At 44.4% G+C, this 60,948-nt stretch overlaps 7 protein-coding genes and 1 pseudogene across 9 annotated transcripts; 4 read left to right on the top strand and 4 right to left on the bottom strand.

The window, feature by feature from the left end:
• The first annotated feature begins 286 nt into the window (after window positions 1-286).
• On the top strand, window positions 287-2,818 carry LOC133926118 (uncharacterized membrane protein At1g75140-like). Its single transcript, XM_062371890.1, has one exon. It carries the CDS (start codon window positions 424-426, stop codon window positions 2,320-2,322), a length of 1,899 nt encoding a protein of 632 aa, XP_062227874.1. The 5' UTR covers window positions 287-423; the 3' UTR covers window positions 2,323-2,818.
• A 1,297-nt stretch (window positions 2,819-4,115) lies between these two features.
• LOC133926117 (uncharacterized) lies at window positions 4,116-5,750 on the bottom strand. The gene is made up of 3 exons (XM_062371889.1): window positions 5,675-5,750; window positions 4,676-4,774; window positions 4,116-4,585 (listed from the first exon to the last, which is right to left on the bottom strand). The coding sequence occupies exons 2-3, from the start codon at window positions 4,767-4,769 to the stop codon at window positions 4,443-4,445; spliced, it is 237 nt and encodes a 78-aa protein (XP_062227873.1). The 5' UTR covers window positions 4,770-4,774; window positions 5,675-5,750; the 3' UTR covers window positions 4,116-4,442.
• A 798-nt stretch (window positions 5,751-6,548) lies between these two features.
• On the top strand, window positions 6,549-9,171 carry LOC133926115 (protein MODIFYING WALL LIGNIN-2-like). The gene is made up of 3 exons (XM_062371886.1): window positions 6,549-6,848; window positions 7,816-8,018; window positions 8,623-9,171. Exons 1-3 carry the CDS (start codon window positions 6,753-6,755, stop codon window positions 8,939-8,941), a joined length of 618 nt encoding a protein of 205 aa, XP_062227870.1. The 5' UTR covers window positions 6,549-6,752; the 3' UTR covers window positions 8,942-9,171.
• Window positions 9,133-11,050, bottom strand: LOC133926116 (gluconokinase-like). Its single transcript, XM_062371887.1, has 4 exons — window positions 10,920-11,050; window positions 10,290-10,332; window positions 9,798-9,877; window positions 9,133-9,679 (listed from the first exon to the last, which is right to left on the bottom strand). Exons 1-4 carry the CDS (start codon window positions 10,948-10,950, stop codon window positions 9,240-9,242), a joined length of 594 nt encoding a protein of 197 aa, XP_062227871.1. The 5' UTR covers window positions 10,951-11,050; the 3' UTR covers window positions 9,133-9,239.
• Window positions 11,051-14,698: 3,648 nt separating this feature from the next.
• On the bottom strand, window positions 14,699-17,684 carry LOC133927495 (uncharacterized; annotated as a pseudogene).
• An 8,010-nt stretch (window positions 17,685-25,694) lies between these two features.
• LOC133927493 (pentatricopeptide repeat-containing protein At2g22410, mitochondrial-like) lies at window positions 25,695-27,254 on the bottom strand. Its single transcript, XM_062373983.1, has one exon. It carries the CDS (start codon window positions 27,252-27,254, stop codon window positions 25,695-25,697), a length of 1,560 nt encoding a protein of 519 aa, XP_062229967.1.
• Window positions 27,255-34,875: 7,621 nt separating this feature from the next.
• On the top strand, window positions 34,876-39,774 carry LOC133926114 (ruBisCO large subunit-binding protein subunit beta, chloroplastic-like). Of its 3 annotated transcripts, none has more exons than XM_062371885.1 (15): window positions 34,876-35,026; window positions 35,631-35,839; window positions 35,931-36,056; window positions 36,454-36,591; window positions 36,673-36,768; window positions 36,930-37,172; window positions 37,278-37,512; window positions 37,590-37,759; window positions 38,005-38,082; window positions 38,192-38,263; window positions 38,421-38,525; window positions 38,638-38,730; window positions 38,808-38,900; window positions 39,257-39,383; window positions 39,477-39,774. In XM_062371885.1, the coding sequence occupies exons 2-15, from the start codon at window positions 35,636-35,638 to the stop codon at window positions 39,488-39,490; spliced, it is 1,794 nt and encodes a 597-aa protein (XP_062227869.1). In that variant the 5' UTR covers window positions 34,876-35,026; window positions 35,631-35,635; the 3' UTR covers window positions 39,491-39,774. The 3 variants fall into 3 exon arrangements, with proteins under 3 accessions (XP_062227869.1, XP_062227868.1, XP_062227866.1); XM_062371884.1 differs by having other exon boundaries at window positions 34,877-35,163; window positions 35,630-35,839; XM_062371882.1 differs by having other exon boundaries at window positions 34,878-35,064; window positions 35,630-35,839.
• A 4,841-nt stretch (window positions 39,775-44,615) lies between these two features.
• Window positions 44,616-46,145, top strand: LOC133926113 (uncharacterized). The gene is made up of 2 exons (XM_062371881.1): window positions 44,616-45,699; window positions 45,806-46,145. The coding sequence occupies exons 1-2, from the start codon at window positions 44,654-44,656 to the stop codon at window positions 45,828-45,830; spliced, it is 1,071 nt and encodes a 356-aa protein (XP_062227865.1). The 5' UTR covers window positions 44,616-44,653; the 3' UTR covers window positions 45,831-46,145.
• Window positions 46,146-60,948: the final 14,803 nt, after the last annotated feature.

The raw sequence follows: 60,948 nt of genomic DNA, 5'->3' as shown, positions 1-60,948 counted from the left end.
TTGAGTTCATGTAACAATAATGTGTAGAGTTATTTTCCTGTGACAACATAGCCTCACTCAACTAATAGTCAATAAACCTTTCTTCCTAGAAACCAGTTCTATATATCTTATCCAGAAAGATCCTCATAAAACTATTTATATAATCCATTTCATAATTCAATAGTTATACCAAAGAGAAGAGAAAAAAAAACATATATCATCCAAAAAAAAAAAAGTCTTTTATAGAATCGAATTATATAAAATTTACTTCCCTATCTGCACGCACCGCCCTTGCGTAGCACCTGACTGACAGGTGGGGTTCATCCCGTCGCCCATTCCTGCCACTTTCTCCCGGATCCCCCGCGGCCCGCTCCCCTAATCCAACCTCCCAAACAAACTAGTACTCAAAACCGTACCCCCTCCCGCTCACAGTCACTGACAGCCATGGCCCACCGCGCCGCCGCCCTCCTCGTGCTCCTCCTTCCACTCGCCGCCGCCGCGTCGGAGGTGGCGACCAAGCCGGCGGTGGAGGCAGCGCTGCTGGAGAGGCACGCGGCCCAGCTCGCGAGGCTCGAGGAGCTCACGGACTCGCTCGCCAGGTCCGTCCACGCGCTCCAGTCCGCGCTCTCCAGATCCGCGGAGCCGTATCCCCCGCCGCCGGGCGCTGCGACGGCGGTGGTCGGCGAACGGCCATCCCCGCAGGGGGTGGCGGTCACGAAGCGCCGGCCGGTCTGGTCGGAGCGCTTCCACTTCACGGCGGCCGTGCGGCTCGCGGACGGCGCATACGCCGCCGCGGCGGCCGCGCTGCCCTACGAGGACGCGGACGGGTTCACCAAGTACTTCGCCGTCGGGGACTCCCGCGGCCGCGTCTTCGTCTTCTCCGCCGCGGGGGACACGCTGCTCGAGCTGGAGGCCGCCTCCGGCGAGTCTCAGGTCACCGCGCTACTCGCGTACCTCTCGCCACGCCGCACCGACTGCCTCCTCTTCACCGGCCACGCCGACGGCTCAATCGCCGCGCACAGGCTCATCGAGTCGTCCCCCCACGGCGACGACTGGCTCACCCTCGCAGCCGCGTCCTCCCGTCTCCTCGTCCGCGGCCTCGACGCTGCTCCCGTGGTTCACCTCGAGTCCCACCACACTGGTCGCGCGCGCTACGTCCTCTCCTGCGACGCCGGCGGCCGTATCCGCGTCTTCACCGAGAACGGCACACTCTACGGCACCGCCATCGCCTCGTCAACGCCACTTGCCTTTGTAAAGCAGCGCCTCCTCTTCCTCACGGAGGCCGGTGCCGCCTCCCTCGACCTCCGCTCCATGTCCGTCCGCGAGACGCCTTGCGAGGGTCTTGCTGAAGCGCTCAATGGCACCCGCGTCAAGGCCTACTCCTTTGACCCCTCTGAGCGCTTCAAGGCCTATGGCTTCACGGACGCCGGCGACCTCGTGCATGTCCTGCTGCTTGGTGATGTTTCCAGCCTCAAATGCCGGGTCCGTGCTGTCAAGAAGTCTGAGATTGAGAGCCCCGTTGCGATACAGACGATCAAGGGTTACCTCTTGGTGGCGAACCAAGATAAGATCCTTGTGTACAACACGTCGTCACAGTATTATGGGAGGGTCGGTGTGCCCCGGCCGCTGTTTGCCACAACCATCAAGGACATCAAATCTGTGTTTGCGGATTCTGGTGGCGTGCTGCCCACTGCACCAGCTGGGAAGGCTGTTATTGCAGCAGACCGGGAGAAGCTTGTAATCTTGGGTCTAGGGGATGGCCACATTGCCATCTATCGGTCCAATTTCCCGGTTTACAAGCCAGAGAGCAATGCTGTGGTGTGGAGTGGTCCAGCGCTGCTTTTCCTCTTGTTCTTGATTGGCATTTGGCAAGTATACGTGAAAAAGAAGGATTCATTAGGATGGACACCAGAGGAGACGTTTAACACCTCTGTAACAACTCCAACAGGTAGCCTTTTGAATCATCCAGTTAGTGACCGAGCCTTTGCAGATAGCACAGCAAGAACTGGTGATCGCGGCTATGTGGATGGAACAGGAAGAGCCAGTGATAGAAGCTATGTGGATGCCACTACAAGAACTACAGACCGAGGCTATGCTGAGGCTACTAGGGCCGTGGATATGCGGGGTGGTGCGTTGAGGAGTGCTCCAAGAAGGTATGTGTCCCCTACTAGATATGCAGGGACAACTGGAATTCAATATCGACCTGCCTCAGCTGAGCCTGGTCTTAGGGGTACTCCAGAGCTGAAGTACCGAGGACCAGGTATGGAGCCCCCCGGTTTCCCAAAGAAGAGGGACACATTGTTCTCGAATAATCAGGCTGTAGTAGATGATCATGCTGATTGAGGGTTTGGCTAGGTTGGTGTAGGCAGCCCCCTAAATTTTGATCAGGTTTTGATGGTCCTTGGAGATGCCAGTGATCTACATTTGTGCTGTTGTATGTTGTAACACAAAAGAACGTTGTATTTTATGAGTACATTACGCCCATTTAAATAGGAAAATTTAGGTTTTTGCCATTGCACCAATTGCAGTTTCGATATTTGCCACCACTTTTGTAATATTTAGAATCATGCCACTTGTTTCAAAACTTGTTAGGCTCATGTCACTAGTTGGACTGAACCAGTGGCATGGACCAAACAAGTTTTTGGAACCAGTGGCACGAACTGAATAATTACAAAAGCGATGGCAAAAGCTGAAACGGTAATTGAAGCGATGGCAAGAACCTAAATTTTCCATTTAAATATGATGCTGCAAAAACATCTTTACTGATGTTTTTGTGGGTTGCATTTGTTCACTGTATATTTAATAAGATATGTGCAAGGATATCCAAGTCATTTTGTTATTCTTCTCTCTTTACTGATGTCTGAAAATTGCTGAAGTTTATGATGATTTCTAGCAGTTCTCGGATGTATAATTGGTCTAATACTAAAGGTGTTAGTAATTACTAACTAATAGTACTAAGGTGTCTTTAGTTGCATTTGAAGAATTCTCATAATTTACATTGGGGAAAACCATTAGATTCAGTGAATGAGCTAGCATTGTGGTTGTCCATAAGCCATATCTCAAGATTATGTTGTGTAACAGCAGAGAAAAGATCTTTCAAAACTTGTAATTATGAGACAGCGACACAATTTGCACACTGAAGTTCAATATATCACGTGATACATTTGAACCTGCATTTTCAATCACTATCTGTATCTGATCCCGATCACTATGTTGCATCGAGATAAGGAGGATCTGATCTGCTCATCACTATCTTTGAAGATATTTTGCTAGTTGTTGATGATGCAACATCATCTTAAGCTGTCGATACTGACATTGGGCTGGTTATAGCCTGTAGCTGACTAATTCTGTATTTTTCTTGGCATCATGTGTGGCTCCTTTGATCTGCTTCCCATCTGGATGACAACAAATTCGGGCACCTGAGATTTATCTTACCATCACTTAACCTGCTTCTACTCCAAATTTTGCATTATGACAAGAACCTGACTGTAAAGATTTTATTTTTCCGACGGTGGTTGTAAAGATTCGTGTTGGACCATGGAGTTCAGTCTGATGTATGTAAATGGATGTGAATCATTTCACAGTCTGAAATGCTTGCATACAGGTTGGCAAATGAGTTTGCATATTTTCTCCTTCCTGGAGGTGGTAATTTGTTGTGCTTTGATATGACCCGTGTTTAACATCAATGGTTTGAACAGGCTCAAATTTCAGTTGAACTGGCTCCCAAAGATGGCACTTTGTGTCCATCCTGTTCCAAAATCTGTGGCTTCAAGGTTTTCTACAGTTGTACAGTTGTCGCTAGAGTGAAAGGCTTAGCACATTTGTCGCAAGCAAATAGTCAAATCAACAGTATTGACGAATTTCATGAAGATCCTGTTCAATGTTGATCCAAGAATTTGCTCAAATCTTGTGCTGGAGTGGGCAGCACCAAGCCAACAGTATTGATGAATTGCATGATGTTTACATTCCTCAGCAGCATATCACAAAAAAAGAACTGCTCTCTAACACGGGCTGAGATAAATTGTTGCCACCAATGGCTCGCACAACAGAAGCAGATAGGAGACAACATAGAAGCGGATAGGAGAACGACACAGCATAAACTTGAAGTAGCAAATTAGAGAAACAACACCATGCAGTGACATAAGAAAACAACATAATTCTTTACTGCTTGCTGGAGAATTTCACCTACAGAATTCATCCAAAGGCAAGTAACCTGTATAGCAACAGAACACCATATGGTGATACGGAAAAGAATGCAATTCTTTACTGCCTGGTAGAAAATTTCACCAAGGAACAGAATTCCATTGAATGACAGGTAATAAGCTGCAAGCCCCAATGTTTGCTCACAGTTAAAGTGAAAATCGCCAAATGTCCTTACTGTAGTTCATTTTATTCCATTTAGGACCTAGAAAAGAAACTTTGGCTTCATGGTGGAAACAAATCACTGAACCAGCTTCTCTCGCCTACTCAGTTGACTTGACGATGAAGTTCTGGCGGCTGATAGGGTTCATGATGACCGGTGGTCCAGCGGTGCGAGGCCAAGCCTGGAACTTGGTGTCCGTTGCTTGCCACCACTCCTTTTCAGAAACAGTCTTAGGGATGCTACCTGTGTCCCAAGAATGAAGCAGCTTAGATCCAAATTTACACGGAATAAGGCACAGGCTTCCCACAGGAATCTATGTAGGATGACACTCACCTCCAAACGCCTTCTTGTCGGAAACAAATGTGTCACACAGATACGCAATGGCAAAGGATCCGACCAGTGAGCCGACAATGTAGCCAGTCGTCATTTTTGCTGCAAAACCATGAATTGAAGTACAAACTATGAGGTCTGGTAAACAACGAATTGTACAGAAACTATCTGCATTTGTAGGTAGAAGCATGGTATATGCAGGCCTGAAAATAGTTCGCCATAAACGAGGCCCAACCAAACTATAAGATCAGATGCTTTCTCATATACACTGAAGAGAGATAAAGAGAACAAAATCCAGCAAGCAGAGTTGGCCAACACCGAAGTTAAGGGAAGGCATGCTTTTTGCGCAAAACGCAAGTGTGCAGATATATTTTTTTTCTTCACAACAAACGACTGAACCATCAGCTACTTAGCAGGTCACATTAGCTACATCCAGCATTTGTCCTCGTGAAACAAGGGATACTATGAATCTAGTCAGACTTAAGGTGACAGAAATGTATGCACGGTACAATTGAAACCACGATGACAATATAACTTGACTATGATCGGTTTAGTCCGAATACAGTATGACACCTGATTTACACTTCAATACCACAATCCAAAGGCATGAAAGAAATGCACTACTCATGAGGTATTTGGTACGAGGAAACGGTGTTGGTCCTTCATGATACGGTGAACACGGAGGAAACAGAGATTGCCAAATCCATCCCCAAATCAAGACCGTAATAGATCACGACGTAATCGCCCCCGCCCCCCTCAAGACGCGAGCCAAGCGATCCAACGATTTAGTCTGGGACACTCTACGATCCCATCAGATGGCACCGGATCCAGCAAGCAGGACACCCCCGATCGTCAAGCCAAGCTACTCGAATTCGAACCGAAACCACGAGGACCGTATACAGATCTACCGAACTGGTACCTACCGCGTGCACGAGCCCTACGAATCTCGCAGGATTAGATGGACGATCCGTCGCAACAGAGCAAGGGAAAGCGGGTGAGCACCTGAGGATCGGTTTCGTTTCGTCCGCCGCCGCCCGGTGGGAGGGAGGAGAGGTGAGCCGCGTGCGTGGGAGGAAGACCCGAGTCCCGAGGAGAGGGATGAGATCGGAAAAGGGCTTCTCGGGGCAGTCTTGGGCCTTTTGGGCTGGGCCGCTTGTTTGGGCCTTTTGGTGACCAAATGGGCCTACTTTTCGTCGACCATCACTTACACATTGCAAAAAAAATCCTTTAAAAAGAAATTACACAGTGCAAAACCTCACAAAAAACAAGCTTTTAAAATATTTCAAAATTTGACTACTAATAAATTTAAAATATTTAGTCCAAAAACATAAAATCATGTGTAAATTTGGCTTAAAAAATACTTTCATAACTCATAAACCTATTGAATCTTATAAATATATTTTAATAAAAAATAGTGGTTAAAGTTACGCAGACTATATTATAATCAAAACGAAAGAGAGTACTTGGACAAGATTACTCACTGAAAAAGACTTGCACCAGATTAGTAGAAATGGTTGGGCTGTTTGGTTGCTCGGTCTATTTTGGGAGGAAGGAAAAAAAGTGGTTTAGAGTTAGGTCACCTTGCATTGGTTTTTTGCTTCGCTGGGTTCCTTTTCCGGATGGACGCGTTCCATTTCTTTCCTCGACCAAAAGCAAAAGGAAGCAGCAAAGAAAAGCTCGTGCACCGCGTCCACCGCAGGACTCCCGCTCCGGTACTATGCAGGTGGGCCCCGCCGACCGTTGCACCGTGGACCATGCCAGAGCAGGACACGACCCCACCCTCGAACAGGCAGACGTGGCGGCAGTCGCTGACACGTGGGCCCGCACTCAGTGGCGCGGCGTGGTCCAGCTCCCAATTCCCAAAGCGAAGCCCTGGTACGAACGCAACCCCCCCCCCCCCCCCAAAAGGTGGAAATTCCTCGCCGTCGGACCCAAGCGCGAGATTGTTCTCCGTTGCTTCGCTCGCGGTCGCAGCTGCAGTGCCGGCGTGAGCGAAGGAGATCACCAGAAGGAGAAGGGGGGTGAGGAGAAGTAGAAGGGAGGAGAGGTTGGTGAGAGGTAGGCGTGTGGGTGGGTGGAGATGGAGAGGAAGGTGGTGGCGGTGTGCGCGGTGGTCGGCTTCCTCGGCGTCCTCTCTGCGGCGCTCGGCTTCGCGGCGGAGGGCACGCGCGTCAAGGTTCGTTTTCGCCCCCTCCGCTCCTTCTCCCCGCGCCGGCCAGTTCTTGATCGATGCTCCGTGCCCTCTGCTGTCCAGTTCTTGGAATGGATGGGCTCCGCTTGCTTGCTCGCTCGCGTTAGATCTCGCTTTCCTTCCGGGGAGTTCTGGTGGAGGACTAGGCAAGATTGGGCATGTTCTTGTCCAAGAGTGGGTAGTAGTTAGCCGCGGTTCCTTTTGCTGTGTACAGATTCTGCTTGTGCGTGATGGAAAGGTTGATTTTTAGGGCTCTGGATCTTGCGTTTGTGCGGTGGGGGTGGTAATAGTAAGTGTGTTACGCTGGTGTCAAGACTCAACTGTTTTTAAGGCCCATGTTTAAAGCTGAAACTATGGGGGGTAGAGTGAATGACTGGCGTAGTCTGGTTGAAATTCGCCCCACAGAAGGTAACGAGTGAATCAGGATTTCTCATTTTCTGCCCTTTAGCATTGTTCATCTTTAGGTTTAGGCTCGTATGTCCAAATAACTTGATGCTTGCTTATTTGTGTAGCTGGATGTCTGGATATAGCAAGGATTAATTTGGGTTTTTATCTATTTATTTATGAAACAGCTAAACGCATATTTGTTTGAGGTTTAATTGCTGTCACCCTCAATACAAATCCTACTGCACATAGACATATTTGCTTATTTCCGTTGTTCTCTTGATGCGTGGGCACACACTATTCTACATTAAGTGCATTCAGTGTCATGTTTATTGTGTAGGATACATATATGCGTGTTAGCGATATCAATTCTATCTTTTTGTCTTCCAAGTTAACTTTACCAGAAGACTTTATACCACCAAATATGAGTATATTAGCTATTAAGAATTGATTGTTTCACTATGTGTGGTCTAATGACATTCTTCAAATGGCAGTCATAACATTGCGAAGCAAATTCTTTACTGTTTTGCATATGCCAAGTATAATATGTATTGCTTTGTTCATGCAGGTTTCGGACGTGCAAACAACTTCCCCAGGTGAATGCATATACCCAAGAAGCCCAGCCTTAGCGCTCGGGTTGATATCTGCCGTCGCTCTTATGGTCGCACAGTCTATTATAAATACAGTTGCTGGTTGCATCTGTTGTAAGAGACATCCAGTTCCCCCAGACACTAACTGGAGTGTAGCTCTGATCTCATTCATCATATCTTGGTAACATTCTGTCCTTGAAGTTTGTTATCTGTTTTATTCTCCTCTCATATCGTGTAGAATTCAACGTAGCCTTGTTGTATTTCAGCTTAATATTAAAGGATTCCCCATATTTTTAGGTTACATGAAACACCATATGTAGCCTTGACAAGATAGTGATAGATCGGATACTAGTCACTTCTTTCATGTTATTGCTCGAGGACTGTCTTGAGTTCTTGACTGGCATTTCTCACTTAGCTATTCTTGATTTTGCATTAAGAATACACCCATTATAACAAAAAAATGCAGCATTGATGCCCTTATATCTGCAGCCTTTACTAAAATACATGTGTTCCTTGGAAGTAGCACATATGAGTTGTCCACATGCTCGATTAATATAATACAATAGCTTTTGCATAGATCCCAAGTACAAGTTACAATGTGCTATCCTATTCTACATTTTGCCTGGAACATTTTGTTGTCTTGTTTAGTTTTGTAAGTTGTGATTTACATTTTGTTGTCTTGCAAAGAATTGATTCTTGATACTACAGTGTTGTCAATATGCAATTTTTTGTTGCTAGTTGTTAGCACTTGATAACAGCATCCTGATAATTGTTAGATTCTGCAGGTGCACTTTCATAATTGCGTTCCTTCTCCTGCTGACGGGAGCTGCACTGAATGATCAGAGAGGTGCGGAGAATATGTACTTCGGTAGCTTCTGCTATGTTGTGAAGCCAGGGGTCTTCTCCGGGGGAGCAGTGCTATCCCTTGCCAGCGTGGCGCTGGCGATAGTTTACTATGTTGCCCTCTCATCTTTGAAGAACCCTCCATCAACATTTCCCCAGCAGAACCAAGGCATCGCAATGGGCCAACCTGTGATCCCACAACAGAGCAGCGAGCCAGTGTTTGTCCATGAGGACACTTATAATCGGCAGCAGTTCCCGTGACTATGATCTTTGTTTCAAGTGCAACTCTGATGATGCTCCTATGTTTGGTTTGTATAGCTTGCAGGTTAGAACAATAGTAGTCGCCATTATTGTTAGCAAGATTCAAGTTTTTTTTTCCTCTCCTCTTTATTGAGTACTGTCGCGGCATGCCTGTTTCATCTATATGGATCTTTTATTTGAAATGAACTGGGTAATGTTGAAGAGAGCTTCATATCTAGCTTGTTTTTAAATGTTGAGGTTCTATACGATGGATGGATGTGGAGCAATGATCTCCCTTGTACACCGAATGGTATTGCATTCAGAAATAAGAAGAAACGGTCGATGCCAGCTCCTCCCTGAACTGAGCAATGGTGTCATGGATGATGTCGTCGGGGCGCACCGTCGCATCGACCTCGGTGATCCCCTCGGCCTCGTCCATCTCCAGCAGGTTGAGCTGGCTTTGCAGCAAGCTCGCCGGCATGAAGTGCTTCCCTTCGGTCGACCTCCTCTTCATCCTTTCAGAGATCACTTCAGCTGACGCCTTGAGGCACACAAACTTCACCCTGCTGGTGGCGTAGCCCCCTGGTTTGTAGCTCCGGTCTGCTGCCCGGAGGATCTCCCTGTACTTCAGCTGCAACGCCGAGCAGCTGACGGCCACATCCTCGCCACGGTCCAGCTGCTCCCGGATGGCGTCCTGGAGGGACTCCAGCCATGGGGTGCGGTCGGTGTCAGAAAGCGGGATGCCCTTGCTCATCTTTGCTATTCTCCGTGGAAAGGGAAGAGTAGAAAAGTTCAGAATGTGTGAAGTGGCCTTCAGTTCAGGTGAAATTCAGAGATGATAAAATCGCAAGAGATGCAAAGATTTCAGAATGTGTACCTTTGTTTGCCTGGGAATGGTAGTCATCTGCTTCGATGAAGCTGCAACCCAAGGCTTGAGCAAGCAGTGCCGCAACAGTCCTGCAGATCCGCAGGAACAAATATTGTGTTCAGTTCCTGGGACATTGTCCTATCATAGTTCAGTTCTTCTAGGGCACAAAAATGTTGAAGAAAACAAAACGCAGGGCTATTTCTAAATCTGAATTGTCATAAATGTATCCTTCTCAAAAAAAAAAAAAAAAAAAAAAAAGTGGTGGCTGCTTTCTCCTGTTTCTTGTGAATGCCAAGAAAGAGATGCGGGAGCATTGGCATCGACATCAGAATGCTGGCACAATGCATTTCATGCCATGATCTGCAGATAATGTTTTTATATCTATGAAGCATGAGGTATGAAAAGAGTTCATTCAAGCTATCAGGTAAGCCCCCAAAAGCAACAGAATCCGTGTACAACCCCCAAAATACAAGGCGAAGTAACTGGATCTGATGATCTTACGATTTGCCGCAGCCGCTGACTCCCATGATCACAATCGCCAATCCTGCAACCCCAATTGTACAAGAAGATCGGTTAGCAGCCAGCCACCCAATCCCAACCACTGCTTGTTAGCACTGAACTACTGGTCCTATCCTCTTCTTTGTTTATTCATTGGAGCAGGTATGATCAGTTCAGAGCATAGTCACGCAATTCCAGGTGGAAAGATTTTGACAAGACGGGATCAGATTGTTTCTATGTTCCCGGGACGAGGAATACGGCATGGTTCCATGTCCCGGTGACTATGGTTCAGAGTTCAGATCGCAACCTGAGCAATTCAGAACTGAATCTCTTGTTAGATTTTTACTTGGAGCACAGTAACAGGTGCAGAGGAGCCGGGTAGAGGGGTCATCTACCTCTCTCTTCCTCTTCCTTCTCTCTATTTTCTTCTTCCTCTCCCTCATCAATGGCAAAAAAAATTGTTGGGTAGCTCAGGGGGCTTTCATTGGCTGCGAACCAGTAGGATCCGCCCCTGAGCATCAAGGGAGATGAACTGAATCCATTGGCGGTTGGATCATAGATGCGGTGAATTCAATTTTTCAATTTCTCAAGAAATCGAGGAGACAGGAAGTACAGGAGATTGGTCTTACTAACCTGGATGTGCGAGGGGATCGGAGCCGGCCATGGCGCTCTCTCTCTTTAGAGCTCCCTCCCTCTCTCCCTCTCTTCAATGGAGACTGGAGAGGATAGCGAGTTGACAGACACCGACGACGGCAACAACTGCTGCGCTTGTTATCGGGTCCATTTCGTTGGGCTAACGGGCTCATTTCTAGACCCGGGATGCTCAAGTTGCAAAGTCAAAAGAACAGGGTTATTTCGTTTAAAAATATCGTTTTAAAAGAACAGGGTTATAAAGGCACCGTCTGCAAATCTGTTTGGAGATCTACGAATATGCGATTTTAATTTTGTTTTTTAAAAATATTCAAACAATGGGTAGTTTGGCTTATACAAGAATATGAACACCACTGCATTTGAGGAATCATCCTAACAGTATTCTAATTAACTATTAAGTCGATTATTTTCTTAATTACGACTTCAACGATTAATCAAAATACCGCTATGATAATCCTGATACGTATTTTATGTCTAAGATCGGAACACATGTCTTTTTCAACATGAAACATCATAATAAAGCTTAAGAAAAAGTAAATAATTAACATTATATTACAAATTATTAAACATGCACCAAGTTAATATGGCTTACAATAAAAAATAGCTAGAAAGAGACTAAAATCTGCTCAACTTCTAACTAACAAAAGAAACTACGTAGCAGAAATAAAAGCTAAAGATAACAGAAAATGGGTGAAGCTATATGCCCTTAGGCTTCATCCGGAACGTGCGATCTCCAAGATTAGGATGCACTACTCATTCCAAGCACTCACATCGATGGGCGTGAAGTAACAAAAAACTAACTCCTCCTCACCTGCAAAACCTGTAGAGCAGCTGAGTACGAAGGTACTCGTAAAATTTAATCCATAACAGGCACTTATAAATAACTTGACTTCAAGAATGATGTATTGGGACGTTAGCAGGAATACGACTATATAGTTAAGTAAATTCATATGCGAAAGTAAATTTAACATAAATATATGTGAGTATCTATATTTGATCAAAGTAACAAACTAACCTATAAATATCAATTGAACATAATATAAAAGGAACCATAATAGTAACATCCATAACGAACAATCTCAACACATCAACCATACCAAATCACATTCGTAACCCTACGATTGGTGCAAATGGATAAAAACATGTTCATGGTTGAGAGCACGGCATTTCGAAATGTTTTTATACCCTGCATGAGTACTCCTTTACCTACACACCTTGAGGATCATACGACTTGCATGACCACACAGTTCCATACAAAGTGTACTCATGTCAACCTTTTTCAATAAGCCCCGGCCATTTGATCATATACCGATAGCTGCGAGGGTTATCTAGAACTATTCTCGGAGCAAACTAGATACCCCAACCAACCTCATACCTGACACCATAGACCCACACGCCAAAAAACTATAACTACAAAGTTAATTAGCTTATCATTCCCATATACGATATGTAATTAGCACGGAAAGTGCTAAAAACAACTGCAATAACGATCGATGCTTAAACGATGCAAGTGGTCTACGGTGTCTGGGACCCTCTCTCGACCTACTCAGGGGAACTCCACATCCAGGCAGGATAAACACCCCTAACACCGCTCACATCTCGTCTCATCCTCACCACTCATCCAACCAACACCATCAACCCATCATTGTGATCATTGTGTAAGTAATTAAAGCCTATGCTGGCGAATGACAAAATATTTTACTGCTCGACTTCTACCGAGGACCTAAGCATTTACTAAGCATCACGAGTAATATTTTAAGTTAGACAACATCATATTGAACCTAGGCTACAAGGATACGGATCAACCATTATGCAAGATAGGAGAATTAGTGCATCAGCATAGGTTCTACCCATCATAAACCCAACATCTACTTGAACTCATGCATAACATACATAAAGCATATTTATCACATCATATCATACGAGATCCAAAGTATTAGGAGAAATATGCTTATATGTTTGCCTTGCTGCTCAGGTGTTTGCCTTATGCTACCCATGCAACACTCGTAAAACTCCGGCAGACTGACGTCACCTTCAACCACAGTCACGACACGCTTTGGTTCTTCGTTCACTAAAGAAGAACGGATGCAATAATAAGCATAAATGAAATTCACAATATATACTACAATATGCATAACAACAAGCTAAATGTGTAAGACATACATAGAAATAATGGAAATTTGAAATTTAAACAACGTTGGAAAAGTAATAGGAGGACGGAGACTCCGGGTTAAACTTGGAGTATCCGTGTTCCAAAACTTTCGGATTAGGAATCTCGGTTAGTAATTTTTGAAATAACCCGGAATCTCCTTGTGAGTCTGGATACTCTGGATTGGACCGGACACTCCGAGAAAGGCTCTGAGTGGGGCTTTCGGCTATTTACCCGGACCCTCCAGGTCGAGTTTGGATACTTCAGATTGGGCCGGACGCTCCGGGTTGATCCGGACTATCCGGGTTCTGGCCGAGTTCTAGACTCGAATTGCACCCTAAATCATCATAGTTCCCGAGGACAATTCAATGAGGTTTCTCTAGGTTTACTCGGAGTATCCGGGTCAATCTGGATTATCCGTGTTGTCCAGATAGACTGCTTCAAGAGGAAATCTCGGTCGATTTGATTTGTAAGCTTCTCCAAATCAAAGGAAAACATGTTTGAGAGAGTTTATAGAGTCTAAAACTTACTCACCAACCTAGCAATACGATTTCTAACTCAAAACTCACCCAAATCCTCATTTTAGCTTCAAAGCTTATGAACTCAAAAACTTTGCAACCGAAGCTTCAAACTCAGGATTCATCCAACCAAAAAGTGCATATATGCCATGGGAGCCTAGAAGACTCACCCAAGATGCTTTACCGAGCCTGGGGACCGCGGTTGAAGGAGAAAAAGCTCGAAAAGAGGAAGAACACTGGTACTTCTTGTGCTTCAACCAAGAACACCAATAGATATCAAAACCGACTCGAATCCTTCAGGAAAACGAAAATAAATTGGATGGATGGATAACCCATGAGTTTGTGATTGCGTGAGTACCATATGCACACCTCGATTCTTTCTCTTGAGGTGAGATTTTGGGGGAGAAGGGGAGAGCTTGAGAGGGGAGCTCCTCTCCTTGTCTTGGCCGGTTGAGGGAGTGAGGGAGCACGGGAGTAGAGTGAGGGAGTGGTTGGGCTGCTGCTCATAGAGAAGGGAGAGGTGGTGAGGCTGGTTAGGTGAGCTCATATGTTAGAGAAAATGGTTTGTTTTAATTACGAATTCCATTCTTTTCTCTTGTAAAATTCTTTCTCTCGTCCGATTGACTTTAAACAAATTATACTAGTGTTTTCAAAATAAATTATCTCAAAACTAATAATAACGCTAATGAAGTATAATTTGATTTAATCATGCGATTATAAAATTTTGGATGTGACACTGCAATTGGGCGGCGAAGATAAAAGAGCAAAATCAAACAAGCAAAATCGTTACAAGCAGAGAAATAGATTCAGTTCCCAACTGATTCAGTTCATAGTTACATCCCATCCTTCCACAAGTAATCATTCATGTCGCTGACTCACAGCTTAGCACACATGCTTTTCCACAAGTAATCTTGTATCAACAAACGGACATCTCATAGGCCATTAAACAGGTCCATAGCAAACCAGAAGATTGTACATAAGCCATTTTTCCCCAGAATGTTTTGCTAATACTAGTTATCTTGCACAAACAGATACCTGCGGCTAGAAAAAATGTCACCGAAAAAGAGAGCAAATATACAACGGAATACTGACAATAGAATGATCCAAAACATATAATCAAACATCAGGTTCGTCTGATCTAACAGTAGTTCTTTGTTTTTTCAAGTCAAACGAGAGGAGGGTATACAAAAAGCTGCTTGACTACGGTTACTTCCTAAACAATCCTGAACTCTGAAGTGCTTTGCAATATTCTGAGATGACTGGAGATTTCTTCACCATGTCCCAGATCTTCGCTGAGCTTCTCAACCAGTCACGCTCAGAGGGATTATTTGAGAACGACCTTGTTCCCACAATCTGTTCAATTACAAAACCACACCAATGTAAGGGTCTCAACTTATTTGGAGTAAACGAGCACATGGCCCAATTATGTGTGAAAGCATTTCCTCATAATGCAGCAGAATAAATGTTTTTTTCGAAAGAAAAATAAATGTTTTTTACCAAAACACAAAATGCAATAGATCTCTCTGTTCATCAAAATATAAATGAGTATCTATCTTCCCATAATGATTAACAAAAAGAGGAGCAGAGCAGTGAGTAATGCGCACCTAGCATGCACAAAACAGAGATCAGAAATGTAGTCTTCGTTGCCCGATTGGTCATCGTTTTTGTTTTCCTTGTCTTGGGAAGCTGATGAGGTCAACAAGGATGGATCAGGTATGTTGTGCTTCAGTAAATCAACCTGCAAAAATGTATGAAAACATTCATTTCAGCCTTCTGCATTACCGCCAAGTCTCAAAAGCAATGGGATATGGTAGAAAAATGTGACGGGAGAAACAGGTGCAATGGGATAGAATCATTAAAATACTCTTACTGTAGGCTCAGTTTTCTTGAAGTTAGATGAGAAATCAAATCCTCAACTAAGAACCTACAAACTTAATTTTCTCTATTCTTCCAGATGGACTAACAGAAGAATGATGGAAGGATTAGACAAGTTATAGCAGATAACTTACTGTAAGCATGAGCTCCCACATGAACAAATTGTTGATCCCTTCTGACATGACCAACAAAATATTACAAACGATGCCAAGAAAACACCAAGCTACAGCAATTCCTTGCATAAGAACAGAAAGTACTGGTCAATTATTAGGTTTTGCAAGGCTAATCGAGCAGTAACATATCAAGTGTAAAAATTGAAGTGTAGTCTTTACCTGGATTCCCATTAGCTCATGAGCCAGGTCTGCTGATAACGGATCACTGTTAAGAACAGGAATTGTGGATGAACCATCTGGCATCATCATATGGATTAGGACAGAGGGACTGTATACTGGCTGCAGGGCAAAAGGGATTTATTTGATGATTTGACAAGCAAGGTTTTAACTAACATGCTCTAGTATTTGGAACGACAGATTGCAGAAACAGAGTAAAATAACTTCTATCTCACCTGAGTGTCAAGGAGTATAACTCGCTCATTAGATATCCTGATGTCAATACCAGTAGTACAGTGTTTCTCCATCAATTTGATTTCCTCAGTTTGTGTAGCAAAAGGAGGAAGCATTCCTACACGCAATGCTCGACAAAATGAATATATATTGACCGGTCTAAGTGTTGGTACATAACAAATCGTGGATCAACAAAAGGAGTGCACTTTGCTTTACTTCTCAGCAACCCTATTAACATAAAATATGTTTTATAATGCTTATACTGCAGAAGATAGAAGATCGAGGACAGCTAGATATTACACTATGGAAACATTAGGAACAATGTTCATGTCATCAACTGCAAACTGCATCAATATTAATGCTTATAAGTGCATGCCATTTGACTTCTTACTTGAGCAGAATAGATAAGTATAATTTTTCCCTTATAACAACCAATGTAAATCTGAATGTTTGCTCACACATAAAAACAACATAACAAAAGTAAACTGTATTGTACCAGGTGAGCTTGCGTCGTATCCATAAAGCTCGTTCATGATGGTTGACTTGCCTACACCAGGCAGACCAATTATCCCAATCATCATGAAATCATTGTTCTTGGTCAAATACTGCAAAACATCGCCATGATATTTAAGCTTTGAGGAATAGATTTATAAATAAACTTTTCGCTAATTGTGTCACTATTCAAAAACCATTTCTTATTCTAACTGTAGCATCACCATGCTATTCAAAGAATCACAGAAACAACTACATATAAGTACAATCAATACAGAACAAACAACATAACATTACACAACAGGCTTTCCACTTTGAAGCCGCAACACATGTTAAGAGCAACTACAGAAGTACAGAACCATTAACTACTTGCAAAAATCAAAACAACGCACCGCACAGAGGAGCCTTACTTGATAATCAAAACCTACCGAGAACACCAACTAGTACACATTTAAAAGAACTAGTTATATTAAGGGTTAAGGTAACAGCTAGGTTGAGCAATGCGACATGACAACCAAAGCGTTAAGGGCAGCCACTTCTGAGTACTAAATCTAGCTAATCATCATAGTGCTTATTACTCAATGCACCCTAACATCGAAAAAGCAAGCCTCTTCTACGAATGGAAACCAGCAAAGGTCAAGCCCTCTGCACTGGTGGTGCCAAGTGCCAACTGGCACGAAGGAGGCGGGAGCGGCACGCACCGGGAGGATCTTGTCAGTGTGGACCTCCCACGCGTCGGAGACGAGGCTGAGCGAGCCAGGCTGCGGCGCCTGCGCCCCTGCCGGAGGACGAGGGGTGCGGCAGCGGCGGCTTGGCGAGGAGGAGGAGCCCCGGTGGCCGGCGCCGGCGAGCGGCGGCGGTCCGGCGGCCATCGCGTCCCGGCCGTGGGCGTGGGGAGTTGGACTGGTTTCCTTCACGTATGTTGGTGGTGGTGTGGTGTGGTGCCGTGACCCGAGACAGCTCACCGTCGCCTCGCCCCCACCACCTCAGCTCTCGCTCTCTCCAGAAACCTCTCCTCCGCACCAAGAGCAAGAGAGAGAGCAGCAGCAGCAGGAAGAGCTGAGGAACAACAAGCAAAAACCCGTCACTGGATCGGGAGCGGGAAAGGGACGCAAAGGTATAAAAAAAGATCAAAATCATCCCTTTCTCCCTTCCCTAATTCCTTGCCTGGGTGAAATTTTGCTACTTCCTCAGGTAATAAATACTTATCATTTTTAATTTTTTTACTTCATTCGGTTGTAAATACTTATCATTTTTTATCTTTTACTGTCTTTGATGTGCATCTTTGACTATTATTTTTTATTAAAATATAATTATAATATCTAATAAAAATATAATATTATGAAAGTATTTTTAAGATAAATCTATATATATAATTTTATATTTTTAAACTAGATATTTTAGAAATATTGACAGTTAAAATTTAAAAAATCAGATTAGATCTTGATCCAATCGATAAGTAAGTATTTATGATTAGATGGAGTATTATAATTGTCTTGTTTCCTGGTATTTTCTTAGTATTTTTTCTTCTTTCTTTTCGCCCCCAAAGATCTGAAGGCGAATCTTGCCCCCAAAAAAAAAGATTTGAAGGCGAATCGACAGTTAATCAAGGGGAGGAACGTACTAGACCTGTAGTTTGGATTGCTACTTGCGTGTTAAACTAATCACCTGCGACAAGAGGCAGATATTACGAGGATTCACTGGCCAAAATTGTTTGCATTATGCTATGTAATGTAATTTAACGTAGCCGGGTACCGAAGCTTTGAGCGTCAAAGCATGAGCAAACACTAAGATGGGGGAAAAACATGTGGCAGATCTGCTGCCTGAGCAAACCGTATTCATTGTTCACAGCATAAGTGTCTCGGTTCAGAAATATTGGTTGGAACCGTCACCTAGTTCAGTGTTCGTGCATAGAGGAACTGAAATGTGTCTGTCTCCCTTGGTCGATCTCCCCACTGTTAGAAATGCACAGAAAGATCCTTTTTTGTAGGTTAGTAACTCGCATTTGCCACAACTGCCCTGCAAGAAGCATAGCTGTTGGACTTGTTAAGGTCATGTAACTTCCCTGCTGGCTCAGGAATTGCTGGGTTTGAATTTAGTTTTTCCTTATAAATAGTTTTAGGTGTGGGGTCAAGAAGAATTTTATGAATGCAAAATTGGATAAACTACTCGTTTGCTGAAAATATGTGATATGACCTTGGAGCCAGACATTGATTGTGTTTAAATGGGGGCTTAGAGAACAGCCTGACAGATCAAATGAAACAACCTAATGACAATTGTTATTCTCAAGGGTAACTTGGATATCGACATGGGCGTAACTACAATCTATCCAACTTCACCTCACATCTCATGTACACTGGTACTTTTCAAGGATCACTTGGGTGACTGACTCACTGGGTCAGGCTTGCTGTTATTGCATTTTCAACTGAATGGCGCACTCAGTGCAACCTTCTGAATGTAGGGTGCAGCCCTGTGAAATTGATAATCTACTTAAATGTTTCCTTGTAAACCATGCCTCTTACGTGATACTTACCTTCTGTTCCTTTTCTTCCATTGCGCGTATGGTATGACGATTCTTCCTGTTTACACAACTAGTTTGTAGCAACACTCTCCTTCCCTTTGTCAGTAACTCTTCCCGTGCTAAATTGTGTAGTTTCAATGTCTGGCAAGTACATCATCGCTGGTTTGGTTGGCTCCTTCGCTATCGTGTATGCTTCCGACATCCTAGTGGCACAGAAGAAGGTGTTTGGAGGGATCTCAAGCTACCACTGCAAAACACCTCTCCTCTAGTTAATGTTTGTATGACATGGTGACCAGGTACAACACCGACAGGGACAGGGGCGGCGTTACGACAACAGGGTGCACAGGACATCGGTTAAATTTTCGTTTTCTAATGATTCATCATATGTAGCAGCTTATGTGATGTCTTTTAGTCTAACAAGTGGGACATTCGAACCCCTAGCTCAACAAGTGGGACACCTAGCTATTTTTGTTCGGGTCAGCCACTGAACACCGAGGACCGTGTCTGACAAGGAGTGGTGGTAAGCAACGGACAAGAAGTTCCAGGCCTGACCTCGGGTCGTCATGAACCCCATCAGCCGCCAGAACTTCATCGTCAAGGATCTGAAACCCTGATTGGGTAGGGGGTAAAGCAACGCTGCACAATGCAGATCGCAAGCATTGTTTCGTATTGGATTTAAAGTTCTGAAAATTGGATTTGAAGTTCTGATTCTGAGGTTTCGATTCTAGGCTCAGGTTGTGATGGACCAAACTGAACATGGTGATGGTTGTAGCTACGAGAAGCTGCCTATGCTGTACTCCCAGACCAGCACTTGGTCTCAATAAAACAGTACCATTACCTTTTTGTCTAGTGCAGTCTGGTATCTTCTGAAGCATATTTGCTTTAGACATTGTCATCCTGTGTGAATTGTGATTGTCTTTGTGCTGTATCCTCTACTTTGTGACTGTCCTCTCTGGTGTGGAGTGATATGTGCCACACACACACACACTGGAATATGTGCCTTGTCTACTGATGCAAAAGATTTGAGCCAGTTGTTTCAACCCCAGCGCTCCCAGTGTGAAGCTACAACTAGCCACCGCTTGCAAGCACCTTGCCGTTTTCGAGACCTTTCTTCAGTGAATTTCCGTAGCTATTTAGAAATGCACGCTGTTAGTACTTTGGTCAAGATGCGGTGATCTGATTTGGGATGACACGGCCACGGCTGTAATTTTTATCAGATAAAAACAGCAGAGATCTCCATCTAGGAAGATTTGGCGTTTGACCCAACTCAACGAGTAGTTTTCACATCAGGATTAATCTTCGTTTTTATGGGGAAATTTTAGCTGAGCGTTGCGCTGCCGAGGAACAAGGCTCAGTTACTGCCTCATGAGCGGTTCAGACAAAATGTTGTTCAGGGCTCCAGGCTTGGATCTGAAGCTAGCACCGACAGCATAACACAGGTTAGGCTATGGTCTACGTTGCCGTCGGTGCTGGGCCAGGCAGTGTTCGTCCGGGACAGGGGCGGATTTAACGGGACAGCAAGGGGGGCTCGAGCCCCCCCTACATGGCTGGCGGCCCGGTGCACTTCAGCAGTTCAACGCCCTCTCCCCCTGAGCACCCCGAAGGTTTCAAGACGGACAGCCCCCGCTGTCCGTTGAGCGCCTGAGCGGTTGAGCCTTAGCTGGTCTGCTCTCAGCTCTCGGCTGGTCTACCTCTCGTCTGGTCTGCCTGGAGAAGCCGAGCTGCCGAAGTGCCGACTGCCTGCCATGGCCGGATGGGCTGGCCCAACCGCCCAAGTGCTAGTATGCTACCCAAAGCGGCAAAGCGGCCAAAGCCCAACCCACGTTCAGACGTTCCCCAAAGGGCCAACTTCCAATCGCACATGCGCACAGCACAATCAGGCAATCGGCAAATCCCTAAATCCCCAAATCGTGGAGCAGAACAGTACCTCGGCGGCGTGCGCGACCGCGACGAGTCGGCGACTCGGCGAGTAGTGGAGCAAGGCGGGCCGGGCGCACGGTGAGCCAGTGAGCGACAGCCGACAGAGCAGCTGAGCAGGGGCGCAGCCGCGCAGGCGCGCAGCGCAGGGCAGGCGGCCAGCGGCCTGGCGCGGTGAGCAGCGCTACAGCGGCCAGCGGAGCAGGGCGGGGCGGCAGCCGGCAGGCGTGGGCGCGCGGTGAGCAGCGCTGCAGGCTTGCAGCGGAGCAGGGCGGGGTGGCAGCCGGCACGCGCGCGGTGAGCAGTGCTGCAGCGGAGCAGGGCGGGGCGGCCGGGCGGCAGCCGGTAGGCGTTGGCGCGCGGCGAGCAGGCGAATCAGGAGCCAAGCCAACGGAGAATCGAAGAAGCCGAGAACGAGAAGGGCTGGCGTGGGCTCAAATTGAGAACTGAGATTCTGAGAAGGTATAAAAATTAGAAATATATGTTTATGTGAATTGGATAGACAAGCAAATGAGAAATGTATGCTTCTTTGAATTGAGTAGCTAAGAAATTTCATCTTTTCTGAATTAATCTGCAAAGAACCAAATTACAAATGTATTCATGCACAGTTCACAATCTTTACACTCTGTAACTATAATGCATATTTTAGCATGTGATTTATGGTATATTTTTGATAAAATTGTAGATTTACAACATGTCCAAAAGAACATTGCTTACATATTATTCAAGTTCAAGCAATGCCAATACTAGTAATACTGATGAGGGCACAACTCAACCAAAGAAGTCTAAAGTGGAGTTTCGTTTCTCGGATATAATAGGTGATCCAGGGCATCGCAAACCAATTGATCACTATGCATTTGAAATTAGAGATCAAGTAAAGAGGGCATATGCTTTGAGTGGTCCAACTCAACCGGTTAATCATACATTTCCTCGTAGATGGCAAAGTGGTGAATGGAGATCCTTTCAAAAAATCTGGTTTGAGAAGCATGATTGGCTAGAGTATAGTGTCTCAAAGGATGCAGCCTTTTGCTTGTATTGTTATCTTTTCTTTGAGCCAGGAAAGCCTGAAAAATTTGGGAGTGATGTATTTGCAAAGTCTGGTTATGTCAATTGGAAGAAGGCTTTGCATACTTTTGAGAGACACGGTAATTGCAAAACTCATAACAATGCAAGGCTGAAGTGTGACGACTTTATGAACCAAGAACAAGTGTTACTCACAAATTTATTAATACCAGCAAGGAAGATGAAATTCGTTACAAGATTCGCTTGACTTCTTCTTTAGATGTTGCAAGATATCTCATTGAGCAAGGTGATGCTTTCCATGGACATGATGAGTCTAATACTTCTATCAATAAGGGTAAATTTAGAGAGATGATTGACTGGTACAAAATCAAGAAGAAGAAGGTTAAGGATGCATATGAGAAAGGTTCTACACGGTGTCAAATGATATCTCATCATATTCAGAAGGACCTTACAAAAGCTTGTGCACGACGAGTCACGGCAGTGATTATGGATGAGATTGGAGATAGGAACTTCTCTGTGCTTATTGATGAGTCTCGAGATGTATCAATAAAGGAGCAAATGGCTGTGATCTTGAGGTTAGTAGTCCGTACTTTACTTTGCATTTTTATTGCTTTTGTATAATTTCAGATTTTATGTACTACTAAGTATACTAACATAGAATAAATTGGGTTGTGTAGGTTTGTGAATGATCAAGGAAAGGTTATGGAGAGGTTTCTTGGACTTCAACATGTCAACAGATGTACAGCTGCTGCATTGAAAGAAGCTTTGGTTAGTATGCTTTCCTATCATAAGTTAACCGTTTCTAGGCTTCGAGGGCAGGGTTATGATGGAGCTTCAAATATGAGAGGTGAATTTAATAGTGTGCAAAAATTGATTCGGGATGAAAATTCTTATGCTTTCTATGTGCATTGTTTCGCCCATCAGTTGCAGTTAGTGGTTGTTACCGTTGCAACTTCTAGTTCAGTCATTGCAGATTTCTTTAACTATGTTCCTTTAATAGTGAACACTGTGGGTGTATCGTGTATGAGAAAGGATGTCTTACTTGCAAAGCATCATGATGTGTTGCTACAAAAGGTGGAGAATGGTGAGATTAGCACTGGAAGAGGACTGAATCAGGAAAGAAGCCTAGCTAGACCTGGAGATACTAGATGGGGTTCACATCTTAAAACATTGCTTCGTATTTTCCAAATGTGGGAAGCTATCTTGGAGGTGCTTGAGATTGTAAAGCAAGATTTCGTTAAGCCGACGTGTAATGGTGGAGCATTTGGTTTAATTGGTAAAATGCAAAACTTTGATTTTGTATTCATCATGCTTTTGATGATAGACTTGTTAAGCATTACAGATGACTTGTCGTGTGCTTTGCAAAGGAAGGATCAAGACATTGTTGAAGCAATGAGTTTAATTATGGATGTGAAAGATCATTTGCAGGATATGAGGGACAATGGATGGGAGTTGTTATTCAAAAGAGTGAAGTCCTTTTGTGACAAAAATAAGATTAAAGTGCCAAAAATGGACAAGGAAGTAAATGCTAGAGGGACGTATTCACGTAGAAGGCAAAAAGTAACAAATATGCATTTTTACCATATTGAGATTTTTATTACTGCCATTGATGCCATTTTGTCAGAGATGAATCATCGTTTTAATGAAGTTAGTTCGGAGTTATTAGTATGCATGACTTCTCTTAATTCAAGGAACTCCTTCTCTAGTTTTGATGTGGATAAGCTTGTGAGACTTGCTGAGATTTATGCTGAAGATTTTACAGTAGCTGATTGTTTGTTGTTAAGGAATCAACTTCAAAGCTTCATTCTCAACATTAGGAGAAGTAAAGAATTTCTTGGATGTAGAGATCTTCCAAACGTTGTTGAAAAAATGATTGAGACCGGAAAGAACAGATCTTTTCCATTGGTTTATCGGCTCATTGAGCTAATATTGATACTTCCAGTGGCAACGGCATCAGTTGAGAGAGTCTTTTCAGCTATGACTCTTATAAAGACAGATTTACGCAACAAAATGGGGGATGAATGGCTTAATGACTTGATGATATGCTACACCGAGAAGGAGATATTTAGAAGCATTAGCAATGAAAAAATCATACAAGAGTTTGAAGACATGAAAGAACGCCATATGTTAGTGCCAAAAGATAATTTAGTGGTATGCTTCATTCTCTATTTCTCTTCTAATTTGAAAGAACACCATATTTGAAAGTTATTGTTTGTAACTAATTTATCTTTTGTTTTACAGATTGCTTCTCATGAAGATTAATAGGCTATCGTCGTGTATGCACGTGCTATCCATTGATTTGGTATGAACATATTGCCGATTCATCTTTTATTCCTTCTTCTTTAATGTATTTTGCACTTCATCTTTTATCTTTGCGTATGAAATTGCCTTGAAAAATGAAACTTGCTAATTTTATATATGAGACATATTTAAACTTATATTAGCTAGTATGTTCAGCCCCTCCTATAATTTTGGTCTACGTCCGCCCCTGCCGGGAGGAGGACATAGAGGACGTCGAGAGGCCAAGTGAAGGAAATGTGTAATCGGTCTAGTCGGTCTTAGCTCAGAGGCTTGTAGAGTAGTAGCAATAAAAACAAAATGGAGCTCCATGCACGATTTGGGGCTAGATCATGTTTAGTAGACATCTAGTTCCAAGATTTATGTAGGATTTAAAATTTATAGAATAAAAATAAAATATTTTAAATATATATTTTAATTTAAAATAAAAATAAGATATCTTATTTAAAAACCCTAACTATCCATAGCTGAGAATTTTTAAAGCTATAGACGACTACTATAAAAATTCTTAGAGTTAGAACTCTATCTCCAATGACTTTGCGGCAAGGAATGAAAGGAAACCATCACATATATTCATAAATTATTAGTCAAACATGTCATCTTGGATTCATATTTTGTTGTAATAACGATGCTTTATTTGCTTTGAGAATTTAGGAGCAAGGATGATATTTTGGTCCTCCTTGTACTCATATGTGTTGTATTTATTAATATGTATATAGAAGCGTTTGGTTTTCTAATTATTAGATTGGACATAATTTTCTACAAAATTATGAATGCTATATAATCAATTTGTTAGCTACAAGCCTTTGAGTACCTTTTCATAATGTGAATTTTTGTTGAGGTACTGAAATTTTGGTCTATATTATCAAATATAGTTTGATTTAAAGTCTTTCTTGTACACATGGAATTTCATTTGATTTTGCTTTTCAGAACGTATTGTGTGATGCATTTGATAATTGTTGCATAAAGATACTAAAGGTCCAGTTATATTGTAGGGAAAGAGAGGTACAACATCTTATAGGTATCAAAGAGAGGTAGAGCATTTCAAATATGTTTTAGACGGTCAACTATATTACTCATGAAATTTTTTGACTCTCGTTACAGAGCACCGGTATTTAACTATGTGAGTACAATGTACATCGCTTTAGCATTTTGACGTTGTTTTCAGTCCAACAATACCTCAATTTTCTTTTGTCAAGGTTGTGTCACGCTTGTTATGGTGTCATGTCACTTTTCTTTAACAAAATTTTGACGCCCGTTGCAACGCACGGGCAGAAAACTAGTTAATATAAATTCCTCTTAAGGGCTATAGATTTACAAAAACGAATGAAATATGAAATAAGAAGCACTATGTGCATGCCGGATGGTCGCTAGAGAATTCAGTGGGACTTCATTTCGAGCTCATCTGATGGAGTTGGCCGGAACTGCTCGGAACTCGTGCACGACGCCGTCGACTTCGATGGTGCTGCAGCCGGGATCCTTGCTGATCTTGCTCTTCCTCATCTGCCTCCTGACCCGCACCGCCCTGCCGTGCCGGCCCCTGGACGCGTACATGTTTGACATGAGCACGTGGTCCCCGGCCTCGCCGTTGTGGTCAAGCTCCGCCATGCGCCGCATCACCCGCTCGGCTCGCTCGACGTCGCCGTGCGCACGGCAGGCAGCGAGGAGGGAGCCCCGGACGACCGCGTCGGGCGGCACTGGCATCGCCACGACGAGCTCCTCCGCCTCGTCCAGCCTCCCCGCTCGGCCGAGCATGTCGACGGTGCAGCCGTAGTGTTCGATGCCGGGCGTCACGCCGTAGGACTCCGGCATGGCGCTGAGGTGCCGGAGGCCCTCCTCGACGAGCCCAGCGTGGCAGCACGCGGAGAGGACGCCGAGGAGCGTCACCCCGTTCGGCCTCACGCCGGCTCGTTGCATGTCGGCGAACAGCGCCAGCCCCTCCTCGACGCGGCCGTGCATTGCGAGCCCCAGGATCATGGACGCGTAGGTGTACACGTCTCGCCGCTCCATGCCGTCGAACACGTCCATGGCTTGGTCGATTGCGCCGCACTTGGCGTACATGTCGAGCAGGGCGTTGCCGATGGCGCCGTCGGCCTTGCACCCCAGCTGCCTGCCCATGTAGGCGTGCACCCACCGGCCGGTGTCGAGCGCGCCGAGCTGAGCGCACGCGCCAAGGAGAGCCACGAACGTCGCGTCGTCCGGGCGCACCTCCGCGCGCTGCATCTCCCGGAACAAAGCTAGCGCCTTGCCGTGCTCACCGGCGCCGGCGAACGCCGAGATCATCGTGTTCCAAGAAACGACGGTCTTCTTCTCCGGCATCCTCCTGAAGCACCGGTGCGCCGCCGCCACGTCGCCGCACTTGGCGTACATGTACACCAGCGCGTTCCACGCGACGACATCAAGGGCGACCTTCCGGGCCGCGACGCGCCGGTGCGCCTCCCTGCCCTGCGCGAGGTCCCCCACCGACGCGCAGGCCGCGAACCCGGCGGCGGCGGCCACCGCGTCGAAAGCTACGCCGCAGTCGTCCGCCATGGCAAAGAACATCTCCACGGCCTCGTCGGAGAACCCCAGCCTCGCGTGCCCGGTCACCATGGCCGTCCAGGAAACCACGTCCCGACCGCCTGGGAACCCGTCGAACAGGACCTGCGCGGCCGCGCGGTCGCCGCAGGAGAGGTAGAGCACGATGAGGCCGTTGAGGACGGTGCGCTCGCAGTCCAGACCGAGTTTGGCGGCGTGGGCGTGCACGGCCATCGCCTCGTCCAGTGCCGGGGCGGCCGCGGACAGCGCCTTGACGAGGGCACGGAGGCCACGCGCATCGGTCGGGATGCCTTGCCAGAGCGACGACGACACAGCGTCGGTCTTGGTGTTGCCATGCCCCTGCCGGTGATGGTGAAATTGAGGTGCGGGTCTGCTGCGGTGTGGGAGATGCCGCTGCTGCTGTGGTAATGGATAAGGCGCCATGGCCGGGTGAGGGAGCGAGCTCCACTGCACTCTGGTGGGAAGCGTTGCATCGTTGTCTATGTTTCGATTTTTTGGATAAGAACTGACAAGTGGGGCCATGGCTCCATTCTTTGTACTGGGTCTCCTTTGATGAATCGCGACCGCGGGATACGGATCGAACGGCTCCCCGATACCGCAGGGCAGGGGTGGCAGTAGGAGCCTCAGCCTTCCTGCTCACTACTATCTTCAGCTTCAGAAGAGATTAGGAAGCTGACTGCTATACAATACAATATCCAAAATTTTTTAAAATCATACTATTTTAATAGAAAATTGCAAAAATAATATCCGTTTTTGAAAAATTACCAAAATAGCACATGTCGACAGCCAGCAACTCCGCTGCCGACAGGTGGTGGGCCACCGCATTTAAGCAGGTTGGCAGTGCAACAGGGTACCTGTCAGCATTTGACCTGTCGATAGGTCCTATCAGCATACCAGATGCCGACAAATACCCTTATAACGGGTTGCACCGCGCCGCCTGGCCATTGCTTCGTATTTTGCACGCCGTCTCCGCACCGTTGCTCATCTGCGGCCGTCGTGCCACTCATCTGTGACGCCATCACCGCCACACCGGCCATCCGTCGGCCGTGACAGAATAGAGGAGAGGAGCAGGAGGGGATGAGGAGAGGAGAAGGAGGAAGGAAGGAGGAGGAGAGAAGGAAGGAGAAGGTATTTTTTTTATTTTTCTGTTTGTAGAATAGTTTAAAAAAATTTATAGTAGTTTAGAAATTTTAGAAATAATTTTAGAATAGTTTAGAAATTTTAGTATAGTTTTAAACAATTTAGAATAGTTTAGATTTTTTAGAAATAATTTCTAAATAGTTTAGAAATTTTAGAAGTAATTTTAGAATAGTTTTAGAAATTATAGCATGATTTACGAATTGTACAATAGTTTAGAATTTTAGAATAGTTTTACGAATTATAGCGTGATTAACGAATTGTACAATAGTTTTAGAAATTTTAGAATAGATTATAATTTTTAGAAATAATTTTGAATAGTTTAGAATTTCTATAAATAATTTTAGAATAGGTTAAAAATTTTAGAAGTAATTTTAGAATAGTTTTAGAAATTATAGCGTGATTTAAGAATAGTTTTAAGAATTTTAGGAAAATTAGCATGATTTAGGGGAAAATAGCATGATGTACCAAATATTTTAGACATTTGAGGAATTATTTTTCGGAATTGTAGGAATAATTTTACGAATAATTTAGCGTGATTATGATTAATTTGTGTGTGATTTACGAATTGTAGCATGATTTAGGAATAATTTTAGCAATAATAGTAGCAATGAATCTTGGAACTTTAGCGTGATGTAGGAATAATGCTAGCGTAATTTAGTAACAAGTTTAGCTGATTTAGGAATAATTTTATGAATCTCAACGAATTAACGGACAATAATATGATTTTGAATGAGGGATGTCGGGAGACGTGATTTTTAGTGTGTATTATGGGGAAGGATGTGTTTAACAATGTGATAGTAGGGTAGATTTAAGCAATTTCTAGGATGAACCTTGGTGAAATGCGACGCAGTCAGGTGACAGGGATGTTGCATGGTGTGTTGCAAATTAGTGTGTCAGAGCAGCATTTGTCGTTCAGGGTTATGTTGCCTAAGTTGTTTGAGACTAGGTGGAAGTGGCATTTACGGGACGTAAAATATAAAGCAGTGGAGGCAATTTGATGAGGTTGGGATTAGAATGGGGTTTCTAGCATGCCATGCCTGTAGAAGGGACAATGATAGATTATGGAGAAGGTGAGTCAAGTGCCTCCGTGGCAATGGATCAAGTCATGGCAACAACGGAATAATAAGATGTGCCTACTAAGCCGGTGATTGAGGCTGAGGCGCAAGATTCGGATGATGAACAATATCCCTCCCCATTGTCTGTCGATCAGGGCGAGGATGATGAGGAGGTTGTGGAGCAGATGGAGTTAGACAACGAAGAATTACTCACATTTGTTGAAGATGGTTCCAAGAACAAAATGAGACATGGAGAAGGATGTGCCAGATCAATGGGGTAACCTTTCTATGGAGAGTCTAATAGTGAACGATGACCATGATTCATCCTGGGCGTATGATGTGCTTGAGGTTAGGATAGACCAAATGTTCCAGGATAGGGCCACTTGCAGGATGCAATTAAGATGTGGGCTTCCTCTAAGAAATGGGAGTTCAAGGTGGTGATATCTAATAGAACCACATACAACGTTAAGTGCATAAATGCAGGGTGCTCGTGGCAAGTGCATGGTTACAAGCCTAGTGCTGACAACATTTGGGTCGCTTCGAAGATGGAGAAGCACACATGTCTTTTGCAGCAGACACTTGCCGCGCACAAGAACATGATAGCATCTTATGTGGCTAAGGTGATGTATCCTGAGATCGTGAGGAAGAGTGCTACGTCCCCATTCGCTATTATGCATGCAATAGAAAATAAATTTGGATGTAAAATCTCATATGACAAGGCATGGAAAGCGAAACATAAGACATTGAAGAAGAGGTTTAGGAGGTATGAGGATTCATACCATAACCTTTCTCCCCCTTCTTGAGGTCTTGCAAGCAAGGAATCCGGGTACCTGGATTGCAATTGATGACTTCATCCACACATTGGGAGCAAGGGTCATTTTACGGGCTTTCTGGTCTTTTGATTGTATGATTAAGGCTTTTAAAACTGTAGGCTAGTGTTGTGTGTCAATGGAACTTTCTTGAAAGGCAAGTACAGAGGATAGATCCTCACTACGATCGAGGTGGATGGAGAGAATCAAGTAGTACCTATGGCATTTGCCTTTGTTGGATCGGAGAACACACGGAGTTGGCTTTGGTTCTTGAGGGAGATTGAGAGAGCTATTTTATGTGATAGGACTAATGTTTGTGTCCACCATGACTGGCATGCAGGCTTGCTTTCAACCATTAATACGTTGCAAACTAGCATGACTGAGCCATTCTTTTGGCCATACTTGCATAGTCGCTGGTGCATGAGGCACTTGGGGGCAAATTGTTACAAGTAGTTCAAAAGTAAGCGCTTGATGAACCTATTCAAGAAGCTATGCAAACAGAATCAGAGAGGAAGTTTGATGTCCCGTGGGAGGAGTTTGAATGAACCAACAGCCCCATGAAAGAAATCCTGAAGAAGCCTATTCTGTCGAGGGAGGATGAGCCACAGGGGCTTGATCCCATTCCTTATGAGTAGAGCAATGTGAAGAGGTGGAGGAAGGGTGGAAGGAGGGTGAAGTGTTTCTCAGATTGGATCGAACATGAGCCCAGGGAGAAATGTGCCCTCATATTTGACACTGATGGCTCGCGTTATGGTATAATGACTACAAATCTTGCAGAAGTGTACAATTGGGTGATGAAGGAAACCCTGTCACCCATTCTGTTATGTTAGTAGCAATTGTGGAGGGCATAACCCGCGGGACACAGAAGTATCTCCAGCAAAGGTACGCCATTGCATCTCTACACTTGGCAAAATCGTAGACGGTGTTCACGAAAAAGATCACCAAATACATGTCTGACAAGAGCATGAAGGGTCAGATGCACCGGGTATGGTTCGTGGGTAACAACAAATTCGTATTTGAGGTGTTTTTGCATGACAAGAGTGGGCTTGGAGTTGGTCGATCTGAATGAAATGTGTGTTACGGCTGACAAATAGATGGTGCGAGTGCACATGCAGCAAACCTTCCCTCTTACATTTGCCATGCTCACATGTGTTTGCAGCTTGCGCAAAAGAAAAGATTGAGCACGCCCACTTCGTTTCTCTTTGCTACATGAAGGAGGCTGTTGAAGCAACATGGGGAGGTGAACTGTGTGGATGGTAGGGAGTCGCTAACTTCACTAAGCCTCCAGATCATACGACGCTCTGGAATCCTAACCCGGCCAGCAAGGTGGATGGCAAGGGACAGTGTACGACTCATCAAATCAGGAATGCCATGGAAGAATCAGAGGCCAGTGGTCGACAAAAGGAATGCCTATTGTGTGACGGAGAGCATTCGAGGAAGGATTGCGAGCTTTACACAACACAAGATGGTGAAGACCATGTGCGTCATGTTCCGATGCACAAGTCTGCGAAGAACGGGAAAACGGGCCCAAGTGCTTGATTTGTACGTTTCCAATATGGATTATGTTGTCATTCTTATGTTATGACTATGTATGTTTCTATGTGGGCCAGCAGGAGTAGGCCCACCGACCACGTGGTGTCTATCATGATGTAATCAACATTTAGTGCCGGTTAAGTGGTGGACGTCCTGACATGCTAGTATAAGTGGTGGCCGCCTGACACGCTAGTACAAGTGGTGGCTGCCTGACACGTCGGTCCAAGTGGTGGCTGCCTAACACGTTGGACAAGACCTGTGTCATAGTCGGCGACTGACCAGGCACTGTGGCCACTCGCTGCCACAATGACTACCACGACTAGGTGATGTCATCATAGTGGTCGATATTTTGGCCTCCAGTCTGGACGATGTATTACTATACTGACCCTGTGTCCCAATTGTATAAGTGATAACTTGTATCTCTACCACTAGCCAGGGGCATGTCTATAACCCTACCCTCTGGAAGACAATATAAATATTGGCCATAGGCACATGGTTCCCAGGACAGAATTCCTGATAACCACCAGAGACATATTCTTCCTCTCCACTACTTCTCTAAGCTTGAGTTGCTCCAGTGAGTTTTTGGCTCTCATCACACTTTGTTCGTGGAAGGCGTTTTTTTTCACCAACAGTTGGCGCTGTCCGTGGAGACTGTAGAAGCACTATTAGAGGTAGGATGTCACCAAAGAAGAAGACCCAGGTGGCTGGCTCCACAGCCATGCATGCGTGAAAGTTCGTGTGACAGCTTCGGCTGAACGCATGCTATGCCGATGTCGGCACCCCAACCGGGGGCAACGACGAGTTCACACTCGGACGGAACGAGGGTGCCATGGCCATCACTGGCACAACCATGATCCCAACTGCGGCTGACACTGTGGACCCTACCAGTTCGGAGGCCCTGCAGCAGCAGCATGGCGACAACATCGCAGCACCTCAAGGGGCCACAGCCGAGGCCGTAGCTGTACAAGCCGCCACTACTAGCCAGTAGACGCATGTGGTGGCCCTTTGGGCCCAACTAGAGGAGCTGCAGGCAGCCCTTTAGGCCGCGCATCAGGCCGCAGTCATAGATGAGGACACATGCCTTATCCTCTCTGCTCTGCCTTCCTCCCAACTCCAATCCACGAGGTGAATGGCTTCTCCTCTCCCGTTGTACCCCGAATATGTTGTTTCCCTATGCTCTCCTTACTTCGTTGGTGAAAGCCGTGGTTTCAAGGATTAGATGGACTTGTTACGCCATGTTTCATGGCAATTTGCCGATCGGTTCGGGCGAGGGGCTCCAATTCCGTCACCTTGCCGAATAATTTGATGGTTTTGGTATGTACTTTGGTTGTTGTCTGATAGAGTTAATTCAGCCAAATGTTGTGGGCTATTGGTGCTCATGAATCTCGCAGGGTTTTGGATTGGAGCTCTAGTCATTGTACTATAATTAGTACATTAGTGTAGAAAAATGGTGTGTTATTGTTGTGCAAGTGGCATACCCGTGCTCAGTGACGGATCCAGGAACAATTTTGAGCTAGGGCGGAGACACGTAATCTAAGTAAACAAAGAATATACTAATGCAGTTGAAATGCATACATATGGAGAAATCCCTAAATAAATTTTGTATCTGATATATTTATGACACGTTACATTTTAGCAGTACATGGTGAAATCATTTAGACTTATAGCCTTATTCTGATTTCTAGTTACTTAGTGCTCGTGAGGGAAGGAGGCCACCTTATCTATACTTGTCCTTTGGTGGAAGATTGCCATGTGGTACATTTCACACACTTCTTACAAAATATCCAAATTCTAGAATTTTGTTCATTTTTATCTAAAACCTAGATATTTCGAATTTTGTTTATTTTTATCTAAAACCTAGATATTTTCTACCATGTAAAATATCTATGTTGTACACATCTCTTTACTTTGCCATGAAGCATGACAACTCTAGTCTCTTGTCGTATCCAAACTATTTTAAAAAATATCATGTATGCATTGCTACTTCAACGATCCTTAGTTGAATATAAACTATTAGATTGCAGTTGTAATGAAAAATTATTGCAGAAGTCGTATGGCTGGTATAGTGCGTGTTGTATGCTACCTCTGCCAGGTTGTATACTTAAGTAATGAGCCTGACGATGTAGAGCAGAGTATGTTGTTGTAATGAAAAGTCGCACGAATATATGATCGCTCTTTTTTGTAATGAGGGAACTATGCAATTTTTTGTTGGACTTTTGCAATGAGAATATGAAATCTTTTGCATTGCAAGTGCGTGTGCCCTCATGGTACGAACGTTAGTCCATTAGCCGAAGTGCGGACATTGAGTTCAAAATTGTAGCTGAGTCCAAAATTGGTTGTATTTATTGATAAAAAACCCGAAAGAAATCTTCCAACAACTCTGAAAGCGAAAATAAATAGAAAGCAACAAAATCGCTGCAATGAGAGCTATCACATCTGTGATGAAGGACATAGATGTAGACGGATTTACCTTCCACTGCGTACCCTCATGACATCTAGAAATTATGTAGAGAACCCTCGTGCACTTAGCCCAACGCGCACTGACATCACGTGTCGCAGCCATTTCGTCCCTTATTCAGCTCGGCAACCCCAAATCAGTTATCTCTACCTCGATCTAGGGTTTGGGCAGCCTTGTCTCCTACCCTCTCCTTGCTCACTGTGACGCTTACCGCCTCGGCCAGTGATAGATCCAAGAACAATTTTGAGTTAGGGCGGAGATACGGACGGATTTGCCTTTCGCCGCATACCCTCATGACGTCTAGAAAATTATATGGAGAACCCTCGTGCGCTCAGCCTGACGCGCACCAGCCTTAAAGGCCACGACCGTTTCGTCCCTTATTCAACTCGGCAACTCCACATCTATTACCTCTACCTCGATCTAGGGTTTAGGCAGCCTGGCTCCTACCCTCACCTTGCTCACCACGACATTTACCGCCTCAACCAGTGACGGATCCAAGAACAATTTTGAGTCAGGGCGGAGACACTGAGTCTAAGTAAAGAAGAATACCTCAATAATGAAAAGAACATATTAATTTGTAAGTATAGAAGAATTAGTGGTGGCAACAATGAAATCTTGACTAAGGTACAATAAATATTGTTGCTAATGACCATACCATATTACAAATTAGAATATACATGAAACTTAAACCAATTCAGAAATATTTTCAACAAGGTATAATGTGGCATTGTGCCTGTTTTTGAATTAAATGTTTAAGCATGATTCCATGGATAGATTGAATATTTAATACCACAACCAGGAGTGTAATATTTCAATGACAACACATAATGCGCCACAACTTAATCTTTCATTAATAACTGTTGGGAAATTTAGGGGTTCTCATAAATTTCGAATTTGAGTTTACAGTCTAATTTGAAATGTGGAATTTTTATGGAAAATGAAAAGAAAAAAAAAGGAGAGGAAACGGGGCAGCGGTTGGCTTAATGGGCTACTCCAGGCAATGCCGAGCAGCCCATTTAGCTCACCGAGAAGAGGCGGCGGCCGTGCCTCTCCTTGTTAAAAACGGAGCTCCTCCTCTTTCTACCTAATCTGCAACCTCATCCACCTTCCCCTTCTCCACTCTTCTCCTTGTCCAGTTCGATTCCGTCGCGGTTCACCTCGTCTCCAACTCCGACAGGCGCCAGCTCGTTCCGCCGCCGGGACACCTCTTTGATTTGTTTGCCAGTGGATTCCGAGAGGTTGGGTGCTTGCTGTCTGTCGGTGGTATGCTTGTGCTTACTGTTGCGGTCGCTGTTGTTGGGTTCGTCATATTCTTATTCAGCTAGCCAAAGCTGGAGGTACATGCTTTGTGCAATTCGTAGTGGAAATGTCAGGAATGTAATGTACGTTGGCTACCGTTAGGTTGCTTCAAGTTTGCCAATATCGTCGGGATGGGTGAATAACATCTATATTTGAAGATTCGTGGTCGTGTGTGTCATTTCTGTTTGCGACTGAGTAATCTACCGGACGATTTGGTTTTGATTACACTTTTATATTGATACCTCGGTACATTGGCAAATATAAATTTTTTATTATTCAGTCAAGAGATGCAAAATCAATCATTTTAGAAACTCTATTAGTTCATCCTCCTTTGTGTTCACACAAAAAATATATTAAAAGCTTAATTGAGTTAGTGCCTTAGTGGCATGTGGTCACCTCTTATCCAAATTAAGATATGCTTATGGTAGTCTCTGCTTGCAAAATGTTTGGATTGTGTATATATTTCAATTGTTTTGTCACGCTAATGTGATATCTGTTACTTAGGCAATCATGGCTTCAACATTTGGTGCCACTTCTACGGTTGGTCTCATGGCAACTCCAACTGGCAAGACATCTTCATTATCTTTGGTGTCATCTATCTCCACTACCAACCGGCCACAAAATGCGCGCCTTCAGAGGAGGTCCAACTTCAGAGTAAAAGCAGCAAAGGAGCTGTACTTCAACAAGGATGGTTCAGCTACCAAGAAGCTCCAGGTGAGCTTCACAGTTCTTGGACATTCTATTTTATCTTGGTGACATGCTGGTGAGCCTTGACAGACTCTAATTAGTTGTTTCTATATTTCAGACTGGAGTCAATAAGCTCGCAGACCTAGTTGGAGTTACACTGGGACCGAAGGGAAGGAATGTTGTTTTGGAGAGCAAGTATGGCTCTCCTAAGATTGTCAATGATGGTGTTACAGTTGCAAAAGAGGTATATTGCTATGTTATCATGTCAATGAACCTTCAGTGATCAGCAATTGCACTTCCTTAGAATTTGCATGGTACCTTAGGTATACTTGCAATGAAAAGTTTGCTTCATTCTTCAAAGTAAAACATCATGCTGGCAAATTACATGCCTAAGTATCATCGTTCAACATGTTTTTTCTAATATATGAGAATCTGTCAGGATGAACAATGTTAGCTGTTATATGCTGTTGTATGTACTATACTTATGGTGCACCTTTTGTTTTTATTATAAAAGGTGCTGTAGGTATGATGTAATATTCTTACTGAATGAGTCTGTTCTGGAAGCTTCTGGACTGTTGTGGAAGTCGTGTTTAGTTTTAAAATCCAGGCATAGTTTTTAAGTAATGGTTGTTGTACCGCAGGTTGAGCTGGAGGATCCTGTTGAAAACATTGGTGCTAAGTTGGTTAGGCAAGCTGCAGCTAAAACCAATGATCTAGCTGGAGATGGGACAACTACTTCTGTGGTCCTTGCTCAGGGGCTGATTGCTGAGGGTGTTAAGGTATGACACTAGTTGAAACTTATTGGTACCTGTAGATCAATCACGGTTTTGTAAGCTAAATACTCATTTGCTCTTGTCCAGGTTGTGGCAGCTGGTGCTAATCCTGTACAGATTACCCGGGGTATCGAGAAAACAGCGAAAGCACTGGTTGAAGAACTACGGAAGATGTCAAAGGAGGTAAAACTGATCGTTTGATTATTATGCTTGCAAAATTTTCTAGCTCTAGCATTCTGGCCCTTAGTCTTACAAACATTTAACATGCACTTCAGTGGAGTCAGATTATTGGTGCATGCATTGTGTATTATCAGTTCCATTTACGAGAGCATTACTTGCTTCAGGTTGAAGATAGCGAACTTGCAGATGTTGCTGCGGTAAGTGCTGGCAACAACTATGAAATTGGTAACATGATAGCAGAGGCTATGAGCAAGGTTGGCCGGAAGGGTGTGGTTACCCTCGAAGAGGGAAGGAGTTCCGAAAACAATCTCTATGTTGTGGAGGGAATGCAATTTGATCGTGGTTACATCTCTCCTTACTTTGTAACTGACAGTGAGAAAATGTCTGTCGAGTACGAGAACTGCAAGGTAGCATTGAATCTGAGATGTCGATTTAATTTTCGCTGCTCATTGTCTTACTGTTTCAGATTATTGATTGATTGATTCTACTATATTTTCATCTTCATCCTTCAGCTACTTTTGGTGGACAAAAAAATCACCAATGCAAGGGATCTTATCAACGTTTTGGAGGAAGCCATCAGAGGTGCATACCCAATCCTGATAATTGCTGAGGATATTGAGCAGGAGGCTCTTGCTACCCTTGTTGTCAACAAGCTCAGAGGATCATTGAAGATTGCTGCTATCAAAGCCCCTGGTTTTGGAGAGCGCAAGACCCAATACCTGGATGATATTGCCATACTTACTGGGGGTGAGGCAAAATTCCATCCCAGGACATCTTTATGACAACCAATGCTTCTTATTTATGAGAATTCTTCGTTTGTGCAGGAACTGTAATCAGAGATGAAGTTGGATTGTCACTTGACAAGGCGGACAAATCAGTTCTTGGGACGGCTGCTAAGGTTGTCCTTACCAAAGAGACGACAACAATAGTTGGTGATGGCAGCACCCAGGAAGAAGTTACTAAGAGGGTTGCACAAATAAAAAATCTCATCGAGGTCTGAATTTTTCTTGTTCTCTATTGCTCATTTGACTAAATATACTGCTTTGTTTCTTTGTTGTGGTTGCATATAGGTGGAACATCTCTGAAAGTGTAGCTTGGTTGGTTAGATTCTTTAACCTGCATGTAGATTGGAATTTGTTCTCATGAGCGCTATCTTTCTACTTGCATAATTTGTTTGGGGGAAAAGGAAGCATCAGGGCCTTCAAAGTCTGAAATTTGTTTCATCTCTCTCTTTTTCAGGCAGCAGAACAAGAATATGAAAAGGAAAAGCTCAACGAGAGGATAGCAAAGCTCGCTGGGGGTGTTGCTGTCATTCAGGTACAACAGAATACACCAATGACATATTATCTGTTTATCTTTCTTTTATTTGATCAAATGTTGGAAGGACGGTACACAACTGTAACCCATGGCTTCTGTTACTTGACAGGTGGGAGCACAAACAGAAACTGAACTAAAAGAGAAGAAGTTGAGAGTTGAGGATGCCCTAAATGCAACTAAGGTAAGTCTGTTGCTGTAATTAACCATTTGGAGCTATCAGATTCATATTTGCTTCATAGAATAAGTCCATTTATTTGTTGCTTCCTGGAGCATTCTCCATGTTCTGTTGAATGTTCTTCTAGTTACAAATCTCTAAAATTGCTTCGTCCTCTTCACAGGCTGCTGTTGAGGAAGGTATTGTTGTTGGTGGAGGGTGTACCCTTTTGAGGCTGGCAGCTAAAGTAGATGCCATCAAGGACACGTTGGAGAACGATGAGCAGAAGGTAAAAACTAGATCAATATTCTTTTTGTTCCCTTGAAAAAGAGGGTACAGAACACAGGTTTTGAACTATCGGGCATTCCAAATTTGACATGCTATACCATCAACTTTTCTAGGTTGGAGCTGAAATAGTGAGGAGGGCCTTGAGCTACCCACTTAAATTGATTGCTAAAAACGCTGGTGTTAACGGCAGCGTTGTTACTGAGAAGGTATAGCTCGTTTCCTCATTTGATACTGTATTTCATAGCGTGGATCTGAAAAACATGGACAAATGTTGTTGCACCAGGTTCTTTCTAATGACAACCTCAAGCATGGTTACAATGCTGCTACTGGCCAGTATGAAGACTTGATGGCTGCCGGTATCATTGACCCCACTAAGGTTTGTGGCCCTGTAGCTTTCCTATCCTGTTGCATGAATACCAGTTAGTTGATCCTGCAACTTCATGCATTAATACTTGTACCTTGCCATCGGTCCTCGTCTTGTTTCCTATGCAACCACTTTGTTTGGTTATTTCATTGGTTTCTGAAATGAATAAGCCAACCTAGTTTATCCTCAATAGCTCAATTCTGTATTATAAGCAGAAAGAGATCTAAGAACTTTGGTAAATGCCAAAGGTAAAGCAGCAATGGCCAGAAGAGATGAACATAGTAGTCCTTGCACGTGGTTGACACTATGATTGTTTCAAAACTTCTTTCTGAAACCGACCCTTGTCACTGATGATGATCTGCATGCAGGTGGTGAGATGCTGCTTGGAGCACGCGGCGTCCGTGGCCAAGACCTTCCTCACGTCGGACGTCGTCGTCGTCGAGATCAAGGAGCCTGAGCCCGCCGCACCTCTCACTAACCCGATGGACAACTCTGGTAAATGATTCTGCCACAAGTATCAGCGTTTGGATTTCACGGCGACCTAGATATACGTTCTAGTGCTAACGACTTGCTACTTTGCATTACCAGGCTATGGATACTGATGAGGTGATGGTCAAGCCATTTTATCTTTTTTGGCGTAGGCGAGTCTTGGGAACCAGGAGAGGTCGAGATAGTTTTGTTCTGAGATGATGTGTGCGATTTGTTGTACCACCAAAGGTGGAATAAGCAGAAAGCGCTGAAAGATTTTGCAGAGATCTAGAACGTATAACTAGAGTTTTGTTGTACCAAAGGTGGAAGAGCAGAGAAACTGTAGTCCAAATTTGTGGTGCAATTGGAACGCCTGTCGAATTAAGCAGAAAGATTTTGCAAGCGATAACATTTTTTTTCAAGCCACTGTACTGTAATCTTCTGTTCTTCGTTGCACCTGTTCTTAGTGCAGAGTTGCAGCCGTTGATTGGCCTTCGACGCTCCCCGTTAAACGGGAACCAGAAACCAGAAGCTTTTGGATGCCTGTAAGGATCTCATAGGAGGAGACTGGGGGGCCCACTTGTCATTGAAAATCTATGAAGAACTCGTCGTTCTTGTCCGGTATCTGAACCGCTTCATCTAAGCCCACTTCCATTTCTACTCTAGTGCTTCATTCCCCCGCGTCTAAAACCCTAGTGGTTTTAAGTCCGTGGATAATTTTGGGGCGTCGTTCAAGTTTCGTGGATGCTGTTTAAATTTCCCTGGCCCAGTACGAGTACATAGCATCCGTGTCTTAAAAATAAATTTTATAGAATTAGATCCTATAAAATATTTTTTTCTTATGATAATATATATATTTTCCCTCTCTTATCTCTCAGTCCAGCTAATAGATTAGAGAATATGTGGCTGGATCAGAGTCTTATAAAGATCTTTTATAGAAAGGTCGTATAGAATTTGTTTCCGATGTTTGGGTTTATGCTAGTGCGAATCTGTACTGGTGTAGCTGATATTATCTGCAACAGATCCGAAAATAGCTTCATCATTTGGTCTGCCCATTACTGCAGTCTTACTGCAAAAGTGGTGCTAGGTAATGCATTTCAACACGGATGGGTTGGCTATCAAGAAGCTGCAAGTGAGTTATCCACTTGATCTTTCTGATAATGAGATACTAGACACATCAGAGCAAGTCTAGCATTTTGGTTTACTATGCTGATTTGCTTGCTTTTATGTTAGACTGATGTGAATAAGCTTGCTGATCTTGTTGGAGTTACTTTTGGAGGAAATAGTGCAATGCTGTACCTGAGAGCAAGTTGAGTCACCTAAGATTATCAATGACGGTGTTAGAGCATCTCCAAAGACTTTCTAAAATTCATCCCCTATATCATCATATAGGAAGCCTTTCCAATAATATTTTTCTCATAAATCTTCTTCATCTCCAATAGACTCCATGTACCCAATTCCTATATTCCAACAGACTCCTCCCTCTTCCCTCTCATGTGTCGCCGACGTGTGGACCCCGCCTTTGATCTCCCTCCTTCCTCCCTCCCCCTTTCTCTCTCCCTTTCGAGGCCGAGCTCCTCCAAAACTCGTACTCCATCCTCTTGTCCGTGTGCAGCATCGACTTAGTGGAGTTGGAAGTCACGACACGGTGGAGTGCGTCATTGAACTGCTTGGAGACGAGCGTCGAGGGGACCGTGATGTTGGTGAGGAACGCCATGTCGGGGTGTCCTCCTTGGGCATGTCCATCGTCAACAGCGCGAAGTAGTAGCCCCCACGGTCGACGAGGAGGACCACAGGGCGCCCCGACGGGGCCTTGAACCTCGTGGTGCCGAATAGCTTGCAACCTGTGGCCAGCTCCACGTTGGGGTATAGCACGACGTCGGTCAGCGTGCAACCATGTAGCGAGTTCGGAGACAACACCTTGACACTATTCTTCTCGACGATGAACCGTGCTAACGCTAGGCTTGCCATGGACATGACGTGGGCTTAAGGTGACGAGTGGGAGGAGGTAGGTGGGCCCAGGTGGGATAGGGATACAGATAGAGAGTCTGGCTGATTCTCAATATTTAGCTAGGATTGAGGGTGATATTGGGGGCACCTAAATATTGGAAACCATATAGGAAATCTATTGGAGAGAGTTTTTGAGATAGAATCTCTAAGTTTAACTATTGAAAGTGGGATTGGGAGTCTATTGGAGATGCTCTTACATTGGCAAAAGAGGTGATATGGGCGCAGTAGAGTATGAGATCAAGTTAGGAGATAGGTTACTTTTTTAATTAGGAAATAAGTTTAGTAATTTAGGATTTGATTTGTTTAGAGATAGAATCATCTAGGAGATAGAGTTGTATTAGGTTTAATAGTTAGTTGAATTATGATGAGATTCTTTTGTTGGTCGGCTATATATAGTTGGCAATATCTATGTATTAGGGCAAGCAATAATTAAACAAAGTAATAATCAGAGCCTGCTAAGCGGGGTGATCTAGTTATCACAGTTACCCGTCTATAATATTTGGTATCACGAGTCTTGTTGATGCGCCTGTCTTCCACACCATCTCCACGCCGTCGCCACGCTACCGCACCATGCCGCGACCGCCATTAGCCTGCTGCACCACGCCATCACCGCTATCCTGCTGCACCATGCTGCCGATGTTCCATTTCCCCCGTTGCAGCAGCCGCTGCTTTACCCCACGTCGTCCACCACTGTTGTGCGCCGTCATTGCTCACACAGCCGACCTGCACCCCTCATCATGGATAACGAGGCCTACACCATAGAGCTTCTTGGCAAGATGATGAAGAAAGTTCTAGCAAAGGTTGAAGCAATCGGGGCTCGTTAACTTAAATGGGTGAAAAATTTCAGCACCAATGCAGTGGACATGCTGCCACCACCTGCCCTAGCGATCACATTAGTATAAGTCGCTTCACCGCTACTAGTGCTAGCTGAAGAACTACCATTTGCTCTCATGGCTACACATCCAGAGCCTACTATAGTGCTACCAATTCCTGTCGTCACATGCATGGAGGTAGAGGCAAAGCAGGAGGCAACACTGCTTCCATATGTGACGTCACTGGTCATCAAACAACCACCTGCTACTCCGCTGTCAATTGCATTGCCGCTGACAAATGTCTCAGTCTCAATCCAGTTGTCCTTAGCTGCTACAATGATGCCTATGCTGAGAAACAATGATGATATCGTCTCCATCCTTCACAATGCGGGCATGTTCAAGAACTACAAGGAACCTTCAAGAACATCAAACTTTCATCAGCATGGGGCTTCCATGGGGTTGCAGCCATGACCAACACCATAGCTCGAGGATGAGTTGTTTCATGGCAAGGAGGAAAATGATATAGGCGGAACAGAGTATGAGATAAAGTTAGGAGATAGGTTACCTTTTTAATTAGGAGATAAGTTTGATAATTTAGGATTTTATTTTATTTATAGATAGAATCAGCTAGGAGATAGAATTGTATACGGTTTAATAGTTAGCTGGATTAGGATTGGAACTTTTTAGTTGATCGGCTATATATAGTTGGCAATAGCTGTGTGTTAGGAAAAGCAAGAAATAAACAAATTAAAGATCATAACCTGCTAGGTGAGGTGATCTAGTTATCCCAGTTACCAGTCTACAGTAAGAGGTAATTTATATCTTGCTGAAATCATGTTATGCTTAGTAGGTTGTTCTTCTCAAATAAAAGAAAGCTGAACACTATTCTCATGCTGATTACCTGCAATTTCTGCCGAGATTGCTATGGTATACTTCATACTAGCTGCTACATCATTAGTAGGTTGTTCAATAGCAGAGATGACTATCCTAGGTGAGACAATGTATATGGTCTTCATGTTTTCATGTCTTATTGATTGTTCACTTAAGACTGAAATTTCAATGGTTACTTTTATTTTCTTCTCTGTTTCCTTCTCAAATTTTCTGCTTCTACTGCTATACCCTAATATATTTTAGATTGAGTAAACAATACAGCTGTATTATCTGTTGAAATATGTGAAAGCTTTAATGTGGTTTGTACTTGGGCCTTTCTGGGCTGCCTTCTTTGAGCCCTGGTCGGGATTCTAGCCCAGGCTCACTGTGGGTGATATAAAAGGCAGACTTAGGGTTGGCCAAGAGAGAGGAAGAGGCTGCTGCGATGTTTGCAAGGCTGTGGTGCCGGCGGCGGCGGCAGCCTTCCCCGGCCGAGGTCTCTGGTGGCTCAGCTGGTTTTCAGGAGTGCCGGGTTCTCGGTTTGTTGGGCAGCCGCAACTATTTCGCTGAGGAGTTGTGCTCCGGCCCTTCATACAGAAGATAAGGCAGCTATATCTTCCCTTCCCCTCTCTGTGTGCAAACACGAGTCTAATCCTTTCTCTTTCTCCGGTGAACTCTCCCTCTGGTTTTGTCTCTGAAGATCTGAACCTGAGCTTCTCGGGTGATATCTCTGGGTGGCATCTGGGAAAGGAAAAGGTTGGTGGCTGGAGCTGCAGCGCAGAGGCTCGGCCGTACTGCAGTGGGTGTACGGTGAAGGGCTTTGTATCTCCGATCTCCTTTCACTGCCGGTGACGGTGGTCGATAGGTTTTCTGGGTCAGTGGCTTCCAAGCCATGCCTAGCCACATTTCATTTTGATTTTAATCAATATTTTGCTGTGAGTATTCCTCCACTTCTCTGATAGCATGCTCTGTGATGATGAATGCTTTTAGATTGGGCTATTAGTTGAGTACAATAGCTGGAAAACCTGTGATCTGGATACTGATCTGGTGTTGTTGTTATTTCAAACCTCTGGACATGATTCTGTTGGTTGCCTGATATGAATATATATGAACACATGTGAAAGGACACGGTTGTATACTGAATTCATGCTGGTGCGCATATATTTGTTACAGTTCAGTCATTTATTCTGTCGGTGCAGTGAACATTCCTGTTCTGTTTAAACCTGACCTGTCTTTCCCTGTGTATTTGTCATACTTCTGTGTGACTAAATAGTTCTATTTGGCTAGTGAATCATGTCCATCAATTCAGATCAGTCATTGTCCAGAATCTGTTTAATTTTACTTGTCCAAGTTTTTTGGCTAGTTGAGATCTCATTAATAGCCCAATCGATGATAATTCTAGAAGAACAATTTGGGAGCAAGATTACAAAGTCTTGGGGCCAATTGTTGCATAAATCTGAGAGTAATACTATCTATTTCTTTTCAATTCAGCAATTAATTGTAGAGTTTCACTCTCATATTCCTTATTTTGGTATACTGTTTTTGCTTCAGAGTGAATTGCTTACTGCAATTAATTTTACCTTGTTCAGTAGCATTTCATTGTGTATGATTTGCTATCTATTTCAGTATCTTATTTATATGTATGGGATAAGCCTTATGCTCATCCTTTGGTTCTATTATTTACTTCAATCCAGAAAACCTATTAGTGCTTCAGTAATGGCTAGCTCCTCCTCCTCTGCTCTTCCTCCGTCGTCCTCAGATGCGATTAAGCCTGAGTGCTTTGATGGAACCGGCTTTAAGTGCTGGCAGGCCCGGACGAGGCTGTGGTTGATGGAGCTCGGTTTATTCTGGGTCCTCACCGAAGAGCCGCCCGCCCCTCAGGGGGAAGCCGTGCTAGACGAGGTCGAAAGAACGCGTCTTGACGCGTTAAGGGCTCGTTGGGAGAAGGCAAATGCATCTGCCCTGGCACGTCTCTTGGCCGTTCTGTCAAACAGGCTATTCAACGTCTACGTGAGCTTCGGGGAAGCGCGAAAGGTGTGGACGGAGCTGAATGACAAGTATGCAGAGAGCGACAACGGCAATGAGTCCTTTATGGTGGCAAGCTATCTGAATTTTTGCATGGGAGATGGCCGATCAGTCATGGAACAAATCCACGAGCTTCAACTGATCGTGCGGGACTTAGGCCAGTATGGCTGTGTCCTCCCGGAGAACTTTCAGATTAATGCTATTTTGGCCAAGCTGCCAACTTCTTGGCGTGACTTTGTCACTGCACGTCGGCATTTAAAGCAGCGATTGACTCTTAATGAGCTCATTGCTGCGATAAATATCGAGGAGAAGTCCAAGGCAGGCTATGGTGGGGGGAAGGTGCCCGCTCAAGCAAACCTTGTCGAGCACAAGAACCATTCTGGCAAGAATGCGAAGAAAGAGAAGACCAAGCTTGGCTTTTCGGGACCGAAGGCTAATGCAATGAAGAAGAAGAAAAAACCCGAGATTGTCTGTTACATTTGCGGCGAGTCGGATCACAAAGCCAACAGATGCTGCAATCGTAAGGGCAAAGGGCCAACACCTGAGCAGCAGAAGGCAACCAAAGCCCAAGTGCATGTGGCGGTTGCAACGGTCAATGATACCGGCAAAGGCGACTCCACTAGTGGGTATATAACTGAGGCCTATATGGCAAATTCACCAGTAAGTTGGTGGATTGATACAGGTGCTACCAGGCATATTTGTGCTGATCAGATGTGTTTTACTTCTCTTCAGGGCGCAGATGGTGGATCCGTACTGATGGGGAACGGGGTCTCGGCAACAGTGCGCGGAGTAGGACAAGTGAGCCTGAAGTTGACTTCTGGCAAAACTCTTGCCCTAAAGGACATACTGTTTGTGCCTGCCATGACCCACAATTTACTCAGCGGATCGATGCTGTGCCGGCAAGGAATAAAATTAGTCTTCGAGTCAAATAAAGTTGTAATGACCAGGTGTGGGTTGTTTGTAGGGAAATGCTATGATTGCGGAGGCATGTTCCGCATTTCTATTCTTGATAGCTCTGCAAACATTTTCTATTCTTCATATTCTAATAAGAACATTGATATTTGGCATTCTCGCTTATGTCATGTTAATAATGAAGCAATCGTGCGTTTGAGCAAAATGGATCTTATTCCTTCATATAAATATGAGAAGAGCCTCAAGTGCGAGGTGTGTGTGCAAGCGAAGCAGCCCCGCAAACCGTTTCATACGGTCGAGGGGAGAAGCACCTCGCCACTTGAGTTGATTCATTCAGATCTTTGTGAGATGAATGGAATTTTAACCAAGGGTGGCAAGAGATATTTCTTTACTCTTATAGATGATGCTAGTAGGTTCTGCTACATCTATTTGCTCAGAACAAAGGATGAAGCATTAGAATACTTCAAGGTCTATAAGGCTGAGGTGGAAAACCAGCAGGGGAAGACAATAAAGAGACTAAGGTCTGATAGAGGTGGGGAATATATTCCCAGGGATTTCTCCAAATTCTGTGAAGAAAGTGGCATAATTTTCATGAATTTACGCCACCATACTCACCACAGGCCAACGGAGTAGCTGAAAGAAAGAACCGAACAATTTGTGATTTGGTTAACACCTTATTACAAAGTTCTGGTATGGCTAACTCATGGTGGGGTGAGGCTGTTCTCACAGTAAACTATGTCCTGAACAGGGTCGCTCCTCGGAATCGCGAGGTAACCCCTTATGAAGGATGGAAGGGGAGAAAACAGAACCTATCCTATCTTCGGACCTGGGGCTGTTTAGCGAAAGTTCATATTCCCCTGCCGAAGAAAAGGAAATTAGGACCAAAGACGGTCGACTGTGTCTTCTTAGGATATGCACACCAGAGTACAGCCTATAGATTCCTGGTGGTCCGTTCTGAGGTCTCAGACATTGCCGTTAACACGATAATGGAGTCTCAGGATGCTACCTTTTTTGAGCACATCTTTCCTATGCGAGCGAAGGAGTCTGTTTCTCATGATCTCTTAGTTGATAACCATGTTCCTCAGAGTGTTGATGACACGGTTCCTGATTTGGAACTTAGGAGGAGCAAGAGGCAAAGAACTGAAAGATCACTGGGAGATGACTTTGTCACCTATGTCGTGGATGATGAACCACGAAACCTTCCAGAGGCATACGCTTCACCAGAAGCAGAGTACTGGAAGGAAGCAGTCCGTAGTGAGATGGATTCGATCATCTCTAACGGAACCTGGGAGTTAGCAGACCTCCCAGTTGGTTGCAAGCCGGTCGGCTGCAAATGGATCTTCAAGAGAAAGCGGAGACCCGATGGTACTATAGAAAAGTACAAGGCCCGACTAGTGGCTAAGGGTTTTACGCAAAAGGAAGGAGAGGACTACTTCGATACTTATTATCCTGTAGCTAGATTACCTACTATCCGTGTGCTCTTAGCACTGGCAGCTTCGCATAATCTCCTTGTGCATCAGATGGATGTCAAGACCGCTTTCCTTAATGGAGAGCTGGATGAGGAGATTTATATGCAGCAGCCAGATGGATTCGTGGTAACAGGACATGAGCGTAAAGTATGCAGGCTAATCAAATCCCTGTATGGTCTCAAACAGGCCCCTAAGCAATGGCATGAAAAGTTTGATACTACACTGACTTCGGTCGGCTTCTGTGTTAATGAAGCCTATAAGTGCGTGTATTATCGCTATGGTGGGGGTCGAGGTGTCATTCTGTGTTTATACGTGGATGACATATTGCTATTTGGGACAGATATGGAAATGATTAACCAGACTAAGTCTTTTCTATCTCAGAACTTCAATATGAAAGACCTGGGAGAAGCTGATGTAATTCTAAACATCAAGCTCCTAAAGGGCGAGAATGGGATAACTCTCAGTCAATCTCATTATGTGGACAAAGTGCTTACACGTTTCGGTATGACAGACTGTAAGCCTGTAGCCACGCCCTATGATCCAAATGCAAAGCTGAAGAAAAATGTAGGCCGGGGAAAAGACCAGTTAAAATATTCACAGGTAATAGGTTCCCTCATGTACTTGGCCAGTGCTACAAGGCCAGACATCTCTTATGCAGTATGCAGGTTGAGTCGTTATACGTCCAACCCAGGAGATGATCATTGGATAGCACTAGAAAGGATTCTCAAGTTTCTAAAGGGAACAAAGAACCTTGCGATCCACTATTCTGGCCATCCCGCAGTCATAGAAGGATTCAGTGATTCTAACTGGATCAGTGACTCGGATGATATGAAGGCTACGAGCGGATATGTGTTCACTCTAGCAGGCGGAGCAGTATCCTGGAGGTCTTCCAAACAGACCATCCTTACTCGTTCCACGATGGAGGCTGAGCTAGTGGCACTAGACTCAGCAGCCGTAGAGGCAGAATGGATTAGAGAACTCCTTTCTGACCTGCCGATATTGGACAAGCCAATTCCGGCAGTTCTTACCTATTGCGACAACCAAACCGTTCTAGTGAAGGTCAAAAGTAGGAAAGATAATATGAAGTCTTCGAAGCATATAAAACGGCGACTCAAGTCGCTAAGGCATGCACTAGAGACGGGTATAATCGCTGTGGATTATATTCAGTCTGAAAGGAATCTTGCTGATCCTTTCACAAAAGGAATGGCTAGAACAGTCATTCAAGCGGCGTCAAGAGGAATGGGATTAGTACCCTCGTAAAAGATTCACATCGACAGTAACCTATCCTAGTTGATCGGAGATCCCGTGAACTAGGCTCTAGGAAAACAAGTTATGTGGATTCAAGAGCAAATCGATCCCATTTGCTGCAATGCTCTTTGTAGGAAAGGTTGAGCTATTAGCTCTTAATGAATTCAAGGTCGAATGGCATTAGATGTTGTCCTACAAAACATCTAGGAGAATTCACCTAAGTGAGTGTGATGGTGTGGTCGCAATCACAGAGGAGCCGGGTACTCCTCTAGGTGACACTCATGGATTAAAAGGTACTAGGACATGACCATAACGTCCGAACCGAGAGCCAAAAGCTTAGCAGCCTAGTACAGAGTGTTGTATAGGTGGAAACTCTTGCACCAAGATAGAGGATCAAGGGGTAGTCCTCCTCTGTCTGTTTGAGCTGAAATCTATATAACTAGGTACTGTGTTCAAACCCAAAAGGTACACAGTACTTAATTCCTGTATATAAAATCGTGCTCTACCAACCTTAAATCTTTGGTGGGGACTGTTGAAATATGTGAAAGCTTTAATGTGGTTTGTACTTGGGCCTTTCTGGGCTGCCTTCTTTGAGCCCTGGTCGGGATTCTAGCCCAGGCCCACTGTGGGTGATATAAAAGGCAGACTTAGGGTTGGCCAAGAGAGAGGAAGAGGCTGCTGCGATGTTTGCAAGGCTGTGGTGCCGGCGGCGGCGGCAGCCTTCCCCGGCCGAGGTCTCTGGTGGCTCATCTGGTTTTCAGGAGTGCCGGATTCTCGGTTTGTTGGGCAGCCGCAACTATTTCGCCGAGGAGTTGTGCTCCGGCCCTTCATACAGAAGATAAGGCAGCTATATCTTCCCTTCCCCTCTCTGTGTGCAAACACGAGTCTAATCCTTTCTCTTTCTCCGGTGAACTCTCCCTCTGGTTTTGTCTCTGAAGATCTGAACCTGAGCTTCTCGGGTGATATCTCTGGGTGGCATCTGGGAAAGGAAAAGGTTGGTGGCTGGAGCTGCAGCGCAGAGGCTCGGCCGTACTGCAGTGGGTGTACGGTGAAGGGCTTTGTATCTCCGATCTCCTTTCACTGCCGGTGACGGTGGTCGATAGGTTTTCTGGGTCAGTGGCTTCCAAGCCGTGCCTAGCCTCACTTCATTTTGATTTTAATCAATATTTTGCTGTGAGTATTCCTCCACTTCTCTGATAGCATGCTCTGTGATGATGAATGCTTTTAGATTGGGCTATTAGTTGAGTACAATAGCTGGAAAACCTGTGATCTGGATACTGATATGGTGTTGTTGTTATTTCAAACCTCTGGACATGATTCTGTTGATTGCCTGATATGAATATATATGAACACATGTGAAAGGACACGGTTGTATACTGAATTCATGCTGGTGCGCATATATTTGTTACAGTTCAGTCATTTATTCTGTCGGTGCAGTGAACATTCCTGTTCTGTTTAAACCTGACCTGTCTTTCCCTGTGTATTTGTTATACTTCTGTGTGACTAAATGGTTCTATTTGGCTAGTGAATCATGTCCATCAATTCAGATCAGTCATTGTCCAGAATCTGTTTAATTTTACTTGTCCAAGTTTTTTGGCTAGTTGAGATCTCATTAATAGCCCAATCTGTGATAATTCTAGAAGAACAATTTGGGAGCAAGATTACAAAGTCTTGGGGCCAATTGTTGCATAAATCTGAGAGCAATACTATCTATTTCTTTTCAATTCAGCAATTAATTGTAGAGTTTCACTCTCATATTCCTTATTTTGGTATACTGTTTTTGCTTCAGAGTGAATTGTTTACTGCAATTAATTTTACCTTGTTCAGTAGCATTTCATTGTGTATGATTTGCTATCTATTTCAGTATCTTATTTATATGTATGGGATAAGCCTTATGCTCATCCTTTGGTTCTATTATTTACTTCATTATCATGGTCTCGTACTACTTAAATGATGATTTGAGTTAAACCTCTTTGAGTTCACAGAAACATATGATCTTATTTTAGAAGCTAATTGTGAACCCAATTGGAGGTTTAAATGAATATTTTACATTGGAAAAGGCTGAGCTTGAGGATCTAGTAGAAATTATTGGAGCCAAATTGGTCAGGCAAGCAGATGTGTCCTCTCCCAAGGGATGATTTCTCAGGGTTTCAAGATACAAAAAACATTGTACAATTTGATATCAGCTCTCAGTTCATAAAAGAGAAAGAAATTTACCTTTTTGCTGGTGGTTCAGTGGTTGCTGCTGGAGCCAATGAGCTGCAGAGCAGATAACTTAGTGGTATTGAGAAAACAGTGAACGATCTACTGAGTGAACTAAAAAAATATGTCAAAGGAGGTATATCCATTCTGCTAATTTAATGAATGTTTCGCACGCCTATCATTTGGCTCCTGGTTTCGGAGAACGCAAGAGTCAATACCTAGACGATATCACCATTCTGACTGAAAATGATATGATCTTCAAGTTATGTATAATGTGAAGAGTGCAGTGGCGATAATTTGCTTACCATTAAGCTCATTACTTGTAGAGCCACTGTCATCAGAGAAGAAATCAGGTTATCTCTAGAGAGAGTAGGAACAGCTCGCAAGGATTTTACTTACAAAAGATACAAAAATAATAGTTGGTGATGGTAGCACACATGAATAAGTGTATAGAAATGCTGCACAAACCAGAAACCAGATCGAGGTATGACTTCGTATTTATCTTGTAACAAGGATGTTGTGGTATTCCAGATGAGCTACAATGCGAACTTAATTCTTATTTTTTGCATTGCTGATAGAAAGAGTGCTGTCATCCAATTCCTGTGGTTGTTTTCCTGTGCTTGAGTGTCTATATTTCAAATTCTGATCCTCTTGTTTGTGCTTGTCAATAGGATCAGAATGTCTTGATTAATAGTTTATGTTAATGTTATTTTTCAAGCTGCTGAGCTGGTATGAGAAAGATAGGTTGAATGAGAGATTAGTTAAGCTCTGTAGGTTGAATGACAACTTGACCATCCGTCGGCAAAAAATCGATTTTGTACAACATACGTGACCGTATTTGCTTAAATAGACAACTATTTTTCGTATTTATAATTTTAGCACATGTATTCGGCATACGGTGTGCCGAAAACGATTTTTCGGTACACGGTGTACCGAAAAAGGCATTTTCGGCACACCGTGTGCCGAATACGCTGTATTCGGCACACGGTGTGCCGAAAATGACTGTATTCGGCACACCGTGTGCCGAATACAACCAAAAAGCGTATTCGGCACACGGTGTGCCGAATACAGTTGGTATTCGGCACACCGTGTGCCGAAATACCCTTTTGTCACGTCAAGTCACGTCGTTCTTTTTACTTTTCTCTTTTCTTTTCTTTTTGCTTTTGTCCTTTTGTGCCCACGATTTTTGGCCGGCTGCAGCCAACTGCATGGCGCATGTGCTCACCCATGCTCACCCATGTGTTGTTGTCTCCTCGGTGAGGCTTTAAATGGAGAGAGCAAGGAGGCATTAGCGAGCAGAGAAGAGCAAGGAGGCATCAGCGAGCAGAGAAGAGCAAGGAGGAGAGCAAGGAGGAGAGCAGGGAGAGGAGAGCAGAGAGGAGAGAAGAGCAGAGCAACAAATTAGTGTGAGCAGTCGAGCCCGAAGAGCTGCGGTGCAGCATGACAGCTTCCTTAGTAGTAAGTACTTATATTTATTTGAATCATAGATTATGTATGTACTTATATTTAGATTAGAAAATATAGTTATAGCATGTAGATATTAAGTTGCTAAAATAGAGTAGGTGTAAGATTTGCATATTCTATGATCTTGTAATAATAGATGGTACTATAGTGTAATAGTAATCGTAATATTTAGATTAGAAAATGTAATTAGAGCAAGTGGACAGTTCGAATAAAATGGATAAACGATATTAAGTTGGTAAAGTAGAGTAGGTATACTATTTATATATTCTATTATCTCGCAACAGAAGCAACTATAGTGTAACATTAACTGTAATACTTAGAATAAAAAATGTAATTAGAGCAAATATAGTATTTATTCTGCTCGAATACATTGGATAAGTAATATTAAGTTGGAAAAACAGAGTAGGTACAATATTTGCATATTTTATGATCGCACAACAAAAGCAACTATAGTGTAATATTAATCGTAATATTTAGATTACAAAATGTAATTAGAGCAAGTAGATCGTTCAAATCATTTAGATAAACGATATTAAGTTGGTAAAATAGAGTAGGTATACTATTTGTATATTCTAACAGAAGCAACTATAGTGTAACATTAACTGTAATACTTAGAATAAAAAAAGGAATTACAGCAAGTATAATATTTATTCCGTGCTAATGCATGGAGGATGAAGCCGGTGGTAGTGGCGATGAAGAAGGTGCTGACAATGATGACCCGGTGCCAGCGATCCAGTACTTTCATGGTGCTGGGCTGCTAAATTGTACCATCAGTGAGTATAACACCCTATCTAATTGGGGATATCATAATAGCGACATCCAGGTGGGGCAACGGTTTCGGAACAGGGAAGAGGTCATCCACTTTATCAGCAACTATGCTGTAATCACAAGAAGGGACCACAAGTGTGCCCGATCTAACCATACAGAGTATGAGGTTAGGTGTACGAAGCATCCGACTTGTCCTTACTTCGTACGAGCCCATAAGCCAAAGCACGAGAACTATTTTGTGCTGAGTAGACACATCCCACATACATGCAGCGAAGAGGCTATTAGGAATGTGAGCCACGCGGTTGATGCGAGGTTCATAGCCCAACTACTCATCACCCTTGTTGGCACAAACATATGTTTGTCGCCAAAATCCATTATGGAGGAGGTGCAGACTAAGACGGGTATGATGATCAATTACCACACCGCGTGGCGAGCAAAGCAGAAGGCATTGAAGATGTTGTTTGGAAGTTTCGAAGATTCGTACCACTACGCACCGAGGCTGATGCAGAAGATTGCTATGACCAACCCCGGAACCCAGTGGGCCATGGCGGATGAGCCGATCAGGCTGGATGATGGGTCATACAGCAACACTGATCGATACCTCATTAGGTTTTTCTGGTCCTTTGGCCAATGCATCGAAGCTTTCAGGCATTGCAAACCGGTGGTATGTGTGGATGCCACATTTCTTAGTGGCAAGTACCATGGTAACCTAATGACAGCGATGGCGGCGGATGCAAACAATCAGATAATTCCTCTCGCTTATGCATTGGTTGAGAGTGAGAACAATGATAGTTGGTTGTGGTTCCTTACCTTGGTGAGGACACGTGTGGTCGGTAATAGGGAACGAGTCTGCATCATATCAGACCACAATAAGGGCCTCTTGCATGCATTGGATGTGCTGCATGCCAGCACAAACCCCTCCATTGTGTGGCCTGATGTGGAGAGAAGATGGTGCATGCGACACTTAGGTGCGAATCTTTACTCAAGGTATCACAACAAGGGTCTTGTGAAGAGGTTCAAAGGGTTATGTCTTCAGAACCAGCAGGCGAAGTTCAACGAGATATGGCGAGAGTTAAATGAGACCACTCGTAAGATGATGGCACAGCAAGAAGCACAGGAGGACCATCTACGGACGCAAATGGTGGGGGGCCAAACCATCATTAGTCGTTCGCGTGGTACGTTTAGCCAGTGGATAGCGGGAAAGCCGGCGGAGCGTTGGGCCCTATTCCATGATACTCACGGTTCCAGGTGAGAACATAGCGTTTTAAAGATCGTAATTTCCTTTTGGTTACGCAAAAAATTGTATCTAAAATTGTTGTATCTTATAATAGGTATACGATTATGACAACGAACATAGCTGAGGCATTCAACAATGTCCTAAAGGGTGTACGCGGCCTCCCATTGTGTGCCATAATTGAGCTCACATTCTATAGGACGGCTGACTACTTTCGAGACCGTGGTATAGCTGCAATGGAGTGCAGCACGCGGTTCGCACCTAAGGTGGAGGAAATCCTATCCAGAAGGAGGAGTAAGGCACACTTTCATCGGACTAGGATCTACGACCGGACCAATAATGAATTTGAGGTCATGTGTCGTCGTCGGTACACTTCTGGATACAGTGCAGGTGACACTGTGCAACAATGTCAAATTGGTCCTCACGAGGTGAAGTGCACATGCAATAAGCCAAAGCTACATCATATCCCGTGCTCCCATATCTTGGCCGCTTGCAGGGACATGGGCGGGAACGATTGATCACAATACGTATCACCCTATTTCACGATCGATGCACTGAGGAGCACATGGCTTCCAAAGATGCGGTCATTTAACATCGGATCCAGCTACAAAGCAACCGAGGGGCCTAAGTGGGTACCTTATCCCAGGGCCAGACGCACGGATCCTGGAAGGCCTAGAGCCACGAGGCTTCAGGGTGACATGGATGCAGCAGATGCTGTTGATGGACTACGTAGGTGCAAAATATGCAAGCAATCCGGCCATGACAGGAGGACTTGTCCGACCCGACGGTAAACTATTAGGCTACGATCGAATTGGATTGTATTAGCTTTGGTGCTAGTGAGTATGTTGGAAACATGGATTGTATTGTAATTTGTTATGAACGTATTAGGTGTTGTACCCATTTTGTAATAGCTATTATCTTACTTTATTTTATAATTGAACCATGAGGCTTGAAATCATTGGCATGGCTCACATTCACCTTCCCGAGCTTCTTCAACTACGGTATGACGAGAACCACAGGGGAAGGATGATTTTCGCAGGGCAACAGGTACATCGATATTACGTGAATTTCATTTGCTCTAATACCTTGGTACTTACTCTAAAAATGTATTGCATACATTTGCAGTTGCTCCCATTGCGTTCCAGGAGTGTGCGAAAGCTTAAGGAGTTAGACCCTCGATTCCACGAGCCCCTCGCACAGGCCGGACTCCTACCGTTTGCACTTATGATGGCAGGAGCTCCCATGGAGGGTGGTGGCAGGACTCCACTGCCGCCGATCGAGGTCTCACTGCTCACAGGCCTGGTCGACCGCTGGCGTCCTGAGACGCACACATTCCACCTTCCTTGCGGAGAGATGACCGTTACTTTACGGGACGTTGCCATGCTGACTGGGCTCCCGATAAGGGGCACCCCGTTAGTACTTCCACGACCAGGAAAGGAGCAGTGGAAGAGTTATATTCACGGCAGGTAATTATTTGTTACATAAAGCATTTTATACGTTGGAGTGTTGTTCATGGTTCATTGATTCTCTGTATCTTGTAGGTTTAACATGCATTATGACATGAAGGATGTAGGGCTCTCCATGTCATGGATTCATGGCCTACCACAGTTCAGCCCTTGCCCACCGGATGCGGACGAGGCAACAATTATGCAGCATTATGAGGTGTACTTGTATATCTTGCTTGGAGGCATAATGTTTTGCAACACGGCAGGTGATTATGTACTTCCGCATATTTTATGGTTAGCGCGTGAGCTCACATCACGTCCGTACGAGCCGACACATTACAGTTGGGGATCTGCTGTGTTGGCTGCTACATACAAAGGATTGTGTGCCGCAACCCAACGGTCAACAAAGGATTTTCATTAGTTTGTCATCCGTATTACTGACATAACCCTCAACAACAACAGACCGAAGCGGGGATCGAAATGCATAGGCATGCGGAGCATGACCGTTGGGAAGCGAGTGGGTCAGCCACACGAAGGGATAGGCACCCTCTCCGAGACTACATGAGGACGAGAGGGTCTCGCCTTTGGTCCGCGATACGTGGACTAGGTGGTTGCGCCCCGCGTTGTAGGGCATACGACGTACCCGCCATGGACCCGTCCCGTGCCTCCCACAGCAGGCGCTCATCCAGTGCTCATGAGGCACATTCACGGGAGGTCCCTTCGTCTGCGGCACATCATGGGACACGTTCTTCTGCTGGAGCCGAGGAGGTGATACCTGAAGCTCCCGCTCCTGAGGAGTGCATACTGGGTTCCCAGCCCCCTCCGTTCACACAACCTACTCAAGCTACGCAGACAACTCCACCAGGATTATCAACTCACAACGAGGATGTCATTGACTGCACACACCAGACGCCCACCTGGAGTGGTACTCAAGATTTTGACTGGGCTGGTGCATTGCAATCGAGCAGCTTCACGGAGCTACTGAGCGGCCAATACCCCCAATATCCCGATGCACCAGGGGGTTCACACTGGTACCAGGAAGCTGGGACTTCATCATTTCGGACTCCCACCGAGCACGTACTACCGGCGGTCACACTCCCGCATGACGATCCTACAACGTGGTATATGCAGGGCCGAGTTAGCGGTTCTGGATACACATTCGGCGGAGTTGGAACACATCATGAAGATGAAGATGAGGACCAAGGGCACACATGGCAGGGGCCAGCTCAGGCGGCTGGGATGAGGGCCACACACACGCCAGACGCTTACACTCCTGAGGATTTCTTGCGGCGTAGGCATCGTTAAAGAGCCATTTGTACTATGCCATACACTATATTATGTACTCATTTGTACTATGCCATACACTTCAGTGTTCAAATAATTATATTTAGTTTACATAATCTTTTTTAACTAATTATGACACATAACTTATTTATCAGTAACTTATTAAGTATTTGTATATATCATTTTCGACATTTCATACATGTTTATTGTTTGTTAAATAACCAGCGAATCGTGCTTTGGTGCAGACCAAAAAAGTTGCAAGGAAATCTCAATATGGCGAGAAATTCTACTACTGCATTCCCATGGACATATACAACGATCGATATAGCATTAACTGCCTGCTTGCAGGTTGTGCGTGGAGGGAAGGATGATCCCTTCAAAGAGAGCAACCTAATCCAAGCTGTGTCTAAATTAAATACAAGACCGCCATGTTCTGCGTTCACCGTTCCACTTCTACATGTAACAAACGACGACCTTAGGGCCCTATTACATGAGCGCCGCCGAATATACCTCAGGGTTTGCGAACTAGCCGACCATCCTTCGCCTTAAAGACTGTTTTTTTACTCATGCATTTTAAAATATTTTAGATTAGCAAATTTTTAATTTTGTTACATAAATTACACAAGCAAATCACGTAATGTGAGGAGTACGAAAAAAAAGGTATTTCGGCACACGGTGTGCCGAATACCAACTGTATTCGGCACACCGTGTGCCGAATACGCTTTTTGGTTGTATTCGGCACACGGTGTGCCGAATACAGTCATTTTCGGTACACCGTGTACCGAAAAATCGTTTTCGGCACACCGTGTGCCGAATACATGTGCTAAAATTGTAAATACGAAAAATAGTTGTCTATTTAAGCAAATACGGTCACGTATGTTGTACAAAATTGAATTTTTACCCCATCCGTCATGTACGTTGGTCAGTTCTATTATGTGGCTATGCTTAAAATGAGAGATAAAATGAAGGGGAGGTTCACCTTTTCTAAATATTGGTTGGAACAGACGGAAACTGAGCTCAAAGAAAATAAACTGAGCGTCGAAAGTGTTCTGAATGTGGTGAATACTCTTTTACATCTTCAACCACCATACTTGATGTGTTTTCAGTATCAATTCAGGAACTTCTGGGGCCTGATGTGCTGTATCAATTACACATTTTAAAAAAATCAGTTGCTAATCCAGTTTGTTATTTGCTTTCTGGTTAGGCTGCTGTTTGAGGAAGGGGTTGTTATTGGTGATGTCTGTACTGACGCTACCATCTACAGTTGATTTCATCATAGAATCTCTCTTTTTAATAGTGGGATCTATTTCCATATTTTTTTTAAGGTAGGGTCGTGCGAGGCCAGGGGCCCGAACCCCTGACCGGCTCGATCCCTCCCTTTGACTTTGCCATCGGGCTGTGAGCCCGTTCGCACCATCCTAGAATCTCTTGAGAATGATGAGCAGAAGGTAGGAGAATAGAATCATCACGTTTAAGCTCATCAAAGTTATTATTTTACTAGTTCATATTTATATTTAGGTGGAAATTATGTTTTTAGTCATCAATGGTGACATACTGTAAAAAAAATTGTTGGTCAACTAATAAAGTAACAAATCATATTGTCCCCTTGTAGGTTGGCGCTGGAAGAACCTGAGCTATCAGCTTAAATTGACTGCAAAAAATGCTGGCGTTAATGGCCATGTTGTCAACTTGTCATCGAGAAGGTTTGAATACCTTTCCGTTGTTAAGTATGGTTCAATTCAGTGGTTTTGCAGTTTGTGCATATAAAATTTGAAAAAAAAGATCTTTGCAATCAGGTTCCTGCCAGTGGCAACTTGAAGTATGGATATAATGCTGGAAAGAAAGAGGACTTGATGGCTGCTGGAATTATTGACCCCACTAAGGTATGCCATTTTGCAATGGAGTTCTGGTTACTGGTTACCCTATGAGGATAGATTTAATCATTTGCTTCTCTGTTAGATTGTGGATTAATGTGCATAATTAATATTATATAAATGTTGTTCTTTTTACCAATCCTTTTTTTTTTAAGAAATCCCCCCTCGTGCGTGCAGTTGATATATTTCCCATTCACACCCCTAAAACGATTAACTTCAGCATCACTTGCCGGCTCCCTTGAAATAAAGTTTAACTTTGTGATAGCGAAGTTTTTCGGCTCCCTTGAAATTGAAAGTACGATTGGAGGTAGAAAGGAAAATTAGGCCGAAACAATATTTTTCTGTGAGCAACTTGATATGTTGATATGTTTCATATGGACGCCTTCAGTTCAGTGAAACATTATCTGTGCACTTACCCTCAATTGGATGGAGCACATATTTACTGATTAGTTGAGCTAAAACATTTCTTTTGGGAGAAAAAAAAGGTCGTGAGGTGTTGCTTGGAGCATGCTGCATCGTTGTTGATATGTTTCATGTGGACGCCTTCAGTTGATATGTTGGCGCATGCTGACGTTCTGGTTGTTGACGCCGAGGAGCCTGAACGCCTGGCTGCTGCAAAGCCAATGACCAACTCTGGTACCTAGCCTGGGCAGCAACCTGACTAGGGATGGCAACGGGGCGGGATCAGGTGTGTAATACCCGATAATAATAATAATGATGTGACTTTCTAAACCGTTGCTCGGTTGGACGATCGGAGACCGTGGTTGCGTAGATCTCGTCAAGACGAATCCGTTTTGCTATCTACCGTTGCGTTTGGGCGCTTAGTGAATTCGTGGTGAGCCCAATAAATTTAGACCGTTGGTTAAAACAAAAAAAATAAATAAATAAAAGGGATAAGGTTCGGTGGGATCGGCTCCCACCGATCCCACCCGCACTCATCGCCTTCGCTCCTGGGCAGCCGCCGTTGCTGCCTCCGTCCGCCGCCTCCGGCCGCCGACGCCTCCGGTCATTGCCGTCCCCGGCTGCCGCCTCCCCTGGCCGACGCCGCCGCGCCCCCGCCTCCCGCCGTCACCGCCGCGCCCAGCCTCCCGCCGCCGCCGTGCCCAGCCCTCGGCTGCTGGCCGGAGTGCGGCCGGGCGGTGGTGTGGAGGGAGGGGGAAGCAGGGGGGTATGGTGGGGAGGAAGTGGCAGGGAGAGGGCTAGCTGGCCGGTCAGCCAGAGAAGGAAGAAGGAAAGAGAGAGAGAGAGAGAAAGAGAGAGAAGAAAAGAAGAAGAAGAAAGGAGGAGGAGGCCGTCCGAGAGTTCGCTGTTTTTTTCCTCGCCGGCTAGCGATTTCGCTCCAAAGGTGACTCCTCCGTCGTACTTAGATGCTTGTAGGTGATTGAGTTTGGTCGTCTGCGTTGTCGGTTAAGTGTATTGTTGGCCCAGTTAGTTAATAGCGTGTCATTTTAAATTTGAGGCCTAACCAGTATTGGTCGCGAGTGTGTATGTGTAATGGAAGCTGTGGTTCGCGTTATAGGCGTACCGATGGCGTGGGCGTTATCCTTTTTGGGTAATTGGTTTAGGTCCTTTTGGCTATTTGGAGTCGGTGTCCGGCGAGGGTTAGCCGTACGTTGTGGCTTATTCTTCGCTCTTTGTCTGAGCTAGAGGGGGGGTCTTACTCGGCGTCTAGCAAGCTAGTTGGTAAATGTCTTTGAAACCTTCGCTTGTCGAACGCTGGGTTTTGGCGTATTAGCGTGTGTCCTCTTCTACTTTGTCGTTGTGGCGTCGTTGTACTAATGGTGTGTTTGTTCAGGTGGTGCGACCTCACGTCACGACTAGTGCCCGGCTTCATCGTCGGTAAAGGCAAGTGATTGTAGCGAATGGCTACACTTTAACCTCTTATTGGGTCGCCTATATTCTTTAATTACAGTGCATTCATCTAATCTGAATAATTGATTATGAGCTGGTTACTATGTTGTTTACGTTTCCAGAA

The sequence above is a fragment of the Phragmites australis genome, chromosome 8 (assembly GCF_958298935.1).
Source record: "Phragmites australis chromosome 8, lpPhrAust1.1, whole genome shotgun sequence".
Lineage (NCBI taxonomy): Eukaryota > Viridiplantae > Streptophyta > Magnoliopsida > Poales > Poaceae > Phragmites > Phragmites australis.
This window is presented reverse-complemented; position numbering and strand designations above follow the sequence as displayed.

Excerpts from the sequence above, each read along its gene's own strand:
- LOC133926118 (XM_062371890.1), top strand. The coding sequence starts at position 424 with ATGGCCCACCGCGCCGCCGCCCTCCTCGTGCTCCTCCTTCCACTCGCC.
- LOC133926117 (XM_062371889.1), bottom strand. The coding sequence starts at position 4,769 with ATGACGACTGGCTACATTGTCGGCTCACTGGTCGGATCCTTTGCCATT. Across the intron at positions 4,586-4,675 it reads CGACAAGAAGGCGTTTGGAG|GTAGCATCCCTAAGACTGTT; the intron begins GTGAGTGTCATC and ends CTTGGGACACAG.
- LOC133926115 (XM_062371886.1), top strand. The coding sequence starts at position 6,753 with ATGGAGAGGAAGGTGGTGGCGGTGTGCGCGGTGGTCGGCTTCCTCGGC. Across the intron at positions 6,849-7,815 it reads CGGAGGGCACGCGCGTCAAG|GTTTCGGACGTGCAAACAAC; the intron begins GTTCGTTTTCGC and ends TTGTTCATGCAG. Across the intron at positions 8,019-8,622 it reads ATCTCATTCATCATATCTTG|GTGCACTTTCATAATTGCGT; the intron begins GTAACATTCTGT and ends TAGATTCTGCAG.
- LOC133926116 (XM_062371887.1), bottom strand. The coding sequence starts at position 10,950 with ATGGCCGGCTCCGATCCCCTCGCACATCCAG. Across the intron at positions 10,333-10,919 it reads CGATCCCCTCGCACATCCAG|GATTGGCGATTGTGATCATG; the intron begins GTTAGTAAGACC and ends TTGGGGTTGCAG. Across the intron at positions 9,878-10,289 it reads GTCAGCGGCTGCGGCAAATC|GACTGTTGCGGCACTGCTTG; the intron begins GTAAGATCATCA and ends GCGGATCTGCAG.
- LOC133927493 (XM_062373983.1), bottom strand. The coding sequence starts at position 27,254 with ATGGCGCCTTATCCATTACCACAGCAGCAGCGGCATCTCCCACACCGC.
- LOC133926114 (XM_062371885.1), top strand. The coding sequence starts at position 35,636 with ATGGCTTCAACATTTGGTGCCACTTCTACGGTTGGTCTCATGGCAACT. Across the intron at positions 37,760-38,004 it reads AAATAAAAAATCTCATCGAG|GCAGCAGAACAAGAATATGA; the intron begins GTCTGAATTTTT and ends TCTCTTTTTCAG. Across the intron at positions 38,526-38,637 it reads TGGAGAACGATGAGCAGAAG|GTTGGAGCTGAAATAGTGAG; the intron begins GTAAAAACTAGA and ends CAACTTTTCTAG.
- LOC133926113 (XM_062371881.1), top strand. The coding sequence starts at position 44,654 with ATGATTTGCTATCTATTTCAGTATCTTATTTATATGTATGGGATAAGC. Across the intron at positions 45,700-45,805 it reads AAAGGCGACTCCACTAGTGG|GGCGCAGATGGTGGATCCGT; the intron begins GTATATAACTGA and ends ACTTCTCTTCAG.